General features: G+C 34.4%; 1 protein-coding gene across 1 annotated transcript; it reads right to left on the bottom strand.

The window, feature by feature from the left end:
- Positions 1-38,021: 38,021 nt before the first annotated feature.
- LOC132556950 (uncharacterized) lies at positions 38,022-62,468 on the bottom strand. The gene is made up of 10 exons (XM_060221414.1): positions 62,393-62,468; positions 54,259-54,846; positions 49,703-49,768; positions 49,233-49,354; positions 46,170-46,347; positions 45,317-45,414; positions 41,826-41,933; positions 40,843-40,878; positions 40,316-40,417; positions 38,022-38,321 (listed from the first exon to the last, which is right to left on the bottom strand). The coding sequence occupies exons 1-10, from the start codon at positions 62,466-62,468 to the stop codon at positions 38,022-38,024; spliced, it is 1,674 nt and encodes a 557-aa protein (XP_060077397.1).
- Positions 62,469-72,089: the final 9,621 nt, after the last annotated feature.

Below are 72,089 nucleotides of genomic sequence, written 5' to 3'. Positions count from 1 at the left end.
CAGGGTTATGAAGCCATGCACATGAGGCTGAATTGTGGTCTCAGCCGCAAGGACGCGTCACTGGCGTCATACAAAAGAAACATGTCTATAACTCAGAGAAATAATTAAATACAACATTATCATCCATGAGCGGGGGAGGGGAGTCCAAGCATGAGCAGTTTACCCTTTAAATGTAACGCATCTCGTTCGTTGATACAGCCATCCCGCAGTAGTTGTACTAAATACATTTAGGCGCAGCAATGAATAACTACAGGAACGATATTCCTCTCCGCATCAGCGAGTATTTAAAAAAATCATAACTACTACGACACAATCATACGCGACATTGATGAAAGAATGTAAGGAAATGTCAATTATTATACATTTTCATCAAATTACAGAAATTATAAAATGTCATTGTGTTTATTTCAAATATATTTATTATAGAGAATGTCACGAGACAACTTTCTGTGAGCAATTCCATGAGCTGTTCTACTTGTTGAACAAACACCTCGTAATTCGAATTTAAATCTGCGTCGTGACCATGGAAATTGAAAATCTGAAAAAAACCAGAATTGCAGACAAATAATCATAATCGGTATTCGCAATAATTGTTTACTTTTCGGGGGCAAAGTAAAGTTGAACAGTCCTTTCAGTATTATGTAAGTGTTAGATAACATCGCAACATTAGATAATTATGTAAGTGATAAGCAGCATCGCAACAACAAATAATTAAGTAAGTGATAGATCACAAAAAAGTTCAAGTTTCTTACGAACAAACAAGCGTTCAAGAATTATTCGCAGATGTATGAACAGTTAAATGTGTCGTGGACCACTGTTGTCTTTAAATGATCAATACTAGGTTGTTTCCTCCCAATTGTTCATGTCTAGGCGTTGTAACCAATGCGAAGAGAATGCATCACTGACAGAAATGATCAGCTAGACTAACGGACCGTCGCCATTGTTTTTATTTTCTTTCGAATCAGCCTTTAAAAAGCGAATTCATTCACCTTGTTATTTTCGTATTTTCTTAAGATTAGTCCTTACTCCTCAAATTTGTCGGGTACATAAATTTCTATGTGTATTTCTTTATCTTCTTCCATATCTACCATACTAAATGAAAATGTTATTGTGTTCCCTACAAATACCACGGGAAAGTGGCCTGTTTTAAAAAAAAACATTCCCTGGGTTATATCATTAGCTGCTTGGAAATTGAAAAAAAAAGAAATACTGTGGTATGGACTCGGGTATAAAGATGGTAAGGCTGAATCTGAAACCATATGTCATACTTTTGTTTTCACCTCAAAACAATTATATTTCTCTGTATAGGGAAGTATCAATGTTTAATGCCCAACCCAAAACCAATTATATTTCCCAGTATAGAAGTGTAGTTCATGTTTAATGTCTCACCTTAAAACAATTACATTTCTCAGAAAGGGGAAGTAGTACATGTATAGCGCCTCACCAAAGAACAATTACATTTCCCGGTGTAGGAGTGTATTATATTTTTATTGTTTCACCTCAAATAAATTATATTTCTCAGGATGGAGAAGAAGTGCATGTTTAATGTCTGACATGAAAATAATTTGTTTCTCCTTTTAGAGAAGTATTATAATGTTTCATCTAGTTATAAATCAATCGAACCCATGGCGCTTTTGGTAATAACTAATACTTAGCGGAGGGAAATGCTTGTCAAATGTAGAAAAAAAAATCAAAATCCATTGTTGATCAATGTAATTAACCCCAGAAGACGAGTGCTGTAAAAATACAGTTCTATTCACGCAGGGTCAAATCAATTTCCTGTTAATAACACCAATGTTAGTTTCTTATACTATGGATGATTGTACCTGATGGGTAATATATAAATATGCTTTATTTGTATGGAGGTATGGGTAAGTGAACACAGAATATGGCAACAAACACGACAAGACATTATGATTTAGTTGGGCACTCGTAATTAAGGAGTGTCGATAGCGTTTATTGATTATTATGTGTGGTCGATGAATTAAGTAAATTTCCGAAAGCATGGAAAATGCATTTCCATAAACGTATACTGCATAGACCTTGAGAAATGCAGGCTATTTAAAAAATATTTAGGGAGTTTGGTTACCGTATTATCATAAAATTGAGCAATAATCGTCTTCCATATACTATGAAGCAAGATATGTTAATATGTACTAATTGCGCAATGGGTGTCATTGATGAAGCAATCGAAGCTTGCCCTTCGGAAACTTTTACCATTCCGAACATTTAGTTTTGATCTCTGTAAGCTTTTTACAAATATTCACGTGTATTTTATTTTTGTCTGTTCATAATTTCATCGGAAATAATCGATTTCAAGATTAAAGTACAATTTCTCAGCATGTTGGTATTTCCTTCTTTAACTCTACCGTGAAAGGTATCATTGTCAGATAAGCAATAGAGACATGTGTCACCCTATGAGAAATATTAAGGGAGTATATTTAAAGGACAACTGACATAAAAATGAAAATGTTACCACAAGAAAAAAAGTTTAAAAAAAAGACCAACGAGACTACACAAGGGCGTACGTGTCTATATGTCTATTTAAATCGAATCGAGTCTGTCAAATGCATGTTTCAGGAAGTGTCAGCAATTCGTGTCTATCATTAAGTAATTTCGTGTTATCAATACTTATTTTATCCAGTGTGTTACAAATGTTCGACGTAGTATACTTGGGGTACAATGTCCATGCTTATCCGTTTCTAAAAAAGAAATGCCGGTAAATCAAAAATACATTGTAAAGAAAATACTTTTACGTAAGTTTTGTTTTCTGTTGATTGTTTACTAAAGCTACCTATGCTTTATCGTTTGTGATGTCGATCGGTTCCTACAAGATTTATCTCCTTCATTTCTCTTGTAATCTGCTTTTTTAACAGATCACTGTTTGTGGGACTGTTGGCATATCAAATTGTTGTGAACAGTATGCCACAGAGACACACAGAAGCACTCAGAAGATTTCTATCTTATTAACATATAATTAAATAGATTGACAATGAATCAATAATACGTTTCTCTATTTAATGTAACCTATTAAAATGGTAAAAGTTTAGAATAAAAAAAAATGTTGAAATGAGTTTCGTAAAAATTATCCGTTATAATACTACGATAAGATAAACAGGTGGAAGACGTTTAAAAAAAGAGCGCTACGTTAGATTGTCAACATAACATAAGGTGGGTGTCACTCTACTTTAAATAGTCAGTACTTCAGAAAGACGAGCCACGCTTTACACTGAATAATCGATGTTTCAGACAAATGAACATCGTTCAAGTCGATACTCCAGAAAGACGAGCATCGTTCTTAATTGAACAGTCAACGCTTCAGAAAGACGAGCATCGTTCTACATTGAACAGTCAACGCTTCAGAAAGACGAACATCGTTCTACATTGAACAGTCAGTACTACAGACGGGCACCGTTCTACATTGAACAGTCAATACTTCAGAAAGACGAACATCGTTCTACATTGAACAGTCAATACTACAGACGGGCACCGTTCTACATTGAACAGTCAGTACGAACACCGTTCTACATTGAACAGTCAATACAACAGATAGACGAGCACCGTTCTACATTGAACAGTCAATACTTCAGAAAGACGAACACCGTTCTACATTGAACAGTCAGTACTACAGACAGGCACCGTTCTACATTGAACAGTCAGTACTACAGACGGGCACCGTTCTACATTGAACAGTCAATACTTCAGAAAGACGAACATCGTTCTACATTGAACAGTCAATACTACAGAACAGTCAGTACTACAGACGGGCACCGTTCTACATTGAACAGTCAGTACTACAGACGGGCACCGTTCTACATTGAACAGTCAATACTACAGACGGGCACCGTTCTACATTGAACAGTCAATACTACAGACGGGCATCGTTCTACATTGAACAGTAAATACTACAGACGGGCACCGTTCTACATTGAACACCGTTCTACATTGAACAGTAAATACTACAGACAGACGGGCACCGTTCTACATTGAACAGTCAATACTACAGACGGGCACCGTTCTACATTGAACAGTCAGTACTACAGACGGGCACCGTTCTACATTGAACAGTCAGTACTACAGACAGGCACCGTTCTACATTGAACAGTCAATACTACAGACAGGCACCGTTCTACATTGAACAGTTCTACATTGAACAGTCAGTACTACAGACGGGCACCGTTCTACATTGAACAGTCAGTACTACAGACAGGCACCGTTCTACATTGAACAGTAAATACTACAGACAGACAGGCATCGTTCTACATTGAACAGTCAATACTTCAGAAAGACGAGCACCATTCTACATTGAACAGTCAGTACTATAGACGGATACCGTTCTACATTGAACAGTAAATACTACAGACGGGTACCATTCTACATTGAACAGTAAATACTTCAGAAAGACGAACATCGTTCTACATTGAACAGTCAGTACTACAAACGGGCACCGTTCTACATTGAACAGTCAGTACTTCAGAAAGACGAACATCGTTCTACATTGAACAGTCAGTACTACAGACGGGCACCGTTCTACATTGAACAGTCAATATTACAGACGAGCACCGTTCTACATTGAACAGTAAATACTACAGACAGACGGACACCATTCTACATTGAACAGTCAATACTTCAGAAAACGAACATCGTTCTACATTGAACAGTCGATACTAATAACAGACGCACTTTGCTCTATACTCAATGATGAAAATCTAGATATGATAATCATGTCGTCTTAGTTGCATAAACGGAATGCACATGTGACAGGTATAAAATACACGTAGCTACATAAAGCACAACGCAACAAACAAACAAAAGCATAAGAAATGTAAATGTTCGAAAATAAAGTAAATAAAAGTCAGTTGGTGCCTAATTACTCAATGTTTATTCAATGATAAACGGCAAACTCGTATGTTGGTTGCAATATTACCGCCACTGAAGGAGCACCTTTAGTTGTTATGTTCTGTTTATGATATTGGAAACTCCTGGTGGGAACACAGGAAGCGCGAGTAGAACATATGACAATGTTAGAAAGGTGCGGCGGATTTTATTATACCTACTTCTCAGCTATCCATGTAAGTGATAGAATCAAACGTTGAGGCTGGAATAGACGTCACTCTGTGAGAAATATGATGATGTGAGGATATCTGTATCATCTTGTATAGTAGGCGGGTCATATTTGGATTCACACTGCACTATAGTCACATGATCTAGAAAGAGAAGTGAGAAAATTAATTTCACTATAAATGTGAAATATTCTGCCATGAAACGATAAGATTTCAATAAGCTTCAAATGCGTGTAAATGAAGAAAAAACTAATGTTGGAGTGAAATAGATTCATAAATATTTCATGATGTGCGTCTCTATTCAAACCAATCAATCAAAAAGTCAGAATAAGTTGACATTGGATGATTGTTTTAGTAGTAGTTAATCATCTGTTCTGTCCTGCCAGGTCCAGTTTCTTCTGATGCTAACGTTATATAGCAAAGCAATTGTGTAACACGTAAAAAGTTTCATAGTCATTTACAGCTAAAAATATCTTGCATTGGATATAAAAATGAAAGATGTCATGAATTGCTTAAAGATATCAAATCTACAGGGGACACGGGACGCGGAAAAAGCTTTGTATGCACCGAGATTTATTATTTGTTACGACGTAAATAGTTTGGCTGCATGATTTGGATTGTAAAGTATATTTTACGTTAGATCGATGAACGCGTTTAGACAAATAATTGTAAAATCAGATTAGTTGGCAGAATTCAATGGGTTTATTTGTATTGGTTTTGAGACAAATGTCCATTTTCAAATTGAATTATCCTTTCCTTACAGAATGATACAATGCATCCACTCAATATTGAAATATCGGTAAACCTTGATAAAATATTTATTTTTAAATAGGATATGACTATTTTAATGTAAATATCATACAATGGGACATTATTGACAGCGATATAATTAAATTTCAATCATGTAAGTGATTTTGGAATTTGGAGCATGATGAAATAAATAATTTAGCGGAAACATGCCCTGTTGCACAAAAGATGAATGAATGCTTTCTAAGATTTGCAAGCAATTTAACCTGTAACATTCCAAGCACTTGAAAAGATAATTGATATATGACTATAGAGAAAGACAAAGATAGAAATCCAATGTATATCACAATACGGTAAAATACATATGATGATAGAAATGACAAAGTCGCTCTCTGTCATTCTTTCTTTAGCATGAGTCTATACCATTATCGTTTGAAGTTTTGAAATGTATGATTTGCACGAAAGCATGAAAGTTGTTTAACAACAGGATTGGATTGATATTGAAAATATTAATGCTTTCATTTACTTTAAGATTTTCTCAGTTCAGTTGCGTATTTATCATGTCTATTTGATTTCCAGAATTGTCATTATGCTTTTCTTTGATTTACTTTGCCCTGTAAATCGTCCACGACGTAGCACCAAGAGATTGTTATGTAATATAGTTTTATAATTGTCCATCAACACGAAAAAATCCCTCAAGCACTACATCACTAACGTATGATAACAATATATACACACGAGAACAGTAAGCCGTCTAGCCCACATAATTCATATCTGCAGTCGTTAAGATGGAACTGCAAGATACTGTTATTTCCCAAAGGACAAAGGATTGTGTTTCATCTTTTCTTCATCGTGCTTCAACATCAAAGTATTCTAGTAACCTCTTCTGTGGATGTCTCGCTCATCGTGGCTGGAATGTGTAGATAGTATGAGTGAAGCAAATATGTTATATATTGTTGTATATTATACACTTCTAAGCAAGAAATATTGTTGTACATTGTACAAAATGCTGTATGATATGCATGCCATTCTCTGTACTTTTAATTTCAAAATTCGTTTTATTGTATAAATTGAACACATATGTCTTATGTTGCAGTCACATTGTTGAATTAAATTGTGGAGGAAAGGGCATGTATAATGTATTTCTGTCAGGGAGTTATTTTCATTGAACTTGTGTGTACTTTTAATCCAAAAATTCATATGTTCACCAACGGTTATAATCAAGGCATCTACACTTATAGGGCGGTATGAATAATTATCCACAATTTTTTCATTAAAAAAAATCTTAAATTTGCGCCTCACGAAAATATATCGTTTCAAAGTAATCATCACTAGTCTCATTTATCTATACTCACAGTGTCTATGCTAGGATAATGTATGGTCAACAATATGTAAGACACCAAACGTTTCGTTCAGGTAAAAATGCTTCTTTGCAAAAGAAAAAGGGGGCGGAATGATATATTTGTTGTGGAAGTTTCACTGACGTCACGTTTTCCCCGAATTAGATCAAACATCAATTACATTGGTGGTTTTAACAAAGGATATAGGTCTTTATAAATTCAAAGCTTTTTCCGAATTGAAAAAAAAAATTGCTAGTCTAGATCAAAGTAGTGGTAAATCAATGAATTAGACAGCAAACGAACGCGTTTGCGAAAAAAAGCAAACACATCACATAAACCCAGTATAAATCGAAGAGATTGTAGTCTTTAGTTTAGGACATACTAGTATTTACACCGGACGATTTGCAATGCTTTAATTTATCACTCACATCCTTTCCGGAGCTACACAGACATTTCCTTTTTCTTCACATTTACTTAAACGAAATTTTTCAATCCACAATGCTGTATACTGTAAATTGTGTAACTAGAGACTAGAAAGTGATAAATATAATGTTATAACCCTTGCACTTATCTACATTCCAAAAAGCAGTGAATGAATGATTCTGGTTCATTATTACAAAAGATACATAGTGAATCTCGGAAGAAATTTTTATCTAAAAAAAATTGTTGGTAATCAGTATATGGTGTATAATTCAGACCTGAAACAATTGCAACTTTGGGACTTTGAAGGTAATTTCAAAACTCTTTTTACATTTAACAGTATCTCCCATTCGCAAACCCCTGTTGGCGCTAGTGGTGGTGTAATGAGACATTTGTATTTTTTTCCGTAAAATATTTCCAAAAGCAGAAGTTTAAAAGCTTTGGATGGTTTCACCATCTGGTGGAATTCAAATTTCTTCCAAACCGTTCTTTTTGTCGATATTAAGCTATGCTATTGACGAAAGTTTTAACTCTATATAGATCAAGAAATTCTTGTAGAGTATACAACATCTGATTTACAGGATGTTTAACCAAGTCATTCAATGTAAATATACATGCATTAAACCAGTGTTTGTAGAAATGTATGTATTACCAACTCGTACATTATTATTGTACCAGAGAGGTGCTTTTTAAAATATAATTATGAGTTATTAAATGCTTAATAAAGAGTGATAATTTGTTTATCTTTTTCCCAGCCATGAAACACATCTTTTTCGAGAAATATATTAAAACAGATGGAGCCACATAAATTAATAAAAGTAATTTCACAATTTGGCAAGTGTTTCTGGTCTATCATAGTGTTTATGAGTACAGTCCGTTTTCCGTCTGACTTAAATAACCTACGAATCATCCATGTTTAAGGGATTATATGAAAGCTTGAACATCAATGATTTTTAAATCCCCATTCAAATAATTTTGAATAATGTCTTTTATTCCCCTTCATTCCAAAGAACGTAAGAAATAAGAGTACTCAATTTACTAATATATCTTTTTGAAGAGTTCTGTAAAGTGATAAACAAGTAGTTAAGCTATCATGAGATAGTATGATATTTATGTTGCCAATAAGAGTCCGATTCCGCTTTTTCCATGCAATAATTGAATATTTAAATTTAATTTTTAAACATAATACTGATAAGAGATTTCATTCAAGTCAACAGAAAAGTCGATTCTAGTGAACCTAGTTTTTCCCATTGTAAGATTAATTCTGGTAAATCGCTTTGCTATACCTTTTACTACCTATACAATATTGTGAAAACCTATTTATTTCATTAGCTGACTCCCTTAAAGATTTTTGAGAACCATCTAGCACTAACCAGTATCATCTGCTTACTGTAAATTTAAAAAGGGTATATTTTCCACTTGGATCGCCCTAATAATTCTATTTGTACCCAATTTTGCAGCAAGCACTTAAACACAAAGAATAAGAATATATGAAGCAATTGGGTCGCCTTTACGACGTCCGTGTTGGATGTTGATAGGAACTGAGATATTACCACCCTGATTTATTGATGAATAAACATTAGAATGACGTGTTTAGCCAATCTTTCAAAAGTCCATATTCAAAAACCGTTTTAATAAAGAAAAATGAATTTTAAAAAAAAATCTTTTGAGAGTAACATACCATGAACATTTCCTTCTTCATAATAATGCATAACATCATAAAATGTTCCGAAATGTTCCCTTATATATCGCCCTGACATTAAAATCTGTTTATTTACTATTAAATGATTAATTAAAAATGTTCCCAATCCTTTAAATTCTTTATGCGATAACCCCAAAAGCTATCTTTGTAAGTAATAATTAGAACTGAAATAGGTCTCCAATTTCTTTATGAATTGACGAGGTTTGTCTGCCTTTGGAATACAAATAACAATGCCTTGTCTTTGTGTAATGGAAAGTTGGCAGACTGAAAAACCGAAACTGATAGATCTAACAACAAAAAACTAAGGCATATCCAGAAACATTTGAAAACCTCAGCAGTAAAACCTGGAGCTTACTGTTGTATATATTTTTATATTACTTGCCTCGTCTATTGAAAGTTCACGCTCAAGACTAAAAGTGTTTTCAACTGAATTCAACTTTGGAACACTACAACCCTAAAGAACATTGTCCAAATAACTTTACCTACTAAATTTCTATATATATCTATTTATAAAATATTGTTTTGTTTTTTTTTTTTTTAGATTAAATCCTTTCTTTTATTTTTCCTGCAACACATCACTGTTCAGATTTGCACTGGCTTCTGACACTTCTATCTACCTGTTAAGATAATTTCCTTTCAGGTCCTTCTTTCTTATATAATGTATATGAAATAGTTTTGCTTCGGATTTCCATCAAGACATTTTCTAAAAACAAATTACCTTAATTACAAATTCTGAATTAAACTATCTGGAATCAAAAAAGGATGGCGGGAGACAATATTGAAGCTGAACACTTTCGAGATCAAATTCTTGATTATTTATAAATATTTCTGATCATACAATAGAGAATTATTAATTTTCTTACAAAAAGATGTAGTAAAATCATTTAATTATAGTGTAATCATTGGGAATGACTGACCTGATCTAGAGTCAGGTTCAATACATGATTTGGCGATGGAAAGAGTTACATTTATTCAGATATAAGAAAAAAATGAAAACATCCAACTTGGCTTATTTCTGTGGTTCTTTTTCCGTCAAGTAAATCGTCCACTGTCTGGATGGACGATATAAATATATATCAATAATCCCAATATATTACTTTAATTCTAAAAGTTTCCCCCTCGCTGTTCTATTATCAGTGCTATTGTGATCACATAATCTTTATCTGGGAACATAGCAAGATTAAGATCTTCATATAAATGATATTTTCGTTCCCAAAGCTGTTAACTGTATCTAATACTAAATTGAAAAAAACAACCCAATTTTTGGTGAGGACCATAAAGAGTTATAAGTGTTGTTCTAAGAAGCTCAATTTAAAAATCGATAATTTTTAAAGATCCCATTTTCCCCTGTATACCTTATTTCAAAGCTACTACGTACCACGTGCATTGGACCTTAAGAAATTAAAATAATGATTGTAACCCCATTTAATTCTAATACCATTTTCAAGTTGCGGTGTAAAATGGGTATCTTGTAAACAATTTATACAATTATAATGAAAAATTATACGTCAAATAAACGCTAAAAGTATATTTGAAGAATAAGAAGCGTCAAAGTGAGAAAGATCAACTAGAGTGTTCATCTAAAATTCAGAACCGGCCTAGAGCACGAATGCAGAGGAGAAATAATGATAAATAAGTAAATAATTGAATAAAGAAATATCATTTGGATCAAACAAAGGGGGAGTACAGTGGAAATATATAGAGATAAGTATAACACTTACATCTGCATATTAAATGTATGTAATCACAAAGCTTTGTATGCACAGTACCTACTAATCCGGTATACAAGCAACTGACGCACAATCACACACATTTCAGACACAAAACGCATACATTTTGGAGATTAATAAATTGGCTTCAGAAATATTGAGGGCATGATGAAATCCATATAGATTGATCGGAAATGGCATGAAGTCGAGTCATGGACGATCTCTGCAAACACATGCGCAATGTACCAGAAACAGAAAAAAGTTAGTCACTGCTTCCGATAACTGAAGTTTGAGTCATTTTCTAAATAATGTTTAGTTTTGTGTCGTGAAATCGGTTTCTTTTCTTGCCATTCCTCAATGTAACAAAACAATTACCGTCCAAGTTGTAACAATTTTGTCAAATTTGGAGAATTTTACAACTTTCTTTACATAGTCATCTACTGATTCCCTGTCCGATGGGCCGGATAGTCTATTAACACGAATGGAGATTGTACGTCCTCTCAACTCTATATCATTATAACTAACCTGCAGTTCTTGAACAATGAACAACTCACAATCAGATTGCCGCTGTTCCAGGACACACAGATTTCCCTTATAAACCCATTCTTTGTCTCCAGTGAGCAAATTCCCCAATTAATTTTAAATTTACCAGCTCCGCTTTCAACTTTGTAACAAAGCTGTCCATGTGTTCTTTGGTTATAAAATTATCCAGGTTCTAAGAGAGTTCATCAAGTCTATCAGATACGGATGTATATTCAGAGATATAACTGGTCATTTAAATGTGAATACATCTTGTATAGAACGTATACAGGCGGTTAGTCCAAAAATGTATAGAACACACACAACATATTTAGGTGAGCATTGTCAGCGCGAATACTATCATTCTATTGTGAATGAAATATGCATTTTCCGTATAAAAAGATCGTAAAAGTATCGACAGATGGAAGTCAGAGTTTTTTTTTTTTAATCCATGGCAAGATTTGTAAAGATTTGTAAAAATGCCAGAAAAATGGAAATAATAGCATATGGTTGTTTCCAACGACTTTAGAGGTACCTAATGACACAATTTTTACCATTTCAAAATTTGTCACAAAATGGATTGCTTATTGTTACTGGTTCATATGTATATTATTTTTGAAAGACTTTTTTGAAATTGCATATGTGTACCGTGCAAAATTGCGCTTTGTCTATTAGATCGCCCTCAAACTGTATTTTAAAGCTTTGAATAACACCGACGTAAAACACTATGACATAATTAAGTAAGAAAGGTATTACAAATTTAATTTTATATCTTCACTAACTATAAAAAGTATCGCTTATGTGGCATTCCCCAAAGATCCATATTAGCATCTCCCCTTTTTTATTTAATTTAAATTCAAAGTAGAATCATTTGTGTTTGTGTTTATGAATTTCCTAAATGGAGTCTATTTTCACACGATATGTCAATTTACAATATTGATAACAAAATCTGAGTTATCAAACAATACTCTACGAAAAAACTAAACAAAAACAACAAAAAACTTTAAAATCTAAGGGTTGAGTCTAGAGGAAGAATTACGCAGATCAAAACTGTCCCAACCTCGGGGCCACAAGGGGATGAATAACCGTAAATATCTTATTCACTTTTCAATTTGATATAAATGTCACATAGCCGTTCCCCTAAACTATACAGACCTTTACGTAATATCATGAGTATGTATGGTTTAAACCAAGAATAAAGATCACATTTGATTTCACAACTCCTTGAATATCAATATTTAGGAAACGTTCCGTTATTTATAATATAATGTGCAAACTACTCATGGGAGATACTCTCTCGCTTTACGTGAATTGTGCTGAATAATGAGTTGATTCTCTCCCTAGTGGTTTCGATTTAGTGTTGTTGCAAGAATGCGATGATAACGTATAGCTACTTAAATGAATAAAATTGAAAATTCAGCAGAATAATTTTCATGATTGATGAGCTGTCTTTACTACTTTAACTAATTCTTGAAATTCTCAGAGGTGACGAAATTCCGTTTCACACATATATATCATGCTTATTAAAAACAGCAATAGCTCTGAAATAGAAGGAAGACAGAAAGAAATGAAATGTGCGATGCCACAGAGTGGAAAGAACACGAGGTGCCACTATTTAAGATATAGCGTTGCAGAATTGTACAGTCTGATAAACATCGTGTGATCTCTGATGAGTTTTAAATTTGAGGTGTGATGTTAGACAGGATAACGTAGGGAATGAAACTAAACCACAGGTACGTTTGTTTGTGATCACCCTTGGTTAACACTAAATTTAAAATAAATTGCTAACATGTCTTGAGAAGGTGTTCTTGAAGCTAATTTACAAAGATTTGGTGTCTAATTTCGCTGCCAGTAGGATAAATGTCTTACTAACAGAATTCTGACAATTTAACGATGTTTGATGAAGTCTGGCAAAAAAATATATCGATTCAGACCACTTCATGCAAGATGTCTCGAACGTTAAGTGACGATTACAAATTTCACGACATTGGGTGGTTTTGCTGGCCGACAGATTTACATAGCTTTATTGACTGTAACTACAATACGAGTTTATGATGAGTTAGTTAGGGGTAAATGTTTTGAAGCATTTGATTGGGTGACACATGGTCCTATTAAGACAATAGCAGTCTCGGCAAGGGTTTGCAGTTTAGGACCGGTTCAGCACTCGGTGATATATCGCTAATTACTGGTGTTTGAATAGTCACGTGATGTTGTTTATCTGACCAATCCGATCGACAGAACATGTGTACGGTAAGCAGTGAGAAGATTGTTAAATAGATGCTTGTTTGATTGACGATGCTTTCAGGAATATCAAACTGTTACCATTGTACTGGTACTCCTCCTTGGTATATAAACAACTGTGGCTAGTAACATTTAGGCGTAGAGAAGTCAGAATATGAACATTAAACAATTAACGCACTTTATAGTGCAGGTGATACAAATCAAGATCCTACTTTCCTGCAATAGGTTCCGAGATCATTTCAATTCTTAATGTGTAAGATCTAAAAAAGTTATGCATGAGAAAACACAAATGTTAGAATACCTATTAGTCTCGCTAAGAAGCTGTAAAGAGTAACAGACCGACCTTGCTCTATTTTCAGTATCCGGCTCCGTTATCGGTAATGATCATCTTCTTCACATTATACCTTACCCTAAGTCATCAAGACGTAATGTTGTGAAGATTCGTCTAATGGCCCCGTATAACACATTACTATAACGCTTTTATGGCAATCAAATGATGACAGATTTTATTTCTGTCCATCCAGCAGCTGTATTTACCTATAAACAATAACTGACCATGATCGTCTCTATTACCACGCATACATTCCATCTAGTATTCAATCTACATAAATTTATGACGAGAAAACTTACACTGCATGACGAAAATCTGGGGCTCATTTTATTGATATTTGATAATTAATTTTTTTTCTACAGTTGAAAACTGACTCATGTGTTTGTCTCAGTCCAATTCTTAAATAGCTGGAGCGGTGATATGTTTCTGTACAAAAAAGAACCAATTAGTTTCCCTTACATTGCAAAAATGTCGATTGTTTTTGCCGTTAAGTAATTATCAAAATTCGTAACAAGATGATATAAAAATACCTGAATAGAGACAAAAATTCAATAGACGACCTTAATTCAGGGCAAAAAATACTGGACAAATGACCATATACAATACAACCTGGAATCGGCTTTAAATCTGAAGGGAATTTAGATGTTCACAATAAACTGCAAACATAACTTGTTTTGCAAACTATAGTTACATTCACTGAATACTTTATCAAAGGACCTGATGCGAAAACTATAAAAGACAACAGTGTATTGAATATTGGTTCAGTTTTGCAATTATGTTCGACTATGTTAAGCTTTTCTCATTTCGATTAGACTGACTTTTTATTTGATTTTCCCTTGCATCATACTGTTTTAATGATCCAGATATTGCGTTATAAAAACATCCAATGACAATCACTGGTGTGTTGCGTGTATTTGTTGGCACAAACCTCAGTTGTCTGATAATGATATTTGCCAGCTCAATATAAACATTATAAAATGATTCCGTAATAATTTTAGTTTTATACAATTATGGTAAATATGAAATTATCATCCGGTTGTGACATATTTTATCCTTAAGGACCCTTAACTGTGACTAAACAGTAAAGGGCCATTACTCTGATAACAAAATTTGAATCTGTTGCACTATCGAGCCTGGCTGGACCCTATTGAAAACACAATATCAGGTAAAATTTAATCAACGTCTATGAATAGTTAGTTAAACAATATTTAATACAAAATTCAATATTGAAAATAAATTTCATCAAATCTTAATATTTACAGTGACAAATTTATATAATATTTCATTGCAAAGATCGAACACGGGGAAAACCAAGCGTCAAATTATCAAGCTCTATTAAGAATGTATTAACCCTCAATAAGCGAATGTCTCTTTAGTTTACAACTACACTGGTCATTGTTGAGCAACATGTATACATGTGAAACCATTAAACAAATGAATAAAATCTGGACCACTCCTCATTGCTTTATTGACAAATGTCAGAGTTCTTATAGCGCAAATAATACTGAGTGTAATGCTATGAAGTTGTGATGAATTTCTGCATATGTGAAATACCGAAACCTGTAGAATATTTTAGATAACATTATCATCAGTATACAGAGGATGTGACCTAAACAAATACGTTCTACATCACCGTAAACTAACCCTCAAATCAGCTTTGTGCTTATGAAAACCCAGGTTAAAGTGACAGATGTCCAGTGAGGATATCTGAGCAGAACTTCACATTAAGGTGAATAATTAAAAACAAAGCAATACTGTATTATTTTACCGCCACTTCTCCCCAATTTTCATACATTGTAATATATCTATTTTTGTCACCACAATACCCATAATAATTTATAATAATGATATAATGAAATAACATATAAATTTCAATATATATCTGCAATAAATATTTAATCTTTAAAACAAATGCTCGCATATATTTTGTATTGTCTCCTTTACTTTTGAAGACCTAAAACTGGAAAATGTGAAGCTTTGTATCGGAGACCTTCAAAGCATACAACACCAAAACTGATGGTATTCAAATACCGCGGTTGGTGTTAAGCCAAATTTAATCGGATATGTAAGCAAGCAGGATTTTAAGATTTTTACACAAACCATAGTCTAAGAGCAACTGCTGCAACAAGACTGTAGGAAGCAGGTGAAGATGAGCATATTATTGTTGAAAAACTGGTCATCGGTCTACTGCCATAAGAGGATAAACATGTACAACTGAACATCTATTACAGAGAGCCAGTGATCTCTTTCATTCTGATTTGGATAACCAAAGAAAATCGAGTTAATGGAGTTAGCAAATAAACATCCTAGTGTCAACAACAGATATTGCAGACCGACACAGATAAATGACACCTGGGCGATTTTACCATGCCATTCGAAAACACTGATTAGTAACGAACACGGTTCAATCAGCCTGAAATGAAATTCTGGAGTTTGAAATCATGGTAAAAGTGCGTGCGTAATCTTTATGACAGGAAATGTGTAAGAGTCACATGCAACCTTTTTAATTAGAGAAGGAAACGTTTGAAAAATAATACTTATTTCAAGCATTATAAGCATTATAAGAAACTGAACTCATTGGCAACGACAAACAGAGTTTGTCGACGTATCCTGAACACTGATAAACAAATATTTATGTAATTATGGTTATCTGTGTTTTCATGAATGGAAAAATCAACAAATCACGCGCACATCCGAATTAAATGAATGGAGGATAAAATAAAAAAAAAGCCAATGCTAGAAGGACGAAACAGTTGCATGATAAAGTCAAATTTATTATCTAGTTATATTGCATCTAATTTCATGTTTTTCTTCTTCTGTACAATCTGTAAAAATTACTGGGTTAGATAATGCGCTAGCCTTTTAATCGCCGAGGCTTGCCGTAACCTAAATCGAAACGTGGCAAGGTTCAGAAAAAAAGTATAGGTAATAATGATAATTCAATATTAAGAATGACCAAATTGGATCATCCTCAATCGCCTCATACTGTTCAACAAGTGAGCCATTGTGATCATTGACGAGTCCTAGAAAGACGAAACGGTTGTGTCATATAGATTAATCAATTCATTATCTGGCCGCAGTGTACCAAATTCAAACTTTGTGTTATCCACTCGTGTGTCTTCTATAAACTATAAAATAAAAAGATTTACAAGATACTCCTGAAAAGTAGAAGAAGAATAGAATGAGGCGGTCCGGAAGTATAAGCGTCTGCTGCTTCATCGACTACACCCACCATCTTATCTATCACTCAGGTCGGATATTTTGAAAAGAAACAAGGCTTACGCAATGCAATGAATGTTTCTTTCTTACAAGTTACTTTTTGTGATTTTTGAAAATTGCAAATGACTGTTTCTACACCATATAAATAACTGTCCCGAGGGCTTGTTCTGTAACATGTATTTTGTTTACGACATCCATTGGTATATGATGTAGCTTGTAGTGAAATACAAATATGAAGAACTGATAATTTCACAAATACATGAAAATATGATAATTCATTACAACTTAGGACACGTCAAAGAAGAGTTTGTTATCCTGAAACAATAAATGTATAGAAATCCATATAAAATCAAATTATTACAAAACCTGTCGTCAACTATGTACTGCGCGTTTATGTATCTGAGAGTTTATTTAATGTTCAACTTCAACAGTCAAAAGACTTATTCGCATTTCAAAAAGATAATTGATTACCGAGGGCACATATCGATAGTTTCCTAGTCACATAATCAATCGAAAAAATGAAGTCTGTCTCGGGTTTGAAATGTATAACATTTCTACCCAAATCTTCACAAATGACAATTATTATCATGACTTGGCATAACGTTCGTGCGATGATAACACACAGGTAACTGAATAACTGTCGGGTATCAAGTGATGACAATAACTGAACCATTATACGGTATTGTATTGCTTCTAGAAAGATATTTATCATAGGAATATTCCAAACTCCATACTTCATGATATGAATTTAAACTATAGAATAGTACCTTTAATGATACAATAATATCTGTAATTAAAATATCGAGTGCAGCAAAGAATATGTAACCGAGTAAGCATTTCTTCATATTTCTCCTTCTCTCTCAACTTTCATATCATCCTCCCTCATTCTCCTTTTTCTCTGTAGTCTAATTTATAATTTTCCTCCCTCTCGGAACTCCTCTCTGTTGTACAGTAATATTCCCTTTTTCTCTATCTCCTCTTTCTACCACTTGTTAATCTTATAGGACTAATTACCCTGCTTCCCTCTTCTGTCTTTGGTAGTCCTAGACAAACGTTTACCTCAGACCTACCAATGTCATGGTATGTAAAAATAAGGACACTAAGATACCCTACCTTGTGAATTCATATGGGTACAAAAAGAGCCATATTGATAACTTAATATTATTTTAGATAAAGCTATTTGTCTGAAAGACATGAAAAAACATGCAAGATGCATTAAGCAACACAATTCAAACGACATTGAGATTGAGATTTTTGTAAAACGCCACGTAATGGATACTTTAAATTGCCAAACTGCAATACGAAAACTACAACACCAATACCAGTCTACTGAAATCTATTACATTAGGTTATGGAGTGATTAACCTCTATTCACGTCAAGTGATGTGTTACATGACATTTTCCCTGTGTTGTGTAGGTTCTGGTACCTTAATTGAAATTAATTTCAATATAAAAACCTTCTTTTTTTAGATCTTCATTTCTCTCTGTACTGATTGTGTCAGAAAAATATCAACTGGAAACGTGCCACCGTAGACAATCACTTAGAAAACAATTAATAAGAGGCTAATGCACGAACGTTAATTATCTTTGATGAAAGGTTTAATGAACAATTTGTTTGGAAAGCAATGTTGGATATCAATCTCTCCTAGTAAATGAGTACTATGTCATTCTAGATATTTAATGTGATTTCTCGTCTTTTTGAAGAATTCTATTCTATTTTGTTACTGCTGTTTATTTATCATCATGGAATTGCTTTCTGTCGTGTGCTCTGATTATGAATATTAGTTTTCAAATCAAATTAAAATTTAATGAATAATGCGACTATTCTAAATTAAAGTATTACTTTTTATGAAACCTACTTTAAATGATATCTACTTTATATTTCTTAAGTCTGATGTCAATTTCAGTCCCTTCAGGATCGATTCTCTTAACATTGTCCCTGCAAAGTCTTGTATTTCGAGCACAGTCTTGGTGGATTCCTACAGTCAATGTCCAACATTTCCATATTTATATCTATATCAGCCAGACTCTTTTATATAGAAGAATTCCTTGCGAATAAGATTTTCCAACCTTATGCAAATGGTTCGACTGTAAAAGTTGAAAATTTCAGTAAAAGTCATACTTTTAGTGCTAAATTCTGAAAAGAGATTGAGGAAAGCAGATGACTGAAGATTGAATAAAGTGTAGATTGCTTCGGTGGAAGTGTTGTACTAACTGAATCTGAACATGACTCCGGTTTATCTAACCAAGGTTAGAATATCCGGAAATCATTCAGAATGTTTGCTTCACCGTGACTTGATTATATAACACATTTGCACTAAGTTATATGTGAACGACGTATCCATTACTGTTGGAAGTAACATAACTTCAATGGTGATTTATCCAATACAAAGATGATTTCATACCCACCACTAAATGTTTCTAAATATGAATGATACTCACTATATATCTTTTAATCCCATATATCTTAGTTTTAGATGCTTTATATGTTAAATATCATGGTCGGATTCCTTCACAATTTAAAATACGATACAGAAAACGATTAAAGTCCGGAGGTAACTAAATTCTTTTGGGGCGATTCATTACTTTTAGGTAACAACTTTCTTTTTTGTCTATGAGGCACAAGGAGTTACCGAATTGATTAGTTTAAGACCTGCTAAGGCTGAGCATGAGAGCGGATTCAGCTGTGAAAATAAGATGCATGGATTAATAAGCAAACAATTCTATTGATTTTTTAAAAAAAATTAATCTCGTGTTTTAACACTGATGAAGAATCGACAGAAACCTGTTCTTATTTCAATGCAATGATTATCATATTAATTACTTCAATATTTCAATCTGAAGCCGTGGGGACTGGAGGGAAATGGAATATTTTGAAAACATGTTAACATGTATTATAGAAATGGACTATTGACATAGAATTATTTTTTATTCATTAATTTTCAAATATTCTTTTCCTATGCGACTGCTAAATCACCTTATGTCTACAAATCATTACATGTACTGACGATGAGAATGTCAACCATAATTATGGTTTCTAGCAATAAAGAGTGCGATAATTCCAGCCTTCCATATGTGGTAATAAGCAAAACAAGTTTGAGAAGCAAGTAGCACCTCTCACAGAAAATTAGACTCGATAACATTGTTCAAATCTTATAAAAGTTTTTGTTATTTGTTGTAGCATGGTCACAAATTGAAACACTCGATCTGCTCGAATACATGTACTTTATTTGTATAACCGTTTTTCTCTAATATTCAATTCAACAAAATGCACATATCATATTTATGTTTAAAATAAGGAACAATAAAGCTATAATTTTGCGAAAAGAATGAAATATGGTAAAAGTTATTTGATTTTGGTATAGCGAATCTGTTTTACATACCTTCAATGTATATCACCGACCCCGAGATACACGTTGCTTTGCAGGTAGAAATATACTGAAAGGATAAAGAAACGCAGGGTAATATTTATTCCGATATTTTGAAAACGCGTTCTCCAAATAAAGTAAAACTTTGTGGATTGAGTAATTAGGTCATATTACACCTTGTTGTGTATCGAAAATTTAGTCACGGTACAGTGCGCAGCTCTGGTAAATGGAGGAAGGAAAAAACAAGAATCTCGTTCACCGTGTTGTTCTGGTCTCATGCAGCGTTGGTCAAGTCACTTTTCGTTAGTCTTTATACAGACCAACTGCTTCCCTAAAATTAATTGAGAATTTGATTAGTTTTAAGAATGGCAAGACTCACAGAAGTTCAGAGGGGTCAGGCCATTTAGATGCTGATGCAAGGACAGCTGCAAAATCAGGTTGCTAGGCACTTTGGTGTTAATGTTTCCACCATAGAACGTCTTGTAAGACGTCTTCGGGAAACTGGGCGATTGGCCGATCGACCTTGGTCAGGACGTCCACGCGTAACGTCACGACGTCAGGATCGCTATATCGTCGTCTCTCATGTGCGTAATCGGCACCTTACTCCCGTTGAGAGTGCACTTAATGTTCGTGGAAATCATGGGCGTCCTATAAGTGCAAAAACTGTAAGGAATCGACTACGAGAAGTTGGTGTAAGAGCACGTCGCCCCTACGTAGGCCCACACCTTACCCCTGCTCGACGTCAGCGTCGTATGGCCTGGGTCGCTGCATATGCTGTACGACGGTTTCCACTGAGGCAGTGGAGACAAGTTTTCTTCGCGGACGAGTCTCGATTCTGTCTTTATCGATCTGACGGCCGTCAACGTGTCTACCGACGTCGTGGCGAACGTTTTACGGACGCTTGCGTTGTAGAGAGGGATAGGTTTGGGGGCGGTTCAGTAATGGTGTGGGGAGGAATCTCACACGAGTTAAAATCACAATTGGTTGTTATTGATGGCAATTTAACAGCAGCTAAGTATAGAGATGAGATCCTCCGACCCCATGTTATCCCTTTCTTACAGCAGCATAATCTAACCCTCCAGCAGGATAATGCTAGGCCCCACGTAGCAAGGATTTGCCAAGTCTTTCTGGCCAACAACAACATTCAACCACTAGATTGGCCGCCATATAGCCCTGATTTGTCCCCGATCGAGCATCTTTGGGACCAGTTGGATAGACAGGTTCGAAAGCGCCAGCTACCCCCTGCTACCCGAGAGCAGTTGACCAGAGCTTTGATTGAAGAGTGGGACAACATCCCCATAAGACGGATTAACGCTCTCATAACCTCTATGACCAGAAGAATAAGGGCGGTGACCACAGCAAACGGCGGACACACAAGATATTGATGACTCAGTTCAATTTCAATTCCAAAATCCTATTGGTCCATTCAATTTAATCGTTAGTACCTCTAAACCAATTGTCAGATGCAAAATACAGGCTTTGGAATTTTCTAAGCTTTAATTTATCTCTAAGTATACAAAATTTCGTTTTAAATGAAGCCCGATATCATACTTAATTTCTGGTTTAAAGTTCACCCTGCGTTTCTTTATCCTTTTAGTATATATGTCATTTAGTACAATTTCCAAAACGGAGATATAAACCGAAATGTGTTAGCAGAATATACAGAACTTAATACATAAGATCATTGTCTGATTTTCTTTGGGATTCTTAAACAAAATGTATTTCATAAAGAATAGATCTGATACACCGCGTTTCCGACTTTTGCCTTTGTGCACAGAACACATAGATAACAAAATCCTTACCGAAGCATGTTTGCAACGATGAAGCCAAATGCGATTTCTCCTGCAAGTATGGATTATCATATGAACAAAGCTCCCGAAAACAGTTCTTCCGAACCCTACCCACAATCATCTGGAACGAATACTTTCATACCAAGCCCCTTAGAATAAGTTGAGACGCAATCTTCTACTTTCTGAATAAAATTGATGCATGTGATTAACAGTCACAATACATTGTGGTACCCCAATGCACTCTGGGAGAAATTACTTTAACACCACTGATACACGCTTCCGGTCGCAATCTCTTATTTCCTTAACGCCAACGATACTCGCTTCCGGTCGCAATCTCTTACTTGCTTAATACTACCGAAACACGCTTTCCAAACTTTTAAACGTACGTTGTAATGTCTTTATTTTAAAGTCTATACTATATAAGCCTATGTTATTTTCGTTGAACTAAGTTAAAACAAATTATAGGTAATATCAAACTCCAGCAGGATCAATTTTAGTTTAATGAAAAACTGTCGATACTGTCGATATTTCGTCATATGTTGCTTGACACCTTGTTATGGGTCTATGTCAGTGCCAGCCCAATACGTTTACACATACATACTTTATATGGCCTTGAGAGATGGTACTCGTTACCGGTATTTGCTTTTCGGGTAATATGAAAATGTCTCGGACAAAGGACAAACTCATCATATATTCGGTTTTCGATAAAGGTAATATCGTTTTAAATCATTCGATAAAAAAATACAAAGGTTTTCGAGATTTGGTACAGTATGATAAATACTGATACATGCTATATCTCAAACAATAAAAGATTTTAGTTATTTCATATTTTGAATGACTCGAAGATTCTGCAGTTGTGTACTTACAAATGAAACAGAATAGTAATCTGATGGCCTTCATTCTAATGAAAACTGTCATTCGGCAACACTATTCGATCCAGGAACTTTCAGATCCGAAAGTAGAAAACCTCTCAATGCGGTACCGTTAACGATTCTATACAAAATTAAGGGAATATAATGAAATTTTATAGTTCCTTTCAAAAATTGAAAAGGAACAAAAAAATAAAAATAAATGGGTTTAAAAAATCAAAACAAAAAACCCTTAATCAAATTTGCGCGAAGACCGCACGCAACTAAATCAATGTTCATACCTCGCATTTTTGACAGTCAGAGTATTCAGGTGTCAACAATCAGAAGTTTGCAAGTAAAAGCATTAACGGCCTTTGTTATTGTATCGTGCCATATGTTATTTTTTTAATCTTGGTTTGAAGTTCCTTATTGAAGTTTTAAGATGATCCAGTCTTTCTTTATATGATGACCTCTAGAACATTTTATTTTAATTCTACCATATACTTTCAGTCATATTTATGTGAATAATTCATACTGGTATGGTTTGAATGCTACAGTATTTTACATTTTGAACGCTTTACCTACGAATGTGTGAAAACATGATTTCCCATATTAGAAGTAAGTCGGAGTTCAAATCTGCACATTTTTGTAAACTTAAAACGACAAGATCGATGATGTATTTGCTTGGTCTCATGAAACAACAACAAGCTCATTTATTCAATTTAATATCATGTGTTATACAGTTTTAACAAATGTCCTTCAATACATTTTCACACTATCTTAGAATGGTAAAAAGATGATACTATTGGAATGAGGGTTTATTGAAGCTCATTATTGGCGAACTGTGGCTGCTTTAATGCCATCGTCTTCTTAATATTACAATATGGAGGCATATTTGTAGACTTCAAATTCTGGGAATAGGAATGACACAAAGGTAACAATATATTGAATGTTTAAAGACATTTAAACATTATCAGTCAGAGGACTTTACTCTCCTTTGGGGTTGAAAGAGACATTTCCCCAGCATATCCTTTGAAAATGAGATGTAATCTGAAGATCTGTTCTTATGGTGTGGTATTACATTAGAAAGGTAATCGTGTTTAGCTAAACACCATTGCTATTGATCATTATGTAGGCGTATTTATTAAGTCTCACAGAAGTTTAAAGCTTGTGTCAAAATAAGACCTACTGCTGGGAAAATGTCAATAATTTCGTTTTTACGACACACGAGTGTATGTTTCATGTCACGTAGCCTCCTTTTTTGTAATCAATAGTGTATGACAAATAGCTGCTACCTAACATCATGTTTAAGTCTGACCTATTGCCATTCGTAACAGTATTACGACAGTTTTTATCCAGTGATATTGGCAGCAGTGACGAAGTGATGGGTTTCTAAAGGAGCCGGGAGATGATTTCTGAAAGAACTTGTTACATGTATCACCGATTTGTAAAGAATAAAGGGAGTTAAAAATTCAAAAAAATCACAAATAAGGGTCATTACTAATGACACTGTGCATTAATTGTTACAAGCACAAGGGTTGCCAACGCAGTGTTTTCGCCTGAAAAGGGTGCAATGTGTATACGCATACGAACTGTTCTCAAACAATACTTCTAAGTGATACCGTTAAGAAGGAATGTTTTCAAAAAATGTGACTACCAACAAAGGTACCCCTTAGTGTAATTAAACGATATTAATGTAAATGTAGTTAAAATGTTAAAGAATAAGCTTGTTCGATGTTTATTATATTATGTTATTGTCAAAAGTTATATCATGTGTAATATCCCTGCGAATCATGTAATTTCTTTCTCGATCGATGGTTCTTAACGTCCTCGTTCTGGTTAAAACCAAGCCTAGGACTATCTTCTCTATCAGAAAAAAAGAGAGAGAAACAAAAAAACAAAAAAACTTGATGCATGATAAAATGCAATGCATACTTAATGCATTTCTGTTGCAGTAGAAATGATTCAAATTACAATAAAAAATGTGATACAAAGAGGATACAATTCCGTGTTCCTTTCACAGCACGTTTGATCAGCCCTATTCATCCAACTTTCATTGTGCCTTGTAAAGGAACTTTGATATGGCATTAATCCTTGGATCACGTGTAACTCTCGTCCTTTCATCATCACACGCGGTTGACTAGATCCCAAGGCCATGAGAATGTTTTTTTTAAACAAATACTTGGATAGTGTCAGACGAATGATCTGTGAGCAGACAATTAGCACGGGGCTAGTTTGATACAGGCTGATTACAATATCTTGCAAAGAGAGTAAGTCACTAAAACGAGCGGAAGTGTCATTCAAAATCACGAATGACCAATCGAAACCAATCCTGTCTGAGCAACCTGTTGACATGGAAAGGTTACCCTGCAAATGACTCAACAAATTTCCCATATATCACCTAGACATCCTTTTCAATCCAAGTCGTGTCTTCGATTTTGCCTGTCGACAAACCGTCACATTGATGAAGCGATATCTCGATTTGGTCCATTGTTTGGTGTTGTAATGCTGAGTGGGAGATCTGCTCTAGGCATTTGACATATCGTGGAAGTGCAAATCAGAGAGTGCACGTGAAAAGTCAGGGTCACTGTTGGTCGTTGTTAGACTATTTCATGACTTACAGCGAGGTGCTAGGGTGAATAGGTAGATAATAAGATACAATGAAGTGTCTGAAACAAGCCAGGTTTTCAGCGGTTTTATTTGTCGATGCGTATCACATGCATTAATGACCCGAGTGACCTCGCACCATGATAATTTTGGTTACTGCAACATGTAACGTTTCCAGAAAGAATGAAAAAAAGTGATTTACACCAGCACGAGACGTCGGTACCAAGATTTTACCAGTACCTGTCCATCACGTGTTTGTGACTGACACAGGTCGTCTAAAACTGGCATTTGCAACCGTATACAAGATGATTTTTTAGATTAAAATGAAAGTAACATTCTCGTGGATTTAATTAATCATAATTTTTAATACAATACTATTTTCTTAACTTTCGTGGTTGCTTCGGACGTCATAGCGAAATTTTACAATAGCCTGTTGCATCCTAAGATCGATAAGTCATCGGGTGATATGCCAGAACGATCGTCATACTTGTTTACGATAAGAATGGCTACATGTAACAAATAAGAAATAGTATGGAACTATAAGAATTTTGTAAACATGTAAGGGCCTTTGCTAATGTTTAACAGTACAGACACTGATGAAGATATTGTTAAGTAAACCGGACGTAACGTCAGGCCCTATATCTTTGCGTAGACAATCGTTGAATGCTCCCAAGCCAAACGAGTTCAATATCTGCTATTTTACGTTTTTAAAACACATCACTAAAATAAATGTTTATCTGTGTATAATTCATTTGCAAACTTATATCAAATGTTTCACTGACGATGTTGATAAATTGTCTCCCGTTGTCTGTTTTTATCAATATAACGGTTGCCACATCGTAAGAAAGGGCTTATATTCCGATGCGGCTAATGTGGATCAAATCGAAAAATGGCTCAGCGACTTACATAACATGCCGATGCGGCTTATAACCCGGAAAATAGGTAAATAAAGATCAGTCATGAATATTCGGAATGGGGGTATTTTCGTTACTTTTAATGTTACTCTTTATCTACGATCTCATCTGTCAATGGAATGATGCATCGTTAAGATGAGCTTGGATATTCAGTACAAGTGTAAGTCCACTTCGTGAGCGCTACTTATCTACGGACTAGCTAACAATGAAAGAATACTCTAAAGATGTGTGTCAAAGAAGCAAACATATTTAATACATATACAAAATTCTTGTCTATATCCACACATAAAATTTCAACATATTACACGGGCGTCAAATTTTCTTGTATGAAGATACAAATTACAATTTTCAACACATTTGGTTAAAACGTGAAGCTAACAAAAACATATTATTGTTACAGACAGTTCATAACGGTTTCGACATGAAAGTTCATACTTTTCTTCATATTCCATTATCCCTCTCTACTGAAATATGAATTAATGGTCAGGTATATATTTTTGTCATTAAAAGACCACAAGCAAATTAGTCAAAATCGGTTCCCCCTTAAGGTGATTAAATAACAAGCACCTACGTGTTATGAAATAACAACTTGCATCAGCAAAACCGTCACATGCTAATTTGTCTATATATGTTGGTTTCCTTTGCGGAGTTAATTATAGCGTATACATAGTTTGAATGCAACTAATACTGGAAGGCATTAATCCCTCCATCAGCTCATATCGTGTTCCTAACGACCACAGGGAGAAAACCAAACCAAGTTGAGACATCAGTCTGCAATCATATTTCATCCAGAATAATACAAGGGAAATGATGGTATTGTGTCTCTGATGATATCGTGACCAGTAATCACTGACGCACGATTTCGATTGGTTAAATATGTGTTAGCCTTTCTTCGGTTTATTTGTCGTTCTGAAACGAACTGTTAGAAATATTTCACTTTATGATATGCAGTTTATGATTCAACTCTACAAAATGCCATTATGTTTCTATCGAAACGAGTTCCGGTTTATGAAACATGGATGTACAAGATAGTTTCTGGTTTAATGTTGAAGACAGCGATCAAATCGGACTTTTAGGATAACAATAATACTAAGTACAGGACACTACAGTAAGGGTTGTTTTTTTCAAGGAACCCATCAATATTCATAAGTCTACTCGCTGTTTCGAAATACTGACGAAAACATTTTTACCTCGGAAGTTCATTGCTTAACGTTTCATGTAAAAACTATTCCCTGCTTCGATCACAGCATGATGTTCAGAAACTATTTGTATAAAAATGATACTTTTTCTTAATAAATTGAGGAGAGATATTTTCCTCAGTCGCCTCCTAGACTTCAAAATGTAGGTCCATTGCAGCATCACTGACGACAAAACAGCTGTATGATAAAGTGTAATTCATTGTTTGACTAAAAACTTTCTATTAAAAGGTGTGTTTTCTGTGATGATTTTTCTAAATTTGATAATTGCATGTATCTCACTGCAAACTGAGGAGGCTAGTAATGTAGACAAAAGCAAATCACGTAATTGGCGGAGGCACATACTGTTGTCAAAAAATCTTGGTCTTGCACATGTATCATATATAATGAAATAATGATGATGTATTCAACAAGGAATCCATTGGGATAAATATGTTTTTTACAAGGCAGGGTGCTTTTGTAAATAGACGACTTGGGAACAAGAATATACTGTTTATAATGTGTAGAATTCGGTGTTTTCTATTATGAGTCTATATACCAAAAAAGCGCCCATTACAAGGACGGAAAATAGCATGCCATATACGTCGGTCTAGGCCAAAGTGATCGATAGAATTAATGTAACGCACCTTGCCTCAGCCTCATTTTTGTATTGAATAGTGTTTCGTTTTGAGTTGTTACACTTCACATAGTCGACGTTTTACATGTTTGTTTATCTTCTCTATCGTATCCTTCTGATAGTCACGTAAAACGTTAAAAAAAACAATACGACATGCCTACGCTTTTACTCTATCCCTATGGAGTGTGAAACGTGACAGTATTCTATGCGATTTAATTGCTTAAATGGAAATTACGTGGAAAATTTATCATCGCTATATTTTACTCTAAAAGAAAACAAAATAAATCTGAAGTATGACGTAAAAATATGTTTCGGTTATCTGATGTCTATTGTGTATCATAATTGACATAGAGCAGTTTTCGCATTATAAGATCTACTGAGACAGAGAGAATTCCTCATAAATCAACGTTAAAACAGATGTATTATATAATGTGTAGCGGGTGATGTTGTACCAAATAAACAAAACCGTTGGGTTCGTTCAATGTTTAATTGATTGATCGATGTAAAATAGACATTCTGGAATATACAATAAAACATAATCAAACACTCTCACAACTGCACAAATCTCACGTTTAATATTCAACAATTCATACTCTTCTTTCATTAACACATTACATTTCACCGAGTGAAACAATATTAATACTTCTACATTTGAATAAAAAATGAGATCCAATAAAATACTTTATTACATGACCATTCCAATAGTAATAAAGTAAAATCACACTTACAACACGTGTCGTGTGTTAACGTACAAGTCATATATAAGTTTGCAACACTCCACAATATTACACCATCGTCAGTTATAGTAGAACTTCAAATAAGAAATAACCTCTTATTCAATTTACAAAATACTTCAAGCAAGAAATGCATAACGCTTATACATTCGTAAAGTATAGGATTTACGAATATCTTAATACATATACATCGTTTATTCCAAATATTACCCTGAACGTTCAGTTACCGTTAAACATTATTGCAACAATTATATTGTTCATACAAACACTCATCACTCACGGGGAGAATATATTAAAAGAAATACTTTAACTAGAAAGAAATAAAGTTAGAGAAAACTTACCATAAAGACAAACCCCGAGGAGCCTGACATTTGAACACCCACAAGCCAGGATTCCAATGTACCCCGATATAGTAAAAGACAAAAGACATATACCCAGGAGAAACTTTCAACCAATCAAACACCTTCGTCAAAGTCCGTCAAGTGCCTTGTGTCCAGTCGGTCAATGAACACTACTCACGTACACAAGTACATACATATACACTACACAAAGGGACGCGCTCGCCAATGCGTATTAACGTTACGCGCACAGGTAAAACGTGACACTAACGATGTGTTCGCGATGATGAATAATACACACATGTACATAACCGGTACACACATATATATATATACTACAATTCAAAATATAGATATTACAGGAATCACTACCAATATACAAAATATGGCCCTATTACAAATGTATTATGCCATTTCGTGGCAGAGCAACAGAGAGACATACAACACCGGATTTCGAGAAATGCAGATTGATTTAGATTATTGGGAAAAATAATTAAATGGCAGGTGTTGTCGATGAAATAAAAAAAACGCTTTCCCTTCTGGTACACCTTGCTTTAATCGCCCTATTCAGAAGTCGCATTGAATGTTTTTCTTTAGTTTATATTTTGCTCTAGTTAAGTTTCTGTTGACATGTCGGTAACATCTTTGTTGATTTTCCCGATTAATTTATGCTAGACACTGTAATGATATCAATTTCAAGTTGGGTTTGCACTGCTGTTCAAAGATTGTGGTATAAATGTCGCTTACTTTCCTAAAATTTACATCATGTTCAACAAAGCTGGTAGTGTCCGGTCGTGTTATTAGGAACAGGTGTCACTTGAGGACTACGGTATATTAATACTTAACAATAGAAGCAAGGCTGATCGGTCATCAAGTATTACTGGGTAAGACAGCAGACATTTAAAGATGACATCAGTGGCAACTGGAACACCAGGGAAACAGAGACAAAGTCCAAAAAAGTACATAAATTTGGAGATTACGTAGAAAAGTAGACGCTTTAAACAGAAGTTCGAGTAGACAGACTCAATGTCACATTTGATGAGTCCTAATTACCTCGCTATGCTTTCCTCGATCTTTTCTTATAATGAAACCTATATGTACATCTTTCCACTAAGCAGTATGATAAGCATGGTGATTTCTGTTTCCCTAGCGTGAATTTTCCATCCCCAACTCATGGTGTTTACAGTAACAGTTGTTTCGGTATCCCATACGTACATTATAGGGACATTTTATGATCGTCACAGTTCATTAGTTTCGAAACACCTGGTCTTATTCTCCTTGTGTATTTTTAGAAGTCTCTGTCCTCATCTTTTTTGTGCCCTTTAAAAAAAATAGCCTTCATAGAAACACATTTCATTTTCCGATATTTTGATGAATTTCTGATTGCATCAAACAATAGCACGGCTGACGGAAGTTCAGAGGGGTCAGACCATTGCAATGATAATGATTATGCCAGACATTTCGATGTCAATATTTGCACTATAGAACGTCTTTTTAGACGTCTAAGGGAAACTGGGCGGGTTGCTGACAGACCTAGGTCTAGGGCGTCCGCGCGTGACGTCATAACGTCAGGACAGGTTTATTCGTGTCGCACTTTGCGCATTCGGCACCTTACTGCCATTGAATCTGCCCTTCATACAATAGGTACTAATAACCACCCTATCCATGCAAAACTGTAAGGAAACGATTGCGGGAAGTTGGTCTGCGGGAATGTCACCCATTTGTAGGTCTGCCCCTTACCGCTGCTTGTCGCCAGCGTCGTATGGCTTCGGTTAGGGCAAATGCCATGAGAATAATCCCATTGAGGTGATGGAGGCGGGTCTTGTTTACTGATGAAAACCGGCTTACCCTGGTTCGAACAGACGTTCGACGTCGTGTATACCGACGTCGTTGAGAACGTTTTGTCGACTGCTGCATAGTAGAGACGGAGAGGTTTTAGGGTGAATCAGTTATGGTGAGGGGAGGAATCTCACATAGAGTTAAATCAATATTGGTTGTGGCAGTTGGTAACTTAACTTCCGCTAGGTATAAAGATGATATCCTCCGACCACATGTTGTCCAATTATTGCAGCAAAACAACCTCACTAACAACTATATCTATCCGCCATACAGCCCCAACCTATCCATTATTGAGCACTTGCGGACCATCTGGATAGACAGGTTCGACGATACAAATCGTTGATTTTGCAGTTTGTTCTGTATGTATTAATCTTCATTCTTACTTCAAAATATTGAACATTATACTCGACGTCTTGCCTATAATCATCTCCAAAGTTTACCCTACGTTTCTTTATCCCTTGAGTATATGTTTCTTCCTTTTGAATGTAATAAAACTCACTGATGAAAACTATAGTCAAAACCCAAAAGTTTGATAATTTTAAAGATCAAACTTGGTTGTTGTAATCGAGCATGAAGAGAAACCTCATTAGGAATAAAAAATGAAGACAACACTTTTCTGGATGTAGAAAGACATTATACTCAACGCTCTTAAAACGAAAAGGCATACAGTCAAAACTTACTGTAAGTGAAATGTACAGATTGTGCACACTGTTACAGAAACTTAAATTGAGACACCAAACATAATTTTATGCTGTTTCTCCCTCTTCTATTAGGATTATGTTGTTAGCAGTATGACCTTTATAAAATCACTATACTTATATCGACAGCGCGTTATGTAGATGATAAAAATAAGGGCATAGAAACGAAAAGTGTGCACATACGAACTGTACAGACAAAAGATCTATGTATTACGGAATTTGGTGAATTTAGATAATTTGTTGCAATTTATGAAGTGAATGTTCTTCATCAAATTTGTCGACATATAAAAAGTGTTATATGAAAAAGGATAGTGACAAACCCACACTCATAAGCAAGACCATGTTTTGTATACACTGGTCCCCAATATCGTGGCCTGAACTTGGTTATGTATTAGTAAAATATGTATAAGAAGAGCTGAGCTGACAGACGAGAAACTGCCAAGACTCCGCAATAATTACTTGGACAAACCAGTGACGCCGTAGGACCTTTGCAAAGCTAATGGCTAGGGATGGCAGATAACACAGACGTCTCACAATTATATTTAGAGAAATGGTGAGTAAACGATCCAGTTTCTCTCTTTTGTTAAGAAAATAAATATACTTCATGGATATTTAGCACTACTAAATTTACAGACGATAGTTTTATGGGACAGAAATACGGTTATTCTTTAGCTGGGGAATGTCATTGAAAATAATAGACCTATGTCTTTCTCATATAGAAATGAAAAAATAACGTGGAAATGATTGGAAATAATTTGATAAAATATGGTTTATGATATTAGTTTCATTAATGTGTTGATAAATGCTGTCTGGTCTTCTGAATAAACTTATCTTTTTTATACCTAATACAAAAAATTATCTAAATGGCTTGTATTCTGAAAAAGAATATTAAATTTCAATACCAACCATCGTCTACAGAGTCCGTCGCATATAATAATTCATCGTCATTTTCTTTTCATGATAGATTATATCTTGTTTGAGGTATAACAATGTGTTAGTCTCATTGTTTACGATATCTAACAGGACAGCATTTGTGGTGTATAATATCAGCCAAGGATGTTGCTACCGTAAATGTGATGTCTTACGAAGCCAATTATACAACGTCTTAAGATAGAATGATAAAGTCAGCAATTTAGTATTGTAATTCAAATCCGATCATGTGCTCCCATAGGACACAAAGACCTTGTCAGGTCATTCGATTCCACTTTTAAATGTATTGATCAGGTCTTATCTTTGTTGAACATGTCCATCAAAAGAATTTTCTTCCTCTGCCGCTTTTATCGATCTCGTCCTACAACGAAACCAAGAGGAACAATTTTCAACCGATCTACATGGTAAGCGTTATAATTTTGATATCCTTTATGTTAATTTTCATTTTAGGAAAAACATTATTACATATTTAAATTTTGGATATCGCCAACGATGTGTAGACATGCAAGTGTTTGTTTTGTTTTTTCCACACAGTATTTTCTGAATGTTATAACAATTGTATCCCCTAATATGAGTTAACAGTTTCTCGGTGTGGCCATGGGTGACATTTTTGTTCATTAGATTACCCCATTGTAAAGGTTTTGATTAAAAATTTAAACAAATCCATCCAAAATTTGATCTTTGTATGTTGAAATGGACAATGTGATGTTTCACATTTTTCAGAATAATATTTTTTCATTGTGTTGGATGTAAAATACTGCTTTTCTCTCTATTCCTATGCATTATCTTTCCTGGAATCATACATCTGGACTAAGACTTGAAATCAGTTTTAATGTCCATTTTTTCATTTATGAAGTGTGCGTAAATGCCATCGATTTTTTATATCTCCTATCAGCCCAGACGAAAGCGTTTTGAAATACGTATTTTTTCCATTGTTAACACTTTACCTGAATTCCAGCCAACCCAGAAACAATTATTTTAATGGCGGCATATTCTAATTGTCTTAATCAGTTGCTAGCAATCAGTTACTGTTTAGAGTATCCGGTGATATATGTAATTAAGCCAGTGTCGACAGCGCCGAAAGTTTAACAGTAAAATGTAACGACCATAAAAAGCCTTCTCTTTTTTAATACAGGAGTATTTCACGTTACTCAATTTAATATATCCTATATTGATGTGTAAGGTGGGGATGTTTGATGTTTTATAATTGATTATTACATCAAGTTCGTAATGATAGTGACGTTATTTGGCGTAGACTTTTTATATTAGTATTTGAATATTACATTATTTTACCCCAAGTGACGATTCAACTTCCATGCTCGCTTGCTTTACAAGAGTGACATCGCCATTACTTTGAATTTACGAAGGAAATGCTGGCAAAGCAAGTCAATTTATATTGTCATGAGACAAGATAAAGCCGCTTCACCTTATATTACGTGTCTGTTCTAGAATGGCAGTGCTGATACTAGAAGAGAGGCCAGCATGTAACAGCGTGTCTATTCAAGCGTATGTATTGCACATGACGCCGATTGTTCATAATAGTATAGCAGTTTTTATGTAATAAATGTTACCTTTGTGGACTTTAACTTCAAGATAATTTCCTTTTCCTGCATCTGGCACTTTAATTCATGCGGATAATGTTTCGGTTTAGATCAAACGTACTTCTAAAGTATGCCTTAACCTCTCAAAATAAAACCGATCACAAAGATAATCTTTCTAGCATCACAACGTTGTTATTGTTTCCATTTCTTTGAAAATGAAAAATACAAACACATTTGTGTATCTTAATTATTCATCAATAAGTTGTAATTATATGGCAATCAATTAAATGTTAAAGACATATTTTAGATACATTCTTTGGAATATTTGATATCTGCATCCAAGTAAGTGCATTAACGTTGAATTAACGTTAATCTGTTAAAGCTGACCACTGTCGTTAGAACACTTAATTAGACAGGATTCCCAACAAAAGACGCATGGTCCTTACCTGTTACCTAACTATAAAGATTTATATATTTTTGTAACAGCAGCACTGATGGTAGTGACATTAATAAAATGGGTAAAACAGTATTGCAGCAGTAAAGGTAAAGACGTTTATAATTTCATTTTCTCTAAATTTCCAGAAAAATTCAGGTCAATGGCAAGAGTGAAACCTTTTTTAAAAGATCGCCACCACAGCTACCATATTGATTTTCGACAAAGGTTCGGCTAAGTGGCAGCAGTGGAAACATTTAAAATGTGTTTTTCGAGATTGTTTCGATCATAGAGGTCATATTGGATTTTGAACTGACCTTAGAAATAACAAATCCTTGTCAGAACCATTTCAATGTCATTTACACAAGGTTAATCTAATCTTAATCACAGAACATGAGAAGTTCAAAATACAAAAAGCTAACGCACGAGAGACGACGAGGGAGATCGAACTGCGATAAACTGGCCTTTCAGGTTAAATGACCTAAAACAAATTAATCTATTCCCGGATACCTGGATAACTTGGATACCTATATTAACCAAGAAAGAAGATGGTTTTAGTAAATGCCAAATGAATATGTATTCAATCATTGCATTTCGATTTTTTTAATTGACGTAGCATTATCTCGATCTTTTCCTACAACCAAACCAATATGGACAGCTTTCCATCAAGCTGTATGATAAACGTTATGACTTCAATTTCCTTATTTCGAATTTTCCATTTCTGAATAACAATATCACTGCATCTCCAACCTATAGTATTTACATGTCTCATTTGATTCGATATAAATGGCCTGTTCACGTTATCAATATTTTCGTCAAAGAAGTCGTCAACTGAATGACAAACTCTAACACAAGAGTTCAAAAATCCAGGTTTATGAAAATTATTGGGAAGTTTTATGGTCGACATAGTGAGCTCATTGCGAAATATTATATTTCCTCGTGTGTTATGAAGCAGAACGCGTGTGATGCTCGTTAGTTTGCCTGTTGGCTCCGTTATTGTATACATTATCGATGAAGAAGAAGACACTTACTCTTCCGGAACAGTGGGTCTTATTCTACGTTAATCGTCTTTTGCTAGTATTTTGCTATAATTCTATGGAATTCGAGTTTGGATTATGATTTTGTTGCTATGTTGGTATTTTCTTGATGTTTTTGTTATCTTCCCCCGTCACTCAGATGTACTTATAACTAAAAACCAAAAGTATTGTCTGTGAACAAAGCACTATAATTATATCGTAATGTTGATTAAACACGTCTGCCGACAGTGTGGTATTCGCAAGATATATTGATAAATTCAGTGTATTGGAACCAAAAGCGATAGACTGGCTATCACATTGCGGAAGTACTTCACATCAATTACCTTCCAGATCATACACTGCGGTGATATTCATTAACTGTGATATTATGTTTTGTGAATTCCTTTGTATTTAGTGGTTTTCCAGGAATTGGCTGAACAATATGAACTGGTGATCTATTTTGTGATGTTTTAAGCAATGCATTCACAGGAATTGATTGACGGTTTTTAACCTATTTCCCTTTTAGTGGAATCGTTGTATGTTTTTTCTCATTTCTGTTAGAATAGTCTCCCCTGAATGGATGACGAAAATGTCGGAAAGCAAACTAGAATGTTTTGCAGTTGAAGTTAATGTTTGTCAGCTTTATATAAAAGGTATGTCTTCATCCTTATAAGGTAATATGTATTATTATATCATAAATAATTAAATCCTTTAAAGAGTCATGCGTCAGCCTAGTTTCATATTTCTGTATTTGAATGTATCACATGTTCCTGTTATATTACGTAATGGAGGCATTGATTTGTTTCTTGTACAAAACACCTACTTAAGAAGCCCTTCTTTGTCGAGTTTGGTGGTAAGATCTTCCAGCAGTATATTAATATACCTTTGTGAACAAACGGTGACCCACTCCTGGTTGACTTTTTTTCTTTTTTTATAGACCATCGTATGTATGACAAGGTTATTCCCTCGATCTTTTCCTAATTGAAAATCAACAGGTGGAGCTTTCCATGAAACTGTAATATGCATGGTGATTTCTATTTCCCTTTGGTGACTTTCCACATCTAGATAGCAGCATTCTAATACTCCAATTTTATGGTGTTTATATGCTGCAGGTTCTTCGATCTTATAGGGACTGCTCCCAATATCACGATTTTGATGCAAGGTGTCGGCAACTGACTGATAACTCGGCAACTAAATAACACAGGAGTTTGATAAATGCAGGTCGTGGAGATAGTGGGACAGTTATCCGGTCGTCGTAATGATTTCATTGAGAACTATTCTGTTTCTTTGTACAATATGACGCTGAACGTGTTTTAAGCTCGTTAGTATGCCTTGTTGCTACGTTGTTGTTTCCCATGTTCTTAATTGGGAACGTGACATTACTTACTAATACTGATTTAATATTGCAGGTATCGTCGATGAAGTAGATGACAAATACCTGTCCGGAAGACTTGATGTGATTCTCATGAATCTCATGTAAATCTTTCTGCTATAATTATATTGTTTCATTGAGTTTGTGTTTGACTTTTCTTTGTTGTTTTTAGTATTGTACTAGATACATTGAATATTATTCATTCTTTGTGTGGCGATATGTTCGGCAATCCAGATCTTATCATATTTCAATAAAATGCCTCTCTTATCCAAGAGATTTACATTACTCCATCAGAAATACAACTGTACAACTGAGCACGTTTCAAACATTTTAAGCAAATCAAAAGTTGACTTACTGCGCTTTAACCCGATTTATTTATCATCATCAGAAGAAAGACATCTGTTACAATAACAACAAAATAAATAAATAGATAACACAAAACATATCAAAATATATACAACTTTTATGTGCAATACTGTTATATCGAGTGTTACGCTGTAGAGATGAAACTGAAGTCTTCAGTGATCGCTAATTTGTCCTCGTATCCACGCAGGATCTCTTTCTTGATAAAAAAATTAAGATGTCTGTGTAGCACTAGACGCAGGTCCTTCACAAGTTTTTTCTTTGTAAGGCACCCAAAGAAGTCCTCAACAAAAATTTCGATGAATTGACAAAGACAGAAAGTGTGGTTTGTATGGCGTTGTTGAGAGGACTTGGGGAGCTGTTTCTGAAGCATTCGATGTAAGTAGGACGAAGACAACATCACACATAATCGTTCTGCCATCGTGCCCTGCATGAAAAAGACATCGATATCACTGGTAAGAAATGAATACAACATTTAACAATGCAACAATTTAGCCCTTTAAATCATCGTAACATCGTGCTTATTTAGGTATTGAACTGCTTTCAGTTAGCATTCATGAGCATTCATATGCCTATGAATGCCAACTTAAAGCAGTTCAATGCTAACATTTATCATTTTCAATTTTCGACTTCTAATGAAGGAAAGAAACTTCATTCTGTTGACATTATTTACGACATTACAACTTTGGCGACATTTATGAGCTGGCAACACAAAGGGTTTCAAAGGCAAAGACAGATCACAACGAATCCCAGGTATAAAGTAAAGTTCAGGAATTTCCGAAAATACAGGAAATATTAGCAAAATCTAATATTTATGAAAGAAGAACAAAGAATGAACAGAAAGTGAAAAGTGTTGTTCATTGTCAGCAAAACGTTGAGAGTAAGAAATTAATTCTGAATGCAATAGAAACGGCATTGAACATTTGGAAGGATTTAAACTGTTAAGGATACTAAACACTTAGTAAAATATTTTAGCGACTGTGCAGTAACGAATTTCCAATGATGGCATTCCACTGCGGTTACTGCATTACCCGTAGGCAATTGTTTATAATCTTAGTTAGGAAATTACAGTTATGTATACAATGACCGCACAGTGTGTTTTGTCATCACAGTCATTTTATTTCAGAGGGTTTTAATACTGACACTAAGAGTTCTTATGGTGTTTGAATTGATAAGCGCTTTGTTAGGCATGGAATTGTTTGTTGACTCCGGTTCAATTGAATTACTTTATACATGTAATGAAACCGGTACTGGCGTTAAGTGTTAATGCCAAACCGACATGTTGGCGACAACAGCTTAGAATCAATATCAAGTATGTAATTTGTATACTTGTATGTATGTCTGCTAATTGCCTATAAAGCCGAAGCTATTGTTGTTTTAGACTGGTGTATAACAAGTTCTGAAAGAATTCTGGATTCTTTTAACGTCCATACCACAGACTAGCTTTAACGAACAAAGCAATGCGTCTGGTCTATCGGTTCGATTTCGACAGAGAATAGGAATATTCTACGAAATCTACAGTTGAAACATGCCAAAGCCCTTGGTTATCTTTATCCAAAATCCCAATTAGAGATTCAAACTATAAAGCAGCATCTGTTATGTGACAGATCTAAGGTGCGTGCTGTGTGAACAGGAAGAATTTGTCGATCACCCAAGGCAATGAAGCAACAGAGATTGCAAAACGTCAGCTTAGCTGCTGAGGAAGATTTTATTTATCGCATTTTCAGACAGTTTGACAATAGTATTAGAAATGCACATGAAAATAAGATTGATCCACGGAGGAAACAGAAGGAAAACACATTAAATGATATCGATTCTATTGCAAAACCAATAACTACATTTGTTTTCAAAGAACGTCTCCCAATAGTCTGTATAATGGCGACATTATTGGCAGATTATTATATACCTAAGGTTCTATTCTTATCTTGGACATTTTAAATTGTCGCTGAATTAAGTCGATTCTCAAAACACGTCCAATGTCCTTAATCTGTCTCAGACAATCTCATCACACCACGAAATTGGCCACCATAGCAAAATAAGTTTAATCATCAAATTTGTTTACATGGTTGTCATATACGGCATTTTTAACGGTTTCGCTTTTGCTTAATTTTAGTTCTGGTTCTTCACAGATGAGGTTTTAGCAGAGGAAACAGCCAAAAAGGCCCTTAAACTCTTAATTTATACTTTAATGCATATATTAACCAAATCTTTAAAAAAAAAATGCTTTACATTTATGTTTTTGTGCAATCGTTTTCTTCGAAAAACTAATTACTTTATTTCGTTACATACTCGATCAAGATTTGCTTCATAGGTCTGTGTTCTTTATTTCAGCAATTGTTGTGTAAAGGAATTATCCCATAATAGTGTATATACGCTCTTTACGTATAAGCTACTTCACTGTATATCTTATTTGGTACTCACCTGTATAACATAGTCCTGATTTTTGGTATACAACTCTATAAGGGTCGCAAATTTCTCTGCATCTTCCTCCATGTAAGTGTTCAGCAATAAGTCAACGTCTCCCTGAAAATAAAAATGTTAAGCTCCTTTAGAGTAAGTTTTGGAATATAATCATTATAAGATATAAACATTTGTTTCCGTTGTACAAGAGAACGTGAACATTAAAGACCTACATCTGGATTATTACTCTATAGCAATGTGATTGAAGTACTTCTATACTATACATCTCAATGTTAATAATTTTGGTTCAGACATCATTAATGTGTAAAATTCAATAACGGCGATCACAGGAAAGATTCGTATGAGGTAAGTAATTTTAGATAAATAAACAGATAAATAGACAAGTAAATAGATAATAATGTTTGATATTTGCCCAGGAATACGATATATCAATTGATTTTATGATACATTTTGACATTACTTTTCTTTTCCATGTACACAACAATTGTAGGATTTTTTTTCTGGTGAAATTACAACGTTGCACTTACCACACAGTCGAAAACACAAAAATACAAAAAATGTATCTTAGTATGGATAAGGAATAAAAGTGGTAACGCAATTTCGTCAAATTTATATCAATTCAAATCTGAATATTTATAAATACGGAATATTCAGGACAAATCCTGATTGAAGATACTGTTATGTGTTGCCATTTATATCGACAATAAATGACATCGCAGAGTATTCCAATTCACTGCTTAACCATATAAATCACCCAAAACGTCCGCACTGATTGGGAAGGCATGTTTAAAACTTTTGCAAATTCTTATTTTTTACTATTGAAATTGGCTGATCTATCAAAAAAAAAAAACATATCCGGCTTCGAAATTTTTGTGTCCTATAAAATGCTCAATCTGTTGGTTAAACAAATATCGAACGAACATCCTAACATTGAATGTTTGAGATTGATGTTGACAGATTAGTAGCTCAATATCCTATTAAAATGAAGATAAATTAGGTTTACAGTTTCTATCCCGATTGTCATTCAATAAATGTCTCGATTGAAATACCGAAAAGCCGGTAATGTTCTCGGGAATATTTTTAGCATTTCACTGTACATGAACGTAAAATTTGAATCTGTAAAATAATGAGAGACTTATGTATAAGATGTTCTTTCACATTCAATCTCAATATTTCGTTCGTTATAATATAATTTCACGGTTATCTTAACAAAATCGAACAAAATTGACCGATTCAATAAGCAGCTATATGACATTGTGTGGAAGTAGTGCTCCTCTCCATAAATGTTTTGACGTTTCTTTCCTTTCGATTGTCTTCTTTGGCCTCCTTGGCTTCCAGAAACTCTATTAACATCCCTGCAAAGTCCTAGAAGAATTAAACAACTGTGGTATAGTTTAACTACTTGTTTAGGTCTGCTGTATCTAACTCTAAAATTGTATTTAAAGGTTCTATTCACTTGCGTGTCTTGTACAATCTTCTACTTCACATGATTATGTATGTATAAGGATACAGAAAACACTCCTTTGCTGGCTGATGTGACTGTTAGTAAAACCGGCCTCTCCGACTCGTACAAACGTTCATTTAACGTCACACAGTAAAGAAGCATCGACTTTACAATCTGAAAAAGTATGAATTGATAACAAACAGATGATATCAGTTTATAGATAGCAGAGATTTCATATACATAGCGACCAAAACCCGCAAAATATGATAATGGTACAGCAAGTTCTATCAATGAACGCACAAAGGTACGGCAATGGTACAGCAAGTTCCATCAATGAACGCACAAAGGTACGGCAATGGTACAGCAAGTTCTATCAATGAACGCACAAAGGTACGGCAATGGTACAGCAAGTTCTATCAATGAACGCACAAAGGTACGGCAATGGTACAGCAAGTTCTATCAATGAACGCACAAAGGTACGGCAATGATACAGCAAGTTCTATCAATGAACGCACAAAGGTACGGCAATGGTACAGCAAGTTCTATCAATGAACGCACAAAGGTACGGCAATGGTACAGCAAGTTCTATCAATGAACGCACAAAGGTACGGCAAAGGTACAGCAAGTTCTATCAATGAACGCACAAAGGTACGGCAATGGTACAGCAAGTTCTATCAATGAACGCACAAAGGTACGGCAATGGTACAGCAAGTTCTATCAATGAACGCACAAAGGTACGGCAATGGTACAGCAAGTTCTATCAATGAACGCACAAAGGTACGGCAATGGTACAGCAAGTTCTATCAATGAACGCACAAAGGTACGGCAATGGTACAGCAAGTTCTATCAATAAACGCACAAAGGTACGATAATGGTACAGCAAGTTCTATCAATGAACGCACAAAGGTACGGCAAAGGCACAGCAAGACAAAATTCAAAGGGATATTACAATGACAAAAGGCAGTCAACATTGATACGAAAATGGTACATCAAAGGCATTGAACACAAGTGATAAGTATCTGTTTCCCTTTTGCGGTGTAATTTATTGACCTGCTTTATTAGCTTATTATAAATATTCATTGTTTAAATTGATCAGCCAGGTAGAAACAAAACAAAATTTGAAAAAGGAAGTCGAAATAACATCGATTTGTCAAAACACGTAATATTTCGTTTGCATGAAAAGTATATATTCTGGTTTAAGTTTAAACTTTTAAAATATTGCAGGAAAATCATGTTCTCATTGTGAGGTCTTGTGTTCACATGATTTTACCTTACGGTAAACGACATGAATTGTCAAAAAATGAAATTTTGAAATCTGCTATGTGGATTATTCACTAACTGATCTGCTTCGCTCTTCCGTATTACAAAGTCAATTAAATCTAACATGGGGATTTTCAACTATTTGTTTAGTTTTTGTGTGTGTGGTTTTTTTTTTTTTTTATTAAACAACGTTTTCTCCCTTAGAACAATTTCCTCTGTGCAGCATTATCATGAGTCCATGTAATGACAATCTGTCTCATCATGAAGACGCCAAGCTTAAAACATCAATATTACAAATAGTAAGAAAAAACGTTTAAATTGGGAAATCTGTTTCAAATTAGTTTCGAATCGCTACAGAATTCCCAGAGCGGCAAATTAGACAAATACGCCATACCTATAGGCATGTGATATAAACAGCCTATATATAGCGCAGTATCATTAGATCAAAAGAAGAATCATAGAATCTATTAGGAATTTGGCAAGACAGACTTTCATTTGACAAAAATCCTTATCTTGATAAAAACGTCATAACTGCATCAGAAAAGCACATTGATCTATTTTGGAAGCCAATGCAAAGTCAGTGCATACACTCAATGGACAATTGTATTGCTAAACATTGCTTTAAAAGTGAAGGAGAAATACTAAAAATCACAGGAAAAGGCATCTTACTACCATGTACTTAAATCAAATAAACAATACTGACGACGCAATAAATGCGTCGTGAATGAGTTATAATTTGTTGCGTATGACCTCAAAATCTTACCAGAAATGCGAGAAAATTGGTAAGTGAAAAAATTGCCGAGAAAAAAAACAAGAAGCTTTAAAGGAAAGCTGGCACTTTCAAGATATCAGCCTAACCTGTCTACAAAAATATTACTACTGTGACATGATACAGGATATTCTAAATTCCTGATAACTTACACCTAAAAAAACTCTCAACACTGGTTAACTTTAACAAAGCTTTGAGTAAGTAGAGCTTAGCGTATGGTAGCATATTACTATACATACATCGTATTGAATACTATTTGAAGTAATATATAGGTACAGACTTGAGACGAAAGTGTTACAAGGATTTAAGTATTTTTGATAATACAATAGACATGTGTATTGTCAGGTTTAGGACCTTCTGCCCGTCATACGATTAACTCATGTCCCTGTTTACTGGAGGTGTCTGATCAATACCACACAGTACACAGAGGACGGTGACACCTGTCTAAATCAACCAGACAGATCCATTATCGTTTCATTGATCATACGTCTTACTACCTATAAATAGGGGTATTATCTCAATCCTCGTAAGAGAACAAAGACAAAGCGCAAATGTGTAGCTATCGGGACAGTGTATCAGTATCAAAAATGGGATTCATTTGAAATACTATCGAGAATATGTATACCGTCGGGTTTTGTTAGCATAAGTAAAACCTAAGAAAACGGTCATATTGTCTAGGAGTGCATTTATTCTATAAATTATCTATATGATTAAGAGCCTTATGTTTGTGAATGTATTATATTGTGACGTCTTCTAATGACAACAACTTATTTACGTTTACCTGGGGGACTGTTGTCTTGTTAGTATATATATATATATATTGAAAAATCATTTTTACCTTATTTTTTTAGATTTCATTTTCCTAATAGATTAACTGCTCTAGCAAACACAGCTTTGCATGTATTCTCGCACTTTATCAGGAGTATCAGTGTAAATGTTTCTTTTGTGTATATTTTGCCCTAGTTTGATTGAAGTGTGAATTTTGATTATATTTACATGTAGGTATTTCCCTGTTTTTCAATGGTTATTTCTTTCTGTTTACATACATCTATTGGCATTCAACCTGCCTATCTAAACCTTTTTATGTAAATTGTGTTATTTAAAAAAATAATTTATAAAATTTTATCTCATGTTGCAAAACATCAAGCTTTTGATACAATTAAGATATTTATTGCTCTTCATTTGTTCTTTGCTGAAAAGTTGCATATTCCATCACCTGTTTGGGATTGGTCTGTTATTACATGGATTTTTTTCTTTTCTGTTGTCATATTCGTATAGTTGTAAAGATTTAGAGTTTAAAACACATTATGCAAAATTCATAGTATTGATTATTGTTTGCCTGAAATAACGCAAGAATAACTATTTTCACAATTTAAGTAAATGAGAGAACATGCACATCTAGCATATGTACAGCCAACACAATAACATTAATTCAATTAACAGAAACAAGATGGGATTTAATTAGTATTTATTGATACATTATATTAGTGTATGATATGCTTTCAAGCTATTAATTAGAAAAACGAACCCTGTCTTTTTGCTGCTGACGTTTCCATCGAATGCCATATCCGTACAGTACAAACAGCATGGGCAAAGAAAACACGGGTAGTCTGACACCCAAGGCACCTATGTAATAAAACAGATACGAGCCGAAAAAAATGAGTTTAGAAAGGTTGTGACAAAAATAATATACAGCATGTGCATAAGCATGTAAAAAATGCGGCCGCCCGCTTTATTATCTTATATATCCAAACGTATTGATTTATTGTCTTATTGATGAGTATTACATGTGATATATTAGGGATAAGGACGTAGTACGGATTTACATTCTTCAATGCATACTCAGGATAGCGTTTTCTACCACTGATTCATATGATACCGAGATTGACATTTTACGTATATTTAACTGAGTTGACATTGAATAAAAAGTTGACATTGTATCATGAGGTATTTGCGTGTAAGTGTAGGCAAGTGGAAAATTAAATCAAATCTAAATGACAATATGAGAACAATTTGTCGTCACGCAAAATGTTTTTTTATTTTTTTATTATTGAGTCATCGTTGGTTTTGATATCTATCAGGACACATGTAGCTGTGTGAAATTGGTTGTCAGTTTCGTGTAGTATATACCACTTTTATATACTTATAGCAAAGAAGATTGCTATGCCAGGAAATGAAAGAACGTACCACGCGTAAAGTAGGAAACAACAATATCATTTCGTCTGAGGGAAACCTAAATAGCCTGTAGATGAAATGTATCATTAATATCGTTTGAATCTAATTTTATTTATGAAATATATCAAAGGGAAGTAACTCATTCAATTTACATTGACATTAGCATAATTTACAAGGACATATTTACAATTACTGTGGATACTTACTTTCTTTTGATTCATCTCTGAGAAATATAAGTATAAAAATAAAGGTGGCTAGCCACACCCCTATTGCAACGAGAAGGATCAGGATTGGTCGAAGCGAGAACAGGAAGTTGAACATCCTGTCATCATTTGTCGGACCAGTCAATGTCTGAAGTATGTTTATAAATTCTCCGTAACTCATCTGTAAAACAAACACATACTTATTAAAAACGTTTTGCTCGACATTTGGGCTTTCCATAATATTTTTATGAACATTGTTAAAACAAGAATATTAGTATTCAGACATATCAGTTATAATATCTCGCAAATTGCGACGTCATACTTCATTGATGTTTCAAGCTAGCTTCCATGAAGACAGAATAAGTAAGATATGATAATAGTCTGCCTGATGGTAACATAGATATTGAAAGTGTTCCACTTGAAGAATTATTGTATAATCTTATGTTTGATTGGTAAAGTGAAATGCATATAATAAAGACGAAATTGTGTTTTTGTAAAGGTAGTTATTGGTTGGTTAAAACATTCAACTACGTTAATGCTGATTGATACACTTTATTAACTGTTTATGTATCGTTAGTATAATCAATATGCTAAAAGACGTAAGCAAGAAAGTCGTGACTTTGAACTAAATATAAATTTTGATCAATATCAACATGACAGATTCTTCTGATACGCTATTGAAATTGACGTCCCCTATCTTCGAATTTACAACGTTTTAGTTAACAAATCGACGACAAGGCATCAGTCTTATTCGTTTAATGAAAAAAACAGGTTACGCAATAGACGGAACTACCATGATTCATAAAAGCTTACATACAAACACTTAAGAATACATACACTTACAAATGTTGACAGGATCGATGTCGTTGAAGTATTTGAAGTACAATAAGATTATCAAATTGTTAATGACACGTCGGCAGTGTTTTATTTGCACTCAAAATAAATGCAAATAGTCTCAGTTGCATGATCAAATAATTGTCCACCAAGAACAACAGTTTCCACTTTGTGATTTTGATACAAAGCTGTCTCTTGGCTAAGTTATTGATCCTATGGATACTTAGACTACTGAACAAGGTCACCAAACACACTCCAAGGCAATATAAGGCCGCCGCTCTATCGAACCAAAGCGTAGAACTCAGTGTAGAATGTTGATTTTGCTTTCTATGTGTTATATCAACTTTTTTTGCTGGAGTAACACTGTTTGATCGTCCTGTGATTCAAAATGTTGGACTACATATTTTAACACACTCCAATAGACTTGTATAAGTTCTAATAACTGCAGACATCGATAATGGGACCGTTTTATTATTTTTAATCAATTTTGGCAAATAGATGATGGCAAGAATGGCCACTATCTGTAAATCTGATTCTATTGGAAACGTCTGATATTATACTTGATATCTCTCCATGTAACAGAAAATATGGTTGATTCAAAAATGATATACAATTACTATCATGCCATGCATATATTCAAAGTAGCAAACTATGGCTAACTTCTGCGAATTATCTTTATATATTTTATGATTTTCCCCTTTCATCATGCACATGAATTTCTTACGAAACATATTCATTTGCTACTTACGTTGAGAGGAGAAACAAAAGAATGTTTACAATATGTGGCATTATCAAAAATGATACACAGATTTGTTGTTCACAAATAGTACACATACGTCGTTGATGCTGTGAAAGTTGCTTTCGGCGTTTACCACTAAGAGTGATCACCCTCCACATGACCCAAATTTAAGTTTTGATCTGTGTCACTTAGAGCCGAACATCAACCTGAATTACGTAATCTGGTCGGAAACAAGAAACCATCCGCTTCCTATTCATATTTGAGTTCTTTATATTCTCGTTCCAATATCATGACTGTAATTTTCCGGTGGATTATGAAACTGCATGAAAGTGTCTGGTGCCGGTGTCATAACCCGTTTTGCCACGTTGCTCATTTGTCATCCTGCCTGCCAAGCCTCGTTTATACTGCTACCGGAAATTCTTCAGAGCTGTCATTGGAATAACGTGCCTTGTGAAATTTGTTGTCATTTTCTGACAGCCTTAAACCATTTCCTATTGTGATTCGTCCAATCAAATATTTCCTAATGACACGGAATTCGTCATGACCGCTTCTGGTTTAAGTCTCATTAAATCTCCAGATAATTACACCGGTCGGAGCTGCTTTATTTTTACACAACATTTCTTGTTTCGTTTTATAATTTAGGACGACATTCTTTGTTGTCAGCGACCTCGCAGTGACACATGACATGGAGACGGGAAGCAAGAGAGACAGTAAAAGTAATCAAAATTTTAATACAGAGCGAAAAAGTCTCAACAGATTTAATTCTTAAAATCGGGTCCGCACATGAATTTTTAGTCTTCAGAGTGACGATTGAAAAAAAAATGAAAAATTTCTTCCTTCAAACGGCACACGTGTCATTGCATCTTGTGAAAACGTAAAAATCGAATGAATAAATCCAGTCCATTCCAGCATCAGAACGGGTATGCTTGCGGAAACACAAAAAGCAATCCGATGATCACATGTTCAAATCAAACGTAGTTTACAGAAAACAGCAAATAACACAATGAAGATTAACAAAAAACAATGGTCCATCTTATCATCATTTCATGAGGACTTTTATCATATCAAGATAAGTTTATATTTGCTCAAAGGTATCTAACTCCAAATTTATATTGAAAGGTGTTATTTTCTTGAGTGTCTTTCGTTCAATTTTCGAAAATGCAAGTAAACACTGCCGTTCGACATTTAGTTCACAAGTTTTGCCGTAACATGCCATGTATACATTCATGCAGATGTTCTGAAATTCATCAGATATATAACAGCTGTGATATATACTGAATTATTTGGTTAGTGTGTCTCCCTTGTGTCTAATTCTTTTTGTTGAAAGATGTTCTTTGTTTGTGTCTTATGTAAATCTGTAACAGTTGTTTGACGTATTATGCATGGGCATGATCGTTTGTCGTTTAATATAAAACCTAGTTCAAAACAAAAACAAAAACAAAAAAGGTACTATTTCACCATTCATACTAATGATAATTAGATGTATTACATACGCTAACACCATGACAACAGAGAGGAGTAGGAACATCGTCATCGTCTCTACAGATAAGTTGCGCCTTCCAGCGACCAACCACGTCTATCTGCACAGTGGCTAGAAGTTGTCCATTCTCGATGTCTAATAATAGATTCAAAGAGAACATCATCAGAGCCGAGTAAACAAAACAACTAACAAACAAACTTTGGTTTATTTTAAAGCTGGAGAGCACGTTTTCAATATTATACAAATATATACAACGAGGCAATTGAAAGTCTAGTGGCTTTAGAACACAACCTTATTAGATAACCATCCGATAATTATCTCGAACAGGAATCCGCTATAAAAGGAATAGAAACACAGAGTCTCTTAATATTGGCAACACAAACATGTGCATTTAATTGTTTAAGAACCCGATACACATAAGCAATGTATACCTTGATAAACACGATATCAACCACAAACAATCTGAAATCATTATTTACTTACTTGTTGGGGAATAGAGGATGCAGCTCATTTCACTACTGAAAGACTCGGAACTTCTCGGCAATCCTTCTACAATGGATAAATAAGTAAACATATATTGTTTTCATAATCATTTTCACTTTTTGAAAATTATTCTATTTTCTGTTTGAAACGTTATGACACATTATTTTCCTACAGAAGATAAATGTTCAACGATTCGAATAGTTGCAGTATTAGATAGTCTCTTGATATCCTGATCGTCTCTCCCCGCAACGACAACTGGGGCTAAGTCTAAGGCGTCGGAATTATCTTTATGTTTTGACGTTATTCATGAAGAGTGTCTTCCTCGAGTTCTCTGCTTTCCCCAATATTTAGACTTCTGATGAATCGTTATTGACTAAAATCAATTGGAGATCCTTACTTTACTATTGTTAAAACAGGGGTTTTTTTTGTCAAAGTTATAACACTTGTAGGAAAATAGTTCTACACCAGATCGAACCATCAACAAATGCAATATAAGAAGTCAATGCCAAAATATGGGGTACTTGGAGTTTTGGTATCGAGAATGAGACATTTATGAATCCATTGTTCATTGACTGCTGTTAAAGGATAGTTTTGTATTACTTTGATTTCACAGACTCTCACGTATCCAATTCTTTTTCTTTATCATTATCAGTCTTCTTATAATTTTAACTATAAGGTCATTATCATAAAGGCGTGCTTTTAATTGCCTTGACCTATTTCGAAAAGGTTTAATTTATAAAAAAAGGAATAAGAACGAATGAAAATAAATCGATTGACTATTTCAAATAAAACCCTAGGATACATTTGTTTTAATTTACATTTCTGCGCTGGTAATTAGAGGATACAAACAGGACATGCTATTTATTTTAATTAAAATAAGACCAGATTGATGATTTTCACAACGTACTATTAAGCAAAACGTTTTGAATAAAAACCGGATAATATTTACGTTAGATAATTCTATAGAATTATTCCGGTGCTATATGGAGAGCAATTAAACTATTTTCTCAGGGCCTTTCTCGACAATGTGGCAAAGAAAGATTTACACGGAGACTCCTGGAACAAGTACAAGGAGGATAACACCCACTGTTCCGGAAGAGTAAGCGCCTTCTGCTTCATCGATGACACCAGCCATGTAAACCTTGACCATCAAATAAGTAATGTCTCGTCCTCAAATGAGAACAAGGTATACAACAACGGAACCAACAAGCAAACTAACGGTTCGCTAACACGTCCAGCTTTATATCGCACAGAGAAAGTAGACCACCACTATGGTAATCATAAAACTTCTCCATAATTTTCGTCAATCTGTATCTTTTGAAACCCTGTGTTACGAGTCTGTCAGTCTGCTGACGACATCTTGCACGAAAATCATGATAATGAAAATAGACCCCTGAATACCGAATCAGCACCACCATGTCAACAAATTATTATTTTGTATCCTGAGAAAACGGTTTTGACTTATCCAAAAGTAGTAAGAGAGCAAATGATACCCCAAATATTTTGTTCGGTCAAAAAGTCGGGGTACAACAAGGATATTTCAAGACATATACGAAACGCACAAGTATAATTTGAGAAAAAAAGATCAAAAGAAAAATAATCCTGCAAAAAACATTTTTCATCCTCTGTGGATTTGTCGTATTGCTCCCTGCAAATACTAGAGGGAGTATGTACTTCATACTCTCTCTATATTTAATGATTCCCATTGAAATGTAGTATGCAGTTCCCTTCAATTATCTATGACTCTTTTTTATTTCGTTAACTAACATAAAATTGATCTCTAATTGAAAAACAGAAAGACAATAACTTACATTAAACGGTTTTTTTTAATTGATTATTTTGACGCTATTCGCTTACTCAACGACTGACATCACAATGGAAAACTTAGAAATAATCCATACTATTTATCTAAAAATCACTCAAGATTGCTCGGCAGAGATTCAGACATTTTTATCTGATATCCGAGGTGAATGGTTCGATCTCTATTGTGTTTCTCGTGGAGCTAACATCATATGTCGATTTGTTATCTTTATAACTTTGGATACAATGTTATGGACCTTCCGCGCGATGTTCGGATGGTACCCAACTGTTACCCAAAGGAGATTCCGCGTCAAAAAATTATGAATTTTGGTATTTTATACAAGGGAAGGTATCCGTATATCAATTTGGATGTTAGAACAAACGAAGTAACACTCATCATACGTTGACGTTTCGCTAGAATTTAAATTATGATAGGTTTTGATTTGGTACTGGTCGGGCAGGTTTCATCGACGGATACACTAGAAATAGTATCCTTCACTTGTTTCAAATGTAAACTGAATTATTTTATTACATCTGAACAATTAATCCAAATTTCACTTATGTTGTGATGGAAGTGCGCGAGGGGTCTATCTATGGACAGAAACCAGAGTACCCATGAATAACCTAATGGGGAGTCAATCAGATGATCTCTTACCTAATCACGCCCTTTTGGGGAATCGAAACACGGATGTCCATGTGAAAGTCGAGTGCCGTGCCATTGAGCTACCCGATCACTTATGTTTCAGACATGGAATTATAAATATGATTAAGGGAAGAAGGTAACAGTATGGGCTTCAAAAAGATCCATTTTTACTAATAACCTTGTTGAAAACTTAATTCTTTTCAAGCTGTCGTATCTGAAAAAAAAATTTCATCGATCACTATCAAAATTCCTCCTGTGTTTCGAATATTCGAAGGTCGTCAGTATTCAGTTAAATACACGATCACTGTCTGTCATATGTTCTCTTTCCCTTCATTCTCATGTAAACGCCGTGTTTTACTTATCCCTGTTGCTTCAACAAGTGACACACCAATTTATCACAAGGAGAACTAATTGGTAACACAAACTGTTTTAGTAAATCAGTTTCATCACCGATATTGTGAGGTATTTGAACGTGCCATAGAGACACGAAAACCAATTAGCTAAATATCGTCCGTGTCTAAATAAAACGTTACAGAAGGACTATTAACCACTAACACGTTCCCTTACTTAACACAGCGTATTGGTGCTGATAAGAGACAGTAAGGTAATGTCAAAATCTCTCTGCACCAAATACATAACATTATACATAAAGCCGACTAACCTAAGAATATGTTTGGATACTTTTGAAATTATAGGACCATAATGCAAACACTTAGATGTACTCCAAAGAAAACAAATGTATGGCAAGAATACTTTATTTTTGTGTTATTGATCGATAACATGACATATATTGAAAGTTTATCACGATGATTTTGACATTCTCTCTGGTACTTTTTCTTTGATTATTTCTTTCGACGCAATATTGGTATGTCTAACGTTACGTTACAAAATGACGTAATGCTCTTTTTCAATGTTATGTGGGTAATGACGAAAACAAATTCCCAATGAAACTACGTGTTCAAAAGGATTGAATTATATATAAATACATTAAAACCAATATCAATATACAGACAGCAAATATAAAACAATGGTTCCTTAACAAATATGGACATCACACAAGCAATCAACTAGCATTAACCAAACATGTGTACAACAATCTGCAGTAGAAGCAGAAAGGGCACTAGTCCCTTAATTAACCTACTTCAGAGAATTGATACCAGCGGTACACGTAGTACACATGTAATGGCATTTGATAGGTGTGCAACTCTCTACTCTAAATTAACATCACTATAATCACAGTCAACAGGTGGGAATTCCCCTGCATCAAATTAACATCTTCACATCCACCGATAGACTCTCTGATCCTACATCAGATATGAAATGTACCAGGAAAACATCATACTTCGAAAAATCTCTCTGCTTTCGAAAAAAAAACTTTTTTGAAATTAATGTGACACAAAAAAATCGCTGCATGAAAATAATGTATATTTCTGTATATTGATCAGAAAAAGAATAAACCCGAAAACTGAAAAACAAGAAAGAAAATCAAAACCAAAGAAATAATTACATTGCATATGATAACTCTGACTCGATACAACTTATTTTTCAAATATCCAGATAACGTATTGAAATTAATTAACTTGACCCATGTATTCACATACTATGATGAGTACCTGAGATGTACCGAGGACCTGGCATTGTTTACGCAGTCTGCTTTTCACGAGGAGACGGTCGCCCAGCGTTACGTAATGCAATAAGGAAGTACTACAGTTGGAGTTTCCGATTTTGTAAAGTGACATTGATGGTTCACATGACACTCTTTCACATTTCAAACGTCATATTGCACGACTTGTTGCGCTTCCCGTGATAGAATGGTTGTTACGCTGACGTTAATATTATTGACACTTACCTGTTTTTTATTGGAACATTACAATCGTAGTAAAAAAAGACTTCTATAATGAAGGATAATCTGGATGAAAGAATGAATTATACATAATGTAGATAAATATGTGTAATACTTTTTCATCGTGTTTTAATGCGAATCCATAGTTCACCGTATAATGTGTTTGAGAAATGAGTTGATGGATTTGGTGTTACAAAATGAAGATAAAATTACAAGTGATGTCTCATTTTTTTTTCATATTTCTAGATTTTATATGCTTCACACACTTACCGCTCTTTAAATGCCGGACCAGACATCTGAAAAAGTCACTTTCTCTTGCATCCAGAAAGCCTAGATTTTGAAGTGGTTCTGGTATGGAACATTCCCTTAAAAGCACAGTGAGCATGCGCTGTCTATACAAACTGCACTGTGTTAAGTTTTGAAGTACATCCTGGAATTCAAACCATGTTGATTTCACGTAATGTCTCGTGAGAACAACTACCACACGTTCGCTCAACATGGCGGCACATAATTCGTTTGGTAAAAATTTCGGTTGTGGTTGGTTGGAATTCCCGCCACTGTAGTAGCACCTGTAGTTGTAGGGTTCTGATTGGAGCCTGGTGACGATATCGAATACCCATGACTGGTCTTCCGGGGAATGAGAGAAGAACACGTGATAACGATACAAATCCTGAAGGGGTGGCGCAGAGTAGATGACATCTACTTCCAAACTCTCGGTATATGTTATGGAATCATCACAAGTGTTAAGGTTGGAGTAGACGTCATTCTGTGATAAGCATGATGATGTCAGTGCATCTGTTTCACCTTGTAAACTAGACGAGTCATATTTGGATTCGTTCTGCACCAGGGCCGCATGGTCTAGAAAGACAAAACAATAGAAGAATTAGTTTCATTGATAAATGAATTATTATAATAAACATCTATAACCCAACACTGCTTTGAATACATTTGACATCAGTGAATTTGTTGTTGATGGATTTGAGTTGACGTGTGCGTGAAGTAGCGTCTTGCTACTCAAGTTAGCATCACCCGAGAGGCATGTCGTCTAAAACGATTTTGGTAAAGTTACATCATTTAAGGACACAAGGACTCAGAAAGTCTGAGATCTCAACTTTCTCAGAAACACAACAACGGTTACAGATAAACACCTCAAACCTTCGCGTGGCACTGGATATCTGTAAACAAAGCGGTTGACCCCTATTCTGGATACAATTTCACCGAAGAACACGCACATATAAGATACAAAATAAAGAACAGGTAAAACAATGTCGGAATCAAATGCTATTGATTAAATAAATATTTTCTCCTTTCCTTCTTGACATACAAATATTCTAATATAGATATAACCAATGGAAAGATAAATATGATTTTTAGCCATGATTTTCTCATATGATCAATTTATTCAACGAGAAAAAATTCCTATCAAACTACTTAATCGTAAAAAGCAGGTTTTCTGAGTTTTACGAATTGTCTTCACCTCCTTTGCATGTATTGTTATCAGGTTCTCAATAGTTCTGTTTAATTAATAACATTGTCGTTCGCTTTTTTCAGTTAGATTATATTATCAATTGATGCCTACACATATTTACGGCCATGTATAACAAAGACATTTTCAATGTAAACCATATTCCCACATCAGACATGTAGAAATTTATTTCTATATCAGATAATGGACTGTTTGTTAAATACTGCTCCATCATATTCATAATGAAAGCTTTTAACATGAATTCGGAAACCACTTTTTCTTCTCATTTATTTTGCTTTCATATGTCATACCGTTAAAACTATATGATGATGTGATATAAAAATATGTTGTTTCTGCTTGTCCTAGTGTCAGACTTGATCTCAAATTCTGAATTATGTCTGGCATTGTTATCACTACATGTTGCATAACTTTTAAGTGACCTGGAAGGATTCATGTGTGCCTAAAATACAAGTGTCGTCAATAAGACAGAATGCTCCTTTGTTACATGAGGTTTTGTTTTCCATGTACCTTTCCAGACGCTCGGCGTAATCAATATTTTTTTTCAAACATGTATATAATAGATATTTTTAAAACAATATCATCGACAAAATCAAAAAGCAGTAAGAAAGAATATAGCAAACCTAGACCACTTTAACGGCCTCTTATCTCAAAGTGGTATCGATTGATATATTGCACACCCTGAAAGCCTGTGAATATCTCTGATCATGTGGAATTCATTTCACTTTTATGGGCATATCAGTCATTCATTAACTTGGAATTAATACACAATGGTATACATATATTTCCGTACAGCTGACATACTGTAAAATCATAAATTTTCGTGGGGATAGTATTTTCATTTCTTTCGTAGGTGCTCTTAGTCCACAAAATTCTATGTTCATGAACTGTTTACAGAAGTGTTACGTATAAGAAGATTTATTGAATATGTTTTTCACAAATTGAAATGTCCATGAAATATTATTTTCAAAAATAAGAAAATTGAACCCGTGAAAATATGTTTTATCTTTATACACAGTTTTTTGACATATACTTAATTCTAAATCCTGAAAGGTATTTATTTACGTTCTACAGTTTTGTTAAAGTTAGTGTTAATGTGAGCTAAATAAATGTTTATACAAAGAATATTATTTGCGTGTTCTTCACAGATTTCGCAAGATATATTCTTGGCATCAAATTGTAAACGTTTCGAACCAGAGTGGAGCAAACTTTTCAATGCGTGAATTGGGTACAATCAGCGCTGTTAAAGCACGAATGAATGTCATTGGTTATTTAGGAGACATGACATAAATATTGTCTTTTTCAATTTGACGATCCCTTAATTCATACTTAATATTGAAATACTTGTGACCAGATCGCCACAAGTGATTTCAGATTGTTACAGAAAGTTTGATTTTATGCCAAAAAAATTGTATTGGGAAAGTTCGTTTCATAATATATTATCTGCCTACAGAGTAAAAACAAGAAGTCGTTCAGAATTCTTCTAAAGCAGGTTTTACGACGTTTAGAATGCCTTGGGATATATTCACACCTACAAAATAATACATCTCAATAAAGTCGGAAGAAGTAACACATTAAAAAACACAATCATGACACATATATAATCGTTTGTCATCAGTGATCAATTGCAATTACAGTTGAATTGCATGAATATGCATTTTAACACCAAATGAAACTAGAACTAACATCATTTTGACACACAATCAAATGCGAAATGATCAAAGTTGATTATCTAATGTTTTCTGTGTTATTTATATGTCTTTTTTATAATCATATGTACAGAGCAATAGTACAATTCTGCGCCAGTAATGTCATTTCTGTGTTATACGACTGTTATTGATGTAGCCATTGGATTTTCATTTCCAAATATTCTCTATTGGCATCTTTCACCTAAAGATGCTCTGTTTTGATACAGGAAACAGCTTTACGGCACTTCCCAGTCATTACAGCATTCAAACCTATTAACAAGATATCACTTCAAAACTAAATTAAGCAACAACTTCGAGAAGATAATGGAATAGGGATTTGAGTTCCTTGAACATGCAAGTTATTTGGAAATATTTTAACATCGTGATTCGTGATAAGAAATATTGGCATTTCACATTGAATTTTTCGAAGCAATATCAAAGCACACAAATGAATGATAGAAGTTGCATCAATGAATTCCACGCTTAAACAAATAGCTAATAGTAGCATGATACAAAACGACAGCAGGAGGTTTGCAGGCTTGATGATTAATGTCGATTTACACTTTTAATTCACACCATAACAATGTAAAATAGATCCGTTTTAGTGAGAATGAGAGCAACCTTTTAAGAAGAACTAATACACGTGCCTTCTCTTCCACATTTGATACGAAGTAAATCATTTTTTTGGCACACATAAACTGTGTACTAGAGAATTTGTAATAATATCTCGCAGTTCTGTGAAAGGATGCAGTGCATTATTTGTTCAAAATTGATGGCATCAAAACAATTTCATTTCATTGTGTCAAAGCAAGGGAAATAGCTTGAAGAGAAAAGCTTCTTACATTTCATATAGGAATTTATAACACTGTCGAGGAATTTTCAAAATGAAAATAAATTTCTTGTTTCATAAATCCCATATAATCTAGAGGAAGCATACCGCTGAAGATGCAGCAAAGCAGGTTATTTACTATGAAAAGTTTATAACAGATTTTCCATGATTTTGGCAAACGAAGCTTCGTAGCCGAACTTCGATTGATAATTTTATTGCCATTATGGTATATCAAAAAGCCTTTAGAATTACAAACATCATGTTTAAGTGTAAATTTAAAGTATGGTGCAAGAATTTAATCTGGTAGTAAAAGGATGAGGATTAATTGGTTTTGTAAAATAATGGAATACGAAAGAATTTAAAGCATTCGGAAGAGAAAAAAATCCAGGAAAAAAACAGACAGTATGAATTGAATACAATATAAGGAACGTCATAACGTGGGTCCAATGACTCATTTCTGTAATCTTATATGAGATGATTCTACGCATTGAAATGCAAAATGTACAGCAGATTTCGTTCGATTTGTCAATCCTTTTGCGTTTTTTGAAGCAAAAAGTTTTTTTTTGTTTAGTGCTTCACTTTTATTACAATGTTTAATCATTTGAATAACTGAAAATCGACCATAAAATCACATTGATTGCATGCAAATCCTTCATGCTATTTCATTATACCATTATTATGTAACACAATTTTAAAATTGTCCATTTACATGACAAAAACCCGCAAGCATTTCACTACCACCGAACGATAACGTTATATACACTCGAGAACAGCAGACCGTCTCGCCCACCTTATTCATATCCGCTGCCGTTAAGATAGAACTACGAGATTGTGCATTTCCCGAAGGCCCGAGCATTGTGTGTTATCTTCTCTCCATCGTGCTTCAACAGTAAGTGTCCGTTAGCATGTCGGCATCAGAAGACGTCTTACTCTTCATTCCCATTAACCGTATAACGCCTCATTCACGTTTCGCTTGTATGTATATTTGTTCTTCATATACTTTCTCTAATTCCAAACCAATTTATAATTGTTGTCAATAATCCGGTACAGATTTTGAGAACATAAGATCACTAAAATTGTATGTGATTTGTAAGTCGAATAATGTCAATCAAACCGAAGACGCTTCTCTCCGGAACACCTGGTCTTATAATGCAAGTTTTTTAAAAAGATTTTGTGTAAATTTTCATTTGTTTAAATGTCGAAATCACTTACTAAACAGATTACAGGGTATGTATTAATGGTTGGGAGTCCACTGACATATTGCATATTCCGAATATTGCAGAACGCTAATTACATGTAGAACTTAACATTTAACACAAAATGGACAATAAACTCTACAAAGGGAAAATAACATTTTTGCCTCTGTTGACCAAAATAGTGCTTCATGTATCAAGGTTTCTAAAACAAGTGAATCAAACATCAATATATGCGACAAAAACAAACGCGTTTGTGTATAAAAAGCGCATTACGTACGGTAGGATGATTTTGCCGCAACTACAAAAAATTGTTAAAATTTCACGTCACATATACGAGATATGAAGAATCAAACATATCAAGTGCTAAAATAACCAGTTAAAACGTTAAAAATTATCGACCTATAATTAAGATGCAAACAATGAGGAAGTAAAACATTACTTTCTCATGTTAAATAACTGTGTAGTGAATACTTGGCAAACAGAAATTTTGAATGAAAATATCTACAACAGTCAATAAAAAGTTACTGAAAGTTAGAAAAAAGCAAGAGAGACATCGCCCTTAACGGTCATCTGACAATCAATGAATGGAACCACAAACCACAGAAATTGCAGATGGCGGTCTGACAAATGTGACCAATTTGAATTTTGAACTCATAATTGGTCATTTCTATAAATGAAATATAGTTGCGCGATCATGATACAAAATGGGAACTGTGGTTGAAGTTTTGATCAGCTAAAATTACGACATATCATCTCTTTCTTTTCTTCAACAAATCAAACTCCAAAGGTTGTTGTCAATGGTGTGAATGAAACTTGAGATGATGTTCCAAACCAACTTTGGTTGAAATTCATTCAAGCATTAAGATATAGTAGCATTTTATGGCACAATATTGTCTAACTCCCCCATTACGAGTCCCACTGCCTCCACGTTCTAAAGGATCAAATCAACTTTCTAAATCTAGGAAATGATAACACACTTGCATTAATGTTTCAGACCCACTTTGGTTGCATGCATTAAGAAGGAGTAGCGTTTTGAAGCAAAATGTTGCCCTTTTTGAGCCCCTATCCCAGTCACTTAGAATGGAAACAATTTTTTGAATTAATGAAATAATTGCCTAATTTTAATGACAAATCAAGCCAAATCTTGTTGAAATCAAGAGTGGCAGAAAGGAGAAGTAGGGTTTTAAAGATAATTTCAGCACCTACACCTTTGGGGCCTCATCCCTCGACCGCTAGGGGACCGAATCAAAATTCAGAATTTAACAAAAAATAACCCTCACACAAATAATGCATCAGACTGAATTGGATGAAATCCACCAAGGTTTGAATGAGGTGTAGTGTATCAAAGTAAAAGATTACAAACGACGCACGACAATGGACGAAGCACGATGGTTATAGATCATCTAGATCATTCGGGTCAGATGACCTAAAAATTGTTGAGACTTTGTCGGACATCTGCTTGACGTCAAACCAAGTAGAGGACATCCCATCCACTTAAACTCTCTGCAATTTAAGATTCCTACGGCTTGAAAACCACATGAGAAGCTGGAGGTCATTACTGACTTAATCAAACGTTTTTGAAAAAGTCAGTATGAATTAAAGATTTGGATTTAATTGACAACCTGCATTAATGTTCATTACAATTGAGGAGATCTATATACATAGAAACTTCCTACGTTTATCATATTTAAGATTAAATTGAATAAGTGAAGTAATTCCGCTGTTCATTAGTGCATTGACAAGCATATCAGCATTATAGAGGCAGTTCAGCTCATATTTGACAAAACAATAACAATGATCGAATAAACGTGAGATTTCAATTAGAAAGCAGAGATAAAAAATATGCTTTGCTAATGCTTACACTGGCTAGCACAATGCGATAGAATGTGCTCTTTTTGATGAAAAAATACCTTTCTTTTGAAAATTTAAGGTTTTTTTTATAATTTACAAAGTACTTTAAGAAATAATTGGAATGTTTTGTGAATTGTATTGAGTAATAAACAAGATAATGTACTGCATAGAAGTTTCAGCTAAATGAATATTGATCACGATCGTAGAATGCGCCTAAATCAAATGATAAACTAATGGTGCACAAACATTTGTAAATCATTTTGCAATTTAATTTTCATGATCAAAGTGTAACCTATTGAAATATGGCGCTTGCAATTTTCGTAGGCGATGATATGCCGTTACACATATCAATCAAATACTAGATTCCTTCTCTTTTTATATGACTAGTATTCAACGAGAAACAGGAGTAAAAATAATGCATGAAGCAACAAAGAGGTAGAAAGAAGACGAGGTGTTATCTTTTTGAAGTCAGTGTTATCGAAATGCACACGCTCGTAAATAAATGTCTTTTTCTCTGATGGTCTTGCATTTCAGGAATGGAAATGCCAAAGGCTTAGTGTTTAATGTGATAGATTGAAGGCTTAATGTATTACTTATCACACAGAGCCATGAAAAGGTGTTGAGCTACGTAGCATGATCCAATCTCATTGCATAATAAACACAATTACTTATTGGTGCATTTAACACGATTGAACTTCCTGTTTGTCACTATGATGTTCCAAAGGAAATCTGTGAACGTATTGTGTTTCTGCTCAAAATGTGTCAATGTTATCTTGCATGATATCGAAGTTGATGAAAGAATGAACATAGAAAAGATATAAATAGAAACTATCCAAACTGACTCTATGTTCCGTATTCGGCTTTGGTTCCGGTAACTACTGAATCTCATCCACTTCATCTGAGTCACCAAGACGCATTGATGTTAAGATTTGTCTAATGGTCTCGGACAATACATCGATATCTTTATATTCATTTATAGATTTGTCTTTATGTTCTATTATAGTTTTTACATTACTGCAGCAGTATCTCTCCCTAATAAAACGAGACAATATTGTTCACTACTTTCTCTACAAATCCACATACCCTGTAAACTTACAACGTCACTACATTTATACATCAATGCTCAAAATGTATCCAACAACAGATTAGGAAATGTATAATGTATGTACAGGATGGTAACAAGTTGAAAAACAACGACAAATTACAAAAAAGAACAATACTTTTCTTGCATTACGAGTTTCATTAAAAATCTCCTATTATAAACGTAGAAAATACTTGGTGAATAATATCCAATCTGTGCTGAGGTAAACATCGAAAACAGATGTAAAAAAAAGAAAAAAAATTGTGTGATTGTTACGTTTTACTGCTTTCTTCTTCCACCTTGAACATTTACTATTTGGTTTCTTTATCAACTTCGTGTATGATACAGCCATATTCGATAAACAACGACGTCTGCCATCAGAATTCTGCGTAAATAAGTGCTCACGTGGCGTTTTTATGTTTCAATCTCATCACAATTGGCAACAGCTCGTGCGCTGTAAATATAATTAAATTGGTTGATATTAATGAAGATGTTACGAATTGATATTTCTATATAAAAAGTACAGCGCAAGTTGAATATGAAACAACAACTGAAAGCTTAACAGATATAGATATACACCATAAATCCAACAGTTACTACTGCAAACTATTTACGAAATGTATATATATGACTACATATGTCTGAAGTGACATACTGTAACATGATAAATTTATGTGGGATAAGTGAGCTTGTTTCTAAAACAATAACACTTGAAATATCGTTAATATCAAAAAGGTCAAATATGAATTTATAGATCATTAGTACCAATGAAATTAACACAGTAGTATCAATGAAATCAGCAAAACTACCCCACCCCCAACCTTCTCATACACACAAAAAATCACTCAACACAGAATAGATATTCTTGAGAATCTGACCAAATGTATGATTGAAATTCAAAACGACAAATAAACATGTATAACTGAATGGTGGAGCAGAAATGGTATGAAGATATCTTAATTATAGGAAAGAAAATGTTTGGAAAACTGTTTAATGAATTTCAATTGCTATAGCTGGCAATGATAGCCGCTGTTATAAATTACTCATCAGGATGAACCCCCTCCCCCAACCAAACAAAAAAACAAAAACAAACCAAAAAACAAGCAAACAAACAAATACAAAACAACATATCTTTATATATATAATCCATTTGTTATTAATCATTTTTGTTGTTGATACTATTATCGATTTTTGCTAACATATGTTGCGATAATTTTCATCCGAAGCTCTAAAACAATGTGATGACTTTATTTTCTGTAAAATTGAAAAGAAATAAAAATTAATTAATATGCCTTTTCTGTGTAGAAAGCTATCTAGATTTCTCTCTAGACATGGATTGAGGTTAGAACTATATAATACCGTGTACAGTGAGAGGATTTCCTTTTTGAAAATATCAATTAACTACTTTATGTGCATGTTTCAATGAAAATCTTCATTGTTCACACAAGAGGTAACATTTGATGTATAAGTGCAATGATAAAATAAAAATCGTTTATAAATCGTTTTAACGTGATGTCGTTTTAAAAACGGAAGCATGTCATTTACGAAATGTGTGCAACAAGCATTACAGGAAATTCGACCCATTGAGAACGAAACAATATATCGATGTATCTTCAAAACATTGACAGTTAATCAGTTTAAACATCGTAATCTAATACCGCGTGTTCGTAGAGCATTCGAACAGCAAAAGATCAGCATATCCTCCCTAATTAAGTATATGGAGAGTATGTGAAAAAGCGAATAGACACCGGAGTTTGAAATCTGAACAGTAACAGAAACATATGTGACTGTAATAGCACAGATATTATTTATCTACAATATCAACAATGATACATACAATGCCACCAAGATTTCCATACCAATTTGTATATACTGCAAGACCAAAGACCTTATTGTTTGACTCATAAAATGATTTAACCTCACCGTTTACATTTTCAAAGTTTAATGTGATTCTGTTGTTAAACTTCATTATTTCATGTGTTACTCCTGTTGATCCTTTTACTTTTATGTGGTATTCTGCAACAGGATACAATTGAAATTGAGTGTAGAAGTTCTCCTAAAAACGTCAGTTTAAACTAGAAATCGATTTTGTTTTGATAACTATAGTATACACATACATATGCTTAATATTGTGCAAAATAAAACAAATACTCAGATGATTCAGTTAAAAAAAACACAAAATTTTGTCTGTGAATGGTAAAGATCTACAACAGCTTTCATTAACTATTGGAAAGTTATCGCTAGGTCAGGAAATAATTGGAAAACATCTATTAGATCTCTGATATCAAGGTCAAGATCACAGGGACCTTTCGACAGTGCAATGCACGACGGAAAGTCAACGTTTTGTAGTCATTACCTGGAAAAATACTAGAACCTGAACCAGAAGGACCCATACCAAGACAATATGTCACTCTTCATTCATGGTGTTGAAATAAAAGACGTTAAAACACTTTTGAAACACCCCAGTATTGCCGTTCTTGTTTAACAAACAGTCTTCCTTTAGTATACATTTTCCAACAAGAGCGAACACTATCATAATTCCCAGTAGTTATTTAGTGCAAATGAGACAGCATGTTTAATATAGGAGTATGATGTGTGTATATTGTGTCTCAAGATGAAATATTCATAAAAGATTTCGATGTCGCATGTATACCACAAGGTCGAGTAATTAAGCAAGCCTCCTGTGGATCTAAAGTGTATTCCAATCAATACTGTCTTCAGAGAACCCCGTTCCCATCACTCAAGTCAGACATGCCGCATGCCTGGGAGATGTATGGAATGAGTCTGTCTTTCTCGTTCCTGATTATCAAACTTGATTTTACCAATAAAGAATATCAGCTTTTCCTATGTGACTTGTTCTATACAATATGTAGTGTCGCGGGTTAGAAAAATAAAAAAATAAATGATAAAAATAAAAAAGATAATTGATACTCATTCAAATGGGAGCTAGATCCTGGCTTGGCGTCAATATCCGAAGATGGCAATATCAAATATTTGATCTAAGAAATGAGTGTTTGAGCATCTCCGTTTGTGTGTCTGTCTGTTCTCTCTTTTTTATTTCCTTCTTTCCCGTTCCCTCACCCCACCTTTACTTTTTTATTTACCTCTGCCGTAGTCTTAACTATCCCAAGACTGCAAACATACATAACATATGTAAAATACTTGCCTGTCGTATGACCTTATAAATATTTATAGAAACTGAATGAGCAGTGAAGAAAATGTAACATACATAGTGGCAAGTCAAGATAACTCTCACCATCATTGCAATGCCACAAAAAATGTAAGTTTGTCTCCTGGAAATACACAAACGTTATATCTAGAAACAACATATCAATGGGTTATACTCTATAAGGACAAATTGTGTACAGGCATCTGGGTTTTGTCAGGATAAGGACAAAACATGCCAGAGTCACCTCATGTACTTTGCTTGAACTGCACAGAAGTACAACAAGTGACAGTAAACATAATTCATTTAAAGAAATTCCAACCAATCAGAATTTGTTAACCTCTCGGAAATGACGTAATTACATTGTGTAAGTTTGGAGGAAAAAGAGACAGGTTGAAATTGCTTGTCTTAAAATAGCCATCATCAGAATTGAATTTCAGTTAAATATTTGATGAGTTAATGGTGTTTCATGATTGCATGATTGCATGACATAAAACTTCATTTCATTCACAAGTAAATATTCACATGTCAAAATAGGTGCCGTGGCAAGTACCGGACAAAGGAATGACACAGAAGTACAAAAACAAAACAAAAAAACATAACAATTGTTTCGCGCTCGAATTGATCAATTAGCACTCATATTCCACATTGTATAATTATATGGAATTTTGCTGCTAGTTCAAAACCAGTACAACTCGTTAAGTAACAAATTGTCAAATCTTGAAAGTTTCACACGTGATTGCAGTCATATGACACAAATAACACGCCATTGCTACAATTGTGTGTGAGGTGTTTAATCTTTAAACAAATCACGTGATACATTTTGCACCCCCATAACTCCGTGGAAAATCACATCGTGACAAAGTAATGACAAGAAATACTTGGTACAAAGTACAACGTCTCATGATGATTTGTTGTATTTAATTGCAAGACACTCATCTCAAAAGGGTCGTCTATTAGGCTTATATGCTTTCAGTACAGTACACGTTTAATGTCGAAATTTTGAGATGGCCCTTAAATGTCATCTTGGAAATCTTTCTTTTGTTAGCTTGCATTTGTTCTGCTGTACATATCGTGTTAGAAAACCGTCAACCGCAAGCATCCATTATCGGAGAGAGCAATTAATTAGGCATTGGTGAACGAACGTTAATTACTGTTGGTGAAGATTTAATGAGCATTTAGTTTGAAATGGAATCTTCGATGTCAAACCCTCGTTTGAAATGAATATTAAGACATCCAAAACATTCCAAAGAGTTACAATTACTTGAGCTTAAAGCGAAACTAAAATTCTTGAACTTTTTAAAACATGATACAAATAATTTGTTACGAATGTTACTGGTGCAACCTAGATTAAGATAATTGACTTTTAGTTATGTCATCTTAAGAATTGTATTACTGGGTCAATGATTTTGATTTAAGGACGTCGCATACTATACTGAAGGGATAGCGAGTAATCATAATCTATACAACAACCCCAACAGCATACATTCAATCACGCCATTTTGATGCCAACAAAGTTCCAATGACTGAGGAGAGACGTCTTCAGTTCTTTCATCTTGAATCAAAATTTCCTTTCTAATGCAATTGAATTTACGTTAAGGTTTAAATTGCAGGTCAAGCTACAATGACACATGTTGTATACCTGCAGACGTTTTACAACAGCATTCGCAATTGTCCATGATAAATGGTGTGACGTGCAATGTATTGTCATGCTGAACACATTGAAAACACAAGTGTTAAAATAATCGTGTTGTGTAATATATAGAATAGATAACTACACTGCAGTAATTTGAAATATGTTTGATATATATTATGTTAGTGGATAGAGATTTTGAAAGATGTGGTATTCAAAAATTCATCAGGAAACACCATGATGAAGTACAAGCAACATGATCCTAATTTCTAAAGGCGATAGAACAACCGCTTTCCCTTCACCTCATCTCGCCTCTGGTGACTGTACGTCTCTAGTGACTATACGCTTGAAGTGATTTTTTTTGGTGGAAGATGTCATAGAAGTGATGACCTTGAACTGCTGGACACCTTATTTGTACCTTAATAATTACAAATACCGATTGCTACTGACCTCCATATCACGCTGCATCAATCAAATAGGCCATCAACATTGTGAAGTTTGTTCTAGGTAATCGTCTTGTATTTCATGTTGTGCACTTTCTACTGAGGCCTTGATATCGATCAGGAAAACATCCAATCGTATTATTTGCAGTCCATACTGGATTCATCTCAATCGCGGGAATGATTGGACGTAATTGTCCATCTAAGGGGCACCGGTCACTTAACACATACAAATTACGCAGGGTTACCCACAAGTATAAAACCAATATCTTAAATGGCTTATCTGTGAATCCTAGTGTTGTAAGGTTGTAGGTTAAAAATCTTCTAGACAACGGTGTTATAAGAACCAACTGTGACTACATGAAAATCATTAAATGCTTTTATTCATATTTTCAAAGGATACTTTGCAAAAGCATTCGGTCGAACAAACGGAGAAAAAATATATACACTACAGCATTAATAACAAAACCAACTGGCATCACGAAAAAACACCACTACAACTACCAGCATTCGCCAAAAAAACAAGAGTGTGATATTAAAAATGTCACCTGTGAGCCTTAATCGATTTTGTGTTTATAAACAGTTCCCTCAAAGCCACTTCTTTAAGTTTTTCATAGCAGCATACTTATCAGTATCAACATATAACACTTAAGGTATACAAAAAGGTATACATATACAATCACTACCTTAACATACAAAACATAATACGCCTTTCTTTTGCAGAGCATGGTGATTGCTTCAATACAAATATGCCGAATGTGTGAATTGACAAATCCGCTCCAATATCAGTCTTGACTGCTTTAAAAAGCACCAGGGCATGTGACCTTTGCTTGTTCGTTTTTTTATTTTTTATTTTTTTTTATTTATTTTTTTTTTTTTTTTAATTTTTTTAATGCAAAGGAGTCATTAGCATGACAATCACTATACTGAACTGAATTTGAATCTGAAGCCATGGGAAATCAGCGTGAACGGATTAATAATTAGAACTGCATCACCAATAGTGACGGCCGGTCACAATACAAAATCAGATTTTACTAATTAATTTTAAATCTATCGCCTCATGGCATGCCAATAAATCATAAAAAGAAATTACATGTCATATGTACTGAAGAGAACAATATCAAAGAAGAGTATGTGATTATTCAATATATGGAAGAGAGCAGCACAAATTGAATATATTTCTTGTGTCAACAGCAAACAAAGATTAGTCTCAGAGAATGTATCGTATGGTATTGACTTTATTTAGATGACGCAAACATTGTCTAATTAGTAACCATATCTTAAGATATAAAGTTAAAATTGACTGTTTCTACTATGCTATTAGACGGAAGTGATTTGCACGTAAGTGGATAGGTGTGTTAATGTACTGTTCACACATGCATACTATGTGACACATCTTTACTAAACAGTATAAACATATAAACCGGCGGGAAAAAAATAAACGCAAGTTTAATTTCGATAGTTATTATTTTACATTACTAATTGATTATTAGTTCATTGTTTCGGTTTCTCGATTATTTCATCATCACTGATTATATTTTGATGGTTTGTGCTGTTCCATCACAGACGGTGTTTGCGTGAAGTTTAAAACAAGGGTACCCTGCGCCGTTTCCTGATCCAAATCAGTAGTACATGTGCCCACCCCAGGCTTCAGTTGCTGCTCTTTCTCTCCTGACAGTGACATCATCAAGGTGTTTGTTCTTTTGAGAGGACTCCTGAATAAGGACTTATGTGAGCTGAGAGACCTTATATGGGGCGTTGACGCGCTTCCTAACCCTCCTTTCCATTTCGACCCAGAATTGCTCGATTTGGGACAAATCTGGACTGTATGGTGGCTAATCAAGAACAGGGCCGTTGCTTTGAGCTAGAAATTGACGACAAACGTAAGCAAAGTGGGGCTTGTGTTGACCTGCTGCAACACAATGTTACACTGATGGATAAAAGGAAGGACGTGTTGTCTCAAGACCTCTTACCGGTGTAAAATTGTCATGGATTACCACGGGAGGTGTTTTCACGCCTTTGGGCTATCCCTGCCCAAACCATTACAGATCCTCCCCCGAATCAGTAGCTTCAATGTTTCAATATTCGATTTAAAATGATTAACCAGCACATATGGTGTAGGAGTACCCCGGATGCTGTCTTTCTTGAAAAATCTGTTGAAAGCATGCAGCGTCGAGCGTGACCACGGTCGACAGAATGTAATTGAAGAACATTTTCACATTGCACGGAAGTAGCTCAGTGTCAAACCTGATAAAATTTCGTCCACTTGGTTAAAAGTTATATTACAGCATTTCTTTTTTCTGGTAGCATCTTTAAACAATAAAATGAAATTAGTTTGGAGTTGTCGTTATAGGGGACCGCGAAGCCCATTCTGCAAATTTGAAAGCATCGTTACCTTAATCACAACATTAAGACCATCTGGCCCCCACTGCTGGGAGACCTGTTGGAGACTACCAGTGGTTAGTAAAACTTATTAAGTCACGAATTAAATAAGACCATTCTTTATCATTGCACAGGTGTAGGTTGCTGAGACAGGACATATACATATATATTGAGCATTAATTTGGCCTTGTTTTTTCTGTGGCAACAATTTAATTTTCATTAACTATTTGTTAACAATAACTTACTTTTGAGCAACAGCAGCGAGACATCAAAAAGTTGACAATGTCAAAACACATATTATTGGGAATCAAGATTTTAACAACAATACCAAGTAAATGTTCTCTACATAATAGCTATATTACTTAATACTTAGTCTTTGTAAAGACTTAAGGTATAATTGATAGACATCATCTATCTATATTGCAAAACAAACAAAACCATCGTGTTAGAGCTTACCAACTTATATTTTAAACCAGTTTATACTTTATATATAACATGACCGTCTGTTCCAATCTAAACCTCGTCGTGACTCTTGTGGTAAATATAGAATTGTATGGCGGTCTTTAAGGATGCATGGCGTGGAAGGCAAGCAGAACCTATCAAGGGTTTGAATTATGAATGAAACGAAAGAATAAAGAATAAGGAAAAGGCAAAAGGTTTTCCAAAGGTCAGTGGTCAATTTGTTATATATAGAAATCTGTGGAACTCTATATATACATTGCAATTAGACATAACGTGTTAAGTGCAGACCTTCTGCATCAATGAAAATGACATATTCCACCTCTTCTTTGTATTGAACTAAGCAAGGAATATTCCCATTGACAACAAAACTATTCGTAAGCAAATCACCCAAACGACCAGAAGATGATGTTAAAAAAAATAGCGATTTCTATTCCAGACTGATTCACGCGCTGTGTAATGAAATAGTCTCAATATATAGTATCAATATAAATGATAAAATGCTTATGGTTGACGTTTATTTTATAACTTTCTTGTCCAGCAGAGCGCGTTTGTCTCCTTTAACCTTTTTAGGCTTTACTTAACATTTAATGAGCATCCAATATCCATTATTTTCTCTTCAAAAACATTTGTTTTTGACTCTGTTACTTAGTGTTGAGCACCCGTATCTCTTAATGTGCAAAGCTAATGAATACTTCACGTTTTGTATAGACACTGTTACAAGTTGAAAACAGAACTGGTAGTGCCTATATTGTTGGTAAAAAAGAGCATATATGATTGAAAATACAAGTTGTAAATATTGTAAAGAAATTTCAATGACAAAATTGTTTTTAAACTTTTGATGTCTACTCGTTTAGGACTACCGTAATTATGCCGTTAAGACGGTTAGCTCGAAGTAAATATGGTATACATAACAGCTACCTCTAAGTCAGGAAATTCGTGGCTTTAGAGTTTTATTTCATTACATTCTATTTTTGTTAGTTTTGTTTTGTATATAGTTTCAGTGTTTAATTGGCCTAGTCTGATGTCAAGTTATACCTAATTTGAAATGATTTTATCACAAATCGACGAAATGAACGATTACGAAATGTCCATATATAACTTGACGAATGGTATTCTTACCGTAGCGTTATCTCAATACCGTGATACGTCCCTCCCGGATACATATGTATACATCTATATCACTTCATGCAAGAAAATTTCATCAAGGCTTGTAATTTTTAAAAGTATTACTCCATGTTGACTTATTGATGACTTAATTTGATAATGTTTAACTGTTTTAATAGCGTTTTATTGGAATATGCGAAATAAAAGTTTTAGGTAATTAAAAAACATTGTCATTGTCTTTCTAACCTAGAAAGCATGTTGCGTGCTTAAATACCTTTCCATCATGATATTACGGCATGACGAACTTATACGTTTTGATGACTTCGATTACGTAATGTGAGAATCGAGAAGGTAACGATAAATTGCCTGTTTAATGATACTTAAAACATCATTAGTCAGACGACTTAACTCTCTTTATTGGCGGGAGGAGGAATTCCACAAACTTATCTTTGCAAATGAAGACGTAATTTGAAAATCCGTTCTCGTGTCGTGCCGTTGCATTACCTAGGTAATCTTGTACAGCCGAACACCGTGGCTGTTGATCATTAGATATGGGTACTTATTAAGTCTCACAGGAATTTAAAGCTCGTGTCAAAGTAAGACCTACTGCTGGGAACACGTCAATAATTCCGCTTTACGAGGCACAAGTGTATGTTTCACGTCACGCAGTCTTCCTTTTTGTGATTAATATCATATAGCGAATTTTCGCTTCCTAACATTAGGTTTCAATATAGCCTTTTGCCGTTCGTAACGTACTTCAGCAGATTATATCCAAATACATAGTCA

This window comes from Ylistrum balloti, unplaced genomic scaffold (assembly GCF_031769215.1).
Source record: "Ylistrum balloti isolate Yb309-2 unplaced genomic scaffold, AGI_CSIRO_Ybal_v1 Utg370612, whole genome shotgun sequence".
NCBI lineage: Eukaryota > Metazoa > Mollusca > Bivalvia > Pectinida > Pectinidae > Ylistrum > Ylistrum balloti.
The sequence above is the reverse complement of the archived record's forward strand: the minus strand, read 5'-3'. Positions and strand labels throughout refer to the sequence as shown.

Excerpts from the sequence above, each read along its gene's own strand:
- LOC132556950 (XM_060221414.1), bottom strand. The coding sequence starts at position 62,468 with ATGGCTGTATCATACACGAAGTTGATAAAGAAACCAAATAGTAAATGT. Across the intron at positions 49,769-54,258 it reads GGTCCGGCATTTAAAGAGCG|AAGGATTGCCGAGAAGTTCC; the intron begins GTAAGTGTGTGA and ends TATCCATTGTAG. Across the intron at positions 45,415-46,169 it reads CAGAGATGAATCAAAAGAAA|GTGCCTTGGGTGTCAGACTA; the intron begins GTAAGTATCCAC and ends TTTATTACATAG.